The sequence below is a fragment of the Ambystoma mexicanum genome, chromosome 7p (assembly GCF_040938575.1).
Source record: "Ambystoma mexicanum isolate Mex_15411 chromosome 7p, UKY_AmexF1_1, whole genome shotgun sequence".
NCBI classification, from domain to species: domain Eukaryota; kingdom Metazoa; phylum Chordata; class Amphibia; order Caudata; family Ambystomatidae; genus Ambystoma; species Ambystoma mexicanum.
In genome coordinates, this window is record NC_090939.1 from 76452507 (window position 1) to 76524595 (window position 72089).

General features: G+C 46.6%; 1 protein-coding gene across 3 annotated transcripts; it reads right to left on the minus strand.

Moving 5' to 3' along the window:
• Window positions 1-12272: 12272 nt before the first annotated feature.
• On the minus strand, window positions 12273-35450 carry LOC138526505 (leukocyte cysteine proteinase inhibitor 1-like). Of its 3 annotated transcripts, none has more exons than XM_069637323.1 (4): window positions 35292-35449; window positions 33250-33406; window positions 17191-17292; window positions 12273-12561 (listed from the first exon to the last, which is right to left on the minus strand). In XM_069637323.1, the coding sequence occupies exons 2-4, from the start codon at window positions 33319-33321 to the stop codon at window positions 12430-12432; spliced, it is 306 nt and encodes a 101-aa protein (XP_069493424.1). In that variant the 5' UTR covers window positions 33322-33406; window positions 35292-35449; the 3' UTR covers window positions 12273-12429. The 3 variants fall into 3 exon arrangements, 2 of the variants coding, with proteins under 2 accessions (XP_069493424.1, XP_069493423.1); XM_069637322.1 differs by having other exon boundaries at window positions 33250-33440; window positions 35292-35447; XR_011283592.1 differs by lacking the exon at window positions 33250-33406 and having other exon boundaries at window positions 35292-35450.
• Window positions 35451-72089: the final 36639 nt, after the last annotated feature.

Sequence of the window (72089 nt, forward strand, 5' to 3'; positions counted from 1 at the left end):
AGTGAGGGAAGTTATTTGAAAGGCAGGGTTTTTAGAGATTTCCTGAACGATCTGAGCCTGGGTTCTCCTCTCATGGCAGTAGGCACGGAGTTCCAAAAGCTGGCTGCTCTTACTGGGAAAGATCTTCCCATGCCACTTGCACGCTTATAGCTCAAGCTAAAGATCTGTGTTTTGTAAGATGATCTCAGGGTTCTAGATGGATGGTAACGAGGTATTAAAGATTTAAGGTAAACTGGGGCGAGACCGTACATTCATCTGTGGGCCACTGTTTCTATTTTAAAGTTGATACGCTCCTTGATCGGCAGCGGATGTAGATTCCTTCTGTGGATAGAGATATTTTCCATTTTGTTATCTTCTTGACAACACGTACAGCATGGTTTTGCAGCACTTGGCATATTTTTATGTTAAGAACTGAGGCTCCGATCAGAAGAGAGTTGCAATAATCGAGTCTCGAAAGGATGGTGGCTCGAGCAGTAATGGCTCAGTTATTTTCTGTAATGTAGGGACATATCTTCTTAATGAGACGAAGGAAGTCGTTACAGCTTTTACTGAGTTGGTTGACATAGGTGTCTGAGTTTAGAGAGGGCTCCAACTGGATCACAAGGGTCTTTACCTTGTCTGTACCGGGATGATGTTGGTTCCGATTCGGAAGCTCGAGAAGTCGTAACACAGTTTGGCTCAGGATTGTTTAGGCCCGAAAATTAGAAGCTCTGTTTTACAGCCATTAAAACAGAGCCACTTAGTTGATATGGAGGATTCGATTTGATTGTAGATGTTAGAGAGGGTTGTGGAGTCTGCAACATAGTCACCAGTAATTGGTATGACTAGCTGGGTGTCGTCTGCATAGTTCGTAAAGGAAATGCCCAGGTCCTCTAGAAGGGAACATAATTGAATTGAATTGATATTTTATTTCTATTGCGCTCATACACAAGTGTTTCAGAGCGCGACAAGGCAAGGGAAGGGGAACAGTTGAGAAGAAAGCAAAGATCTTACTAGGCCCAGTGACATTGAGAACGTGCAGGTGCATGGCAGAGTGGGAAAAGTGCATGGAAGAGGGGAGAAAAGGAGAGTGCGGAGCAAAGAGAAGCAGATAAATAATAATACATTAATAAATAATAAAGGCAACAAACAATGGTAGTGCAGCCAGCAAATGGCAAGTGCTGGGCTTAAGGCAGCAGACAGGGTAGGTCTGATAATTGCAGGAAGAAAAAGGGGGGAGAACTGTATGGGTACAGATACAGAAACCAGTGCAAGGGGTGGCCCGGAGGCAGTGCATAGAGGACAGATGTATATATCGAATAAGATGGGCGACGGACTTGCCCCTTGCGAGACTCCAAACGGGATCAGGGTTGCGGATGGACATGCTGACCCCCACTGAATCCTTGATTCACGATCTGATAGAAAAGAATGGAACCATTTGACCGCTTCTTCTGAAAAATACCCTGTTTTAATTGAAGTATTGCACAACCAATTCTTTTTAAAGGAGTTTTCTTTAGTGTAAAGGTTTTGATGGGACCAAATACACTCATAAATATAAAGAGAAACAAAGCCCAACTGATATAGGCATTGGAGAAGAAGGTTGTGGTGCACCAGATCCAAGGCTGCCTACACATTAATAGGAGATTATCCCTGTGGTTCTTGTTCAGTGTGTCAATTTACCCAAAAAATGCAACAATTCCAACTGGGAGACAGGATATGGACCCTAAAGGATATGTAAAATTGCGAAACTAACCAAGTTGTATATTGTATTGAGTGCCCATGCCATTTGCGATATGTGGGACAAACAATGCGCAATGTTGGCATACAGATCTCAGAACACCGATCCAGGATCCGCTGCAAGAACCGCACCTCCCCCCTAGTACAACACTACATGGGAAAAAAGCACGGCCCACTAGATCTAAAATGGTGGGTCCTTGAACGAGTGCGGAACGGCTCTAACATCCAAGGCCATCTTCTTGATTTGGAGTGCAGATGGATTCACAGGATGGACTCGGTGACCCAGGGACTCAATGAACAGAACTTTCCCCTTCAGTGAGCACCAGAGGTTCCCCTATGAGGGTGAGCATCCCATGGCAGTTAGTCACACAGGACCACCGGACACCCTCAACACCATATATTGTCTGACCATATTTAAGGACCAGTAGACATGTTCCTGGTAATGTGTTCACCCAGCACACAGATGATGTCCGTTATAACCACAGAGGCACATTTGAGCCACGAATTTGTCCTGTCCAGACTTAACCCTCACACGTGCTTTCCAGGCCTCTGGCCTCCCCACCACACTGGAATACACTTATCCCGCAAATGAGGCAGTCAGGGGGTGTCCTTTTTCCAGGCCCCCGCCCGCCCACTAACAAATGGGTTGATGTAGAGGCCTCCTGTGGTTCCAATGACTGAGGGTTAAAGTATGGTATTGTGCAGCCATAGGTACAGACCTGTGATGTCCCGCGCCACCACCATACGCCAATCCCACCCGACCATGCTCATAACGACACCAACCATGGCCCCAACAATCCGGGCCCCTCATTGGATGTGGCTGACACACCCATAGAAGGCCCGTCTCCTGTACGGCTCCTCTCTGACTTTGCCGCCGTACATGTTACATTCAATTTGTTTTGGCGTTATTAATCTTTCAATATTGAAATCGCAACCAGTACCGCAATATTCGCACACGCAAGAGCTCTGCACAGAAACCATTTTCTGGATGGACAATGCAGACGACTGCATTGACTTCCGGGGTGAGCACGTCACATCCAATCAGGGCCTAGATTTTGCTGCATACTGATTGGTGGCTGACACCACACCCACAGCCACATGGAAGAGAGCCGCAGTTCTTCAGCACAGCCGCTCCACTTGCGGTAGGCACGGCTCGACGGACAGGGGAGCTTCTACGCAAAGCCTGCTGCCCGGAGCTACATACGGGCCACTAAACGAATCCAGCCTGCAACTCCTACCCTTTGAGGTAAAATGTGACTGACGTATGCGTAAGATTTAGCATAACATATTTTGTTGTCACAAGGGAGCTAATCCAGATGAGTATCACATTTGGTTTTTCACCCATATATATATAGGTAGTGGATTTACAAAGGCTAGACTGACGTAAGGATCACGCCCTACTACATTACATATGATGCAAGGGACCTTCCGTCACATTTTTTCAAACTGAACTACCAGGGATTCTTCACATGCATCCACCTCCTTTAAGGTACTATCTACTATAATCTTTAAAAGTTAAAACGACATACCTATTTCTATAGGCCATAAGAAGAGCTCTATTACGACTCAGGGCCCTTCCTATACTTATGTGCTTAATATAGAAAGACCTGTATGTAGTAACATACCGTTCCCTCCATCTCTCCGCCCCTGCCTCTCCCTTACCCACCAGCATTTTTTCTTGTAGGGCTTCATGCCGGTTTTGGATTACAACCACAGCATTTTTGCCCTCCACTATTAGTGACACCTCATGGGGACGCAAGATTCTTTCTTAATCTGACATCCTGATTTGGATGCAGCTGCCTGACAGAAAAGCGGGCCTCAACAAGAGACAGCTTCGAGATTAATTGTGGGGAGTCAATACAATTCACATGTATGCCGACCACTTTGGGCCAGAGACAGTTTAACTTTCGGTTTTCTGTTTCTGACCATCTCTCCCAGCTCAACCAGTAAGAGAATTTCCAATTCTTTGCAAGAACTCGATTGCATTTAATGCATGTTCTCATTACTAGCTGCCTAAAATGTCCAGCAAGCAAACACACAATTTTTCTCCAAAAGGACAACCCCTTTCTCTTATTGTTTTCCTCTTTTTTGGTCTATTCATGTTACAGGAGCCAATGGTTTGCGCCCTGAAGAAGGAGGCCGCCATGTTCAAGCAGAAATCAATCTGATTCGGTTGACACCAGAACGGGACTGCCGCGGAAATGTAAAAAACCTTTCTGCAAGGGGGACCAACAAGCCCAATTAGAGGGTTCAGAGACGGACACCTGGCATATGTTCTACAATCAACTATCAATTGAACCAGGACTCCACCCCCTGCAACGTTGGCACCTATATAGTTTTTGGCCAATGCACACTAAGGCATCTGTTTCTGGCCGATGCACACTAGAAGTTTTTATGCATTAGACATTTGTCGTTCGTTGACTTAAGGTGTGATATTTGATGGTTAGATTTCTCATTGCCACAGATATGACGTATGTCTAGAGGATTTTTGATTTTTGATATGTGTTTATCAGGATTTTCATTGCAACAGAGACTGGGGATCTGAGTATTCAATGTAAAGTATGTGTCATTGTATTATATATACTTGTATATATCTTTTCATTCTCTTTCTTGTTTTTTCAATTCTCAGGTTATAATGTACCATTAAGACACAGATAGACTAATTATTTGTTTGATGCACTAGTTTGTATGTCTGCTCTTTTGGCTTCACTAGTTAACTACATTTGCTTAGGGATCTATTGGATTGTGTATGTGTTTATTTTTTGTGTTGAGGCGAACTATAAAAATGGTTTGTTCATAGCACACCCCTCCTTTAACATGTACAAATGTTTGCAAGAGAATGATTTGCTCTTTTCATTACAACCTACTTTATTTACTATGCAGACATTCTCGCTGTGTTTTTTTTCTGGACATCACTATAGGCTACGCATGTTTGGGTAAGTTCCACTAGTAAACGAAAAGGGTTCCCCAGAATATAAATTCTTTCTTTCAAAATTTGAATCTGTCTTGGTTGAACCCCCATGTAGCAGTACTTCCTTTCTTGTTTCATGACACATTGAGTAGGACCAGCAGCCCTACTTGTCCTTCCTCAATGGTGTTCAGCATGTGGGATTGCAGATCCATACTATGATTGTCTGCTGTGATGAATATTATTTGCTTCACCAAATAATTGAAATTGCAAATATGCGGATTTCTCTGGAATTTTAAGAAGATAATTACAATTAGTGATGGGTCTAAGATTATGAAGACCCTTAGGATCCAAGTTAGGTTTTTTTTGGCAATGGTGTAAGCGATACTGTCTTGATGGATTTAGGAATCCTTCCTTCTCTGTAAGATGCATTCACGGATCTCGTGAGAATTGGAGCTAGCAGTTCTTTATGTTCTCGTGCAAGTTTGGGAGGAATTAACATTTTCCGGACACACGGGAGGCCGCATGGATGTTAGAATTTTTTCCATTTCAGCTGTTGTTTTTGCCATGAAAGAGAAGGAGGGGTCATGTAGTGACTTGCAATGGATGTGCTGAGAGTGATCTGTTTTAGTTGCCATCTTCAATGCTTCTTTTATGTTCTCTTTTATGTTAGTGGTTTTGGTTTCAGTTACCTGTAATTTGCTGGCATGGTAAATGTTGTGGTGATTCCAGTCCCACCACTTGTTGCCATTGCTGCCAGACTCGTAATGAGGTTCTTCATCCTCTCCCCCCACATCAGGTCCCCCCCCTCGCCTGGGTCACCGCCCACAACTTCCAGAACAAACCAGTCAGTGCTAGCACAGGCGCAGGGGGCATTTACGGGAGGAATTACATCACAGACCTGCTCCAAAGCAAAGAGCACCTGGAGATATCATGCCTACATTATCTCCCATATTAGGATCTATGTGAAAATGCGGAGAAAAAAAATAACGGGGTGCAAAAGAGTTGTTTTTTCATGAATTACCCAACATTCTTTTTCCTTTTTTTCTCTTTCTGATGTGCAGAGGCGGGGGGCTCCCTTAATTTATACCCTTACCCCACCACCCATCTATTTTTTAATAAAAATGGTGAAAAAATTCTCGGAAAAATTCGACCAAATAAACTTGGTCTTTTCCATCTGGTTATTTTGTCATTCGTTTTTTGCAGTAATACCCTATATCACACTGCACCAGATATACAAACATGACAAAAGCTCTGTTGCAAGGTGCATCGAGTGTGTGGTACAGGAGGCCACCTTCAGACAAGAGACGTGGAAGGGCCTCGGGAGGATCCATTGTGGGGTAGCGTGTATATACTGAGCTGTCGCCTTCAGCTGGTCACACAGCGGGTGATAACGGGCACCCCAGCTCCTGTTCTGGCCCCACCTCAGAATAGATTCTATGATCTGGCCCCCGTGCTGACTAAAAGAAGAACCTGTCTACGCTGGACAAGGAAGGGTCCAAAACCATACACAGGCTGTTCAAAAGACCTGGGGAGGTGTAGGGAGGAGTGCTTGGCGGCTCTAGCGCCTCCACAACGGTGCCCAGCGGATATATGGGAAGAATTCTGACACTGAGGAGCTTGTGTTGTTCCAGGGCCAAACATAAATAAAAGGTATAAGAGCCTCGTTAATGGCTTGTATGACTGTCATTAACGTCGCGTCCCGTCTTAAATCATTTGTATGGCGCGTCATAAGCTACGATACAACCGCCCCCTTCCTCTCTACCATACAAATACAGCAGCCTTTCGGCCAATGTAGATTTTCATGCTGGCACAAATGCTGGGGATTCCTATGCAGTCCACTGGCCTTTTACGCCAGCAAAAAGCCGGCCTACTCCATAGGAATCCATTGTAAACGATGCCGCCTGCCATGCGTGCACGGCAGGCCGCGTCTCGTCAATTTGCGTGGTGGAGTGCAAAAGGGCTGTGTACCAGTGTGAAAGTCGCCTTTTTTCACTCCTCTTTTGCACTCCACCACGCTAAAATGACACGGCAAGGACCTGTGTACTTAAAATTGCAAACGTAGCAGGTCCCCACCGTGTAATTAGGGGACTCTGAAAATGAGCCCCTATTGGCAGTAACTTTGACGTTAATGCTCAGGGGCTAATTTTGCTAAAAGTGTTCATTGCATGCAAGGGAGCACCGACTTTGAAACGGAGGTGCGGCTGGATCCCCTGCGTCACAATACGGAGTGGAAAATGAAAGAGCAAAAACAGGCGCCATTGCCATTAAACTTTCATTTTACTCTCTGCGTTCAGTAAAAAATCAGGTTCACTTTACAAAATATTCGAATTGGATACCGGGGTCTGCCAATGTTAGCACTTACGCGCTGTTGAGTGTCCCGCGTGCAATTTTCGACTTTTGCAAAAGTAAAGAGTTAAAAACTGGTGAAACTGCTTTTCCTCATTAATTGGGGTCATTTTATGAGAGGTGGAGCCCAAAGGCGTGAAAGCAAGGAGTGAGCTGCTTAAGCCTCATTTTTATGCTTCATCGCATTGGAAGGAGGATTTGTGGCACAAACTGGATTTAGCATTTCCGTCGTGCAGTCCTCCTCCTCCTTCAAAGGCCTCCAGGTTCTACCCCAGCATGAGACTTTTATGCAGGCGTGTAAACACACGAATTCCTATGGAATTTTCCTGCATGTTGCACTTGCTAAAAGCAGTCAGAACCCATAGCAATGCATTGCAAATGCCGCCTGCAAAGTGCAATTTGAAGGTGGCATATACGTCTTTTCATAATACGTGTTTTAAAAGACTTATTTTATAAAGTTTGCATTTGGTTTTGCAGGTTTCGGTCGAATCCGTCCAATTAAACATACATGTATATCTGTGTGTGGGGTTAGGGAAGTAGGGAGTGTGTGCCCGTTTGAGGGGGTAAGGGTGTGGGATAGTGGAGTCAAGGTGGGCCTCCATGCAACAAAAAAAGGAAAAATAAAAGGGGTTGAATGTGTGACGACCACGTGTGCAGACTTTAAAAAGAAGAATACGAAAACACATAGAACCACTTTTTTTGTTTTTTTTTTTTTGTACAAAAAAAGTACAAAGTGTAAAGGCGATTTTGAGTTTTGCACTGTTTTCTAAAAGTTGAAAATTGCATGCAGGGCACTCAACAGCATGCACGTGTTAACACTTATTTTTACAAAATTACCCTCTATTACAATTCATTTTGTAAAGGAAGTAAATGCTGCTTCCAGATAATGCTGCGCAGCTGCCATTTACAATGGATTGCTATTGACTCCGCCTGCTTTAAGCAGGTGCTAAATGCAGACGGGTTCCATAGCAATCCATTCATTGTACGTATGCATGAAAATCCCATGCAAGCGTACAGCAGAGAGGCTAGGCAGCCGTAGCAGGAAAGACGCGGAGGAAACAGATTCCCCTTCCTGTTTCCTACGTATTCTGAAAAATCTTCTCTAAATGACGTCGAGCGCTAAGCGCAGGCGTAATCAGCTTTACACCAGGGCATCGAAAATGAGGCTCAATGTAAATGCTGCCGCAAATAACGTTTTCAAGGTGGCATTTACAATGGATTCCTAGGGAATCCTCCTCCTTTTATAAGGTTCTAAATGCAGGTGGCTTCCATAGGACTCCGTCAGGGTAATTTTAGAAGGAGTGGTGCGGAAAATGAAAGCCTAAAAGTACCTTCTCTTTCATTTCCCACTCCATTACATTTTTTGGCCTTTTTGAGGTGTAGAAGGGCAGCCAAGTCAAGTTAGCATCTCCATTTTGCTTTCCTACTCCTTCTTGGAAGAGACCACTGTTTTACACCGGCATAAGCTTTGTGATTTAAATGTACTACATATGCTTAATCAACTTGTAAAGGGACAGGAGCATGTGTTGGCCCCATATGACAAGTCCCTGCCAACAAGCCAGGGCATAGTGGGTTATCCCATGGGACCATCCCTGCACTGTCCTCTGCCAATGATAAGATTGTGTGTGGCTTCACCCAGCCTATGTAGCCACACCACCCACTGCCCCGAAAGACAGGTCGGGAACCTCCTCACATGTCCAAATGAAATCTCATGAGTGTGAGGTGTGAGGGCTCTCCTCCCCCTTCCTTTTCTACAGCAACTGAAAGCCGCACACAGATCTACTATGTAAACATCAACTCCACTGCCACTCTCTTGCCACTAATATATATGTCTGCTTAAGGTTTACAAGCCATCAAGATGAGTAGACTATCGTATCAAAGGAACTCAAGGCCACAGGTAAGTGAATGGGTCAAAACAGCCTCATGGTCAGTAGTGAAATCCTGTCCTTGTTCCACCTTACCTACTAAAGGAAACCTCCCTACTCGCCACATCCTACCTTCTATGGATAAATAGGCCCGATAAAAACCAAGGCAGGCTACCTAGGCTGGATCTGGGATGCCAGCCGCAGCGTGATTTCACAGGTCCATGCTGTGGTCGAATCATCGTTCAGTTCCCTTCATAGATACCAACACGGAACCACCTAATGGCGGTGGGAACACCAGTAAACTCATGAAAAGATTACCGCAGCAGCACCTTCTACACGGTGCTCTCCACCGATCAAATCAAAGTCCATAAAAAAGCAGGTAGATGTATCATTGGCTTTTGGAAAGGCCAACCAAATTCAATGCTGTCAGGGGGACGCACCTATCATCTACGTGACTAGTGGGGGGATGCAGCAGGGCAGGGAGGGGGCCCTCATGGAGGTGAGGACATCATTGACAGCTGCACTATGTAACGTAAGCGCCGTGTGCGCAGATGCAGTCGGAGAAGTCAGGGGGGAACAGTGGGGATTGGCAGCACTAAGTGGGGCAGGGGGAAAGGGGACACGCTGGGGACAGGCATAAGGGCCCGGGGTAGTGGGTCAAAGTGATAGTGTAGCACAATAGGAACAACACAGCAGCCATTTTGGTATAGGCCATAGGTAAAACATTGTTTTTTCCGCAGCCACAGGCCTTGGGCCCTGAGCAAACATACATTTCTCGAGCGCTCAGCTACGGCAGTGTGCTGGAGAAATGTTGCAAGTTGGCCCTTCCCAGGAGAACGTAGCCACAGGGGAATGCAGCCAACAGATACATTCATGGCCAGTGAGCCGGTCACCTGGGTGCTCAGTGGGACGTGTAGACGATTCAAAATTAAATGCGGGCAATTAACTCCAAACCATGGGGGGATAAGCAGTTTCTAATCGCCCCTTGGCAGATAGTCATGGGTAGAGGGCTGTGGGGCGGGGGGGCGAACAGCGGGGAACCAATCCTGGGAGCGGTTTCAATGTCCCTGGGGTGCAACAGTGCTTTGTGTCCTTGCCGATGTCTGTGGGGCACCTCATTGGTCTGATGCTGTGTGAATGTCTCCCCTTTCCCAAACTCAGGTTGTCTTGTGTGTTCGATGGGAACTGACCAAGGGCAGAGGAATAAAGTTCCAGTGGTCATCACGTAATGTTTTAAAACGTCACTTTTCAATGGATATTTAGATATAGGGGGACTGACGTAGTCGTACCAATTAGCTTCATATGATGATGTAACAAATGTTTCAACTGTGTGTATACAAATTATGTTTTTGGTGTATAAACGATTTCGCGCAGTGGGTGGCGTTGACAGCTCTCTTCACTCAGTTATGTTCCACTGTGCTGTTTGAACCGTGCTCTCCCTACTGTGTCTGGGTCTAAATAAACTGTGTTACTTCCTGCAAGGTGTACGCTCCTTTTTGGATAACTGGTGTTACAGTCGTTACTTGCCTTAGAAGACTCCTGATAAACAGTCACCAACCAACTCCAAAGCATACATTGGATTCTGGTGCAGGCCAGGAACTCCTTCAAGATCTTGCTGCGCCATATACTACCTACAAGAAAATATCTTACGATACAACACAAACTGGCTGAATTCACTCCCTGCCTCTGAAATAAATTCCCAGAAGACATAAGACTCTCCACCAACTGGATGTCTGTCTGGGGGAAAAGTCAAAGACCCATCTGTTCAAGTAAATCACACAGGCAGAGCAGCAGCTAGAAGTCGTGTGATGATCGCTCTACCAATGAATAAATAGAAACATAGGGAAAACATTGCAGGAGACAACACCATTTTAAAAGCATCTTTAATATTATGGAAAGGTGCTAATATACTCTGGGAAGTATGCAGACTCGGCCACTGGATGTAATGCAGACATAAAGATGGGGAGCAGAATAGTGTGGTGAAAGGAATGACATGAAAAGGGTATCAGATAATTGGCTGAGTTGTACGATAGGGTGTGCGCATAAAGTCCTTCACAGCCCTGAAGGGACAGTTTCACTTAGGCACCTTATACATCTAGAAATATAAGGGACTGTCTGGCAAAGCTGAAACCTTTGGCATAAAGACCAACTTGGGGCCATCGGTTGGAACGTTACATTAGAATTCTACCTAGGTTGAAGGCCACGGTGGGGTGATGCTAAAGTCCTTTTAGCCAGAGCAAGATACCCCAGGAGTCTATACCTCAGATCAAAATGAGAACGTTATGGATGGTATGGAGGGATAAGGAGAGGTGTGGCTGGTCTAGACGAAGGCTATTGCTTGTTTCGGCGTGATGCGGTGGGGTGATGCTAAAGTCCTTTTAGCCAGAGCAAGATACCCCAGGAGTCTATACCTCAGATCAAAATGAAAACGTTATGGAAGGTATGGAGGGATAAGGTGAGGTGTGGCTGGTCTAGACGAAGGCTATTGCTTGTTTCGGCGTGATGCGGTGGGGTGATGCTAAAGTCCTTTTAGCCAGAGCAAGATACCCCAGGAGTCTATACCTCAGATCAAAATGAGAACGTTATGGAAGGTATGGAGGGATAAGGTGAGGTGTGGCTGGTCTAGACGAAGGCTATTGCTTGTTTCGGCGTGATGCGGTGGGGTGATGCTAAAGTCCTTTTAGCCAGAGCAAGATACCCCAGGAGTCTATACCTCAGATCAAAATGAGAACGTTATGGAAGGTATGGAGGGATAAGGTGAGGTGTGGCTGGTCTAGACGAAGGCTATTGCTTGTTTCGGCGTGATGCGGAGGGGTGATGCTAAAGTCCTTTTAGCCAGAGAAAGATACCCCAGGAGTCTATACCTCAGATCAAAATGAGAACGTTATGGAAGGTATGGAGGGATAAGGTGAGGTGTGGCTGGTCTAGACGAAGGCTATTGCTTGTTTCGGCGTAATGCGGTGGGGTGATGCTAAAGTCCTTTTAGCCAGAGCAAGATACCCCAGGAGTCTATACCTCAGATCAAAATGAGAACGTTATGGATGGTATGGAGGGATAAGGTGAGGTGTGGCTGATCTAGACGAAGGCTATTGCTTGTTTCGGCGTGATGCGGTGGGGTGATGCTAAAGTCCTTTTAGCCAGGGCAAGATACCCCAGGAGTCTATACCTCAGATCAAAACGAGAACGTTATGGAAGGTATGGAGGGATAAGGTGAGGTGTGGCTGGTCTAGACGAAGGCTATTGCTTGTTTCGGCGTGATGCGGTGAAAGAGGAGCCCTCCTGCGTATGAGCTGGGAGTGTAGAGCGGTCAGACCACTTTGGAAATACACTTTCCATCTTACACAAAAGAGGCTATTGGTCCAGGTAAATACAGAGCTGGGGCTCAGCTCTTTTAGGGCTCTCGGTCAGCAGGAATGACGGCTCCACAGAGTTCCTTGACTTTGTAAAACATACATTTTTTATTAGCTCTTTCAAATACAAACATAAAACCACAAGAAAGTCAGTATTTTTGTGCTCATTCTTTGAGTGAGTAGTTGTGGATTTTCTGGTGGGGTTGATGGGATGCCGGGCGAGCGGAGCAGAGATCACACTTCAAAATATTTCAAGCTGATCCTCCTTTTTCTTACAGGGCAGAACTCCGGTCAATGTCGGTTTTGAATCCTCAGAATTAGCAAAGGGTACATGCACACGTGCGTGTACATAAGAGTCCCCGCCCGTACCGATCTGCAAGGAAAAAAAGAAAAGTTGGAAGATGTGCATTTCCCTGGCATAAAACTTCAAGCTTTTGCCATTTTACACCTTCTGAAGAGCTACGCCTACGCTAATTGGGGCTCAGGTGGAATTCATTCCACGTCAAGCACTAACCTCTCATTATGCATCTGCACAGGTCTTCACCCTCGATCAATAAGAAAGATGAGAATACAAGCTATACCTGCAAATACAAGCCTGCATTCTAAGCTCCTCCCACACTGCACTTCCCAAATATCCACCGCTCCCCATTTGTACTTCACGTGCTTGACTCTCCTCAGCTACCAAAGAAAGAGAAATGGGTCTCAAGAGCCTTGTTTGCCATCAGAGTAGCCATCTTGTAGTGTAGCTTTGTTTCTCTTTGATTCAGCTTCACTTTTAATTAGATCATCAAAGTATTGAAATAAGGGTCACAAGGGCCAAGTCTGCGAAAATCCTTGGAGTATATTTGGACTCCTCACTAAAGATGACTCGCCAGGTCAATCACATCACCTCCACATCAGGTTACGCCACCAAATTCATCACTGCCAGCAAACCCTTCCTCACTTCAAAGAACCGGCTAGAAGTAGCACATGCCCTCCTCTGCTCAAAACTAGACTACAGTAACACTCTGCTCAGCAACACATCCAGCAAAACCTGAGCAAGCTTTATGATATGATATGATAGTTTATTTATATAGCGCCTATACACAATGTGTTTCAAAGCGCTTCAAGGCAAGGGAGGGAACAAGGGAAAAAACAATGACATTCTTACAGTCCATGAACAGTAAGGATGTGAAATTAACTATCGTACTCAGCCTGACGACATGTCAGATAGTGCAAGAGCTAAGACATAGACCAGGAAGGGAGGGGGAGAGTGGGAAGGAAATGGAAACAGACAGGCGACTACCGTGCTAGGCCTGACGACATTTCTGGTAGAGCCGGAAAAAAACAAGAGGTGAGGGAGAGGGGTGCAGAAAGGGAGGGGAGGAAGAAAACAAGTGGCTATCATACTAGGCCTGACGACATTTCAGATAGTGCTGGAGGGGGGTCGGGGAGGAAAAACCAGTAAGGGGAGGGAGGAGGAGACAGACGAGGTTACTATCATACTAGGTCCAGGGACAATTCTGATAGAGTAAGTGCATAGCAGAAAGTAAGGGGAGGAGATAGGAAAAGGAAGAAGGGAAAGGAGGAGAGAACAGAGAGTTAGCAGTTTAAACGGTACAGAACAAAGCTCTGAGCGGCCTTAGACCTCAGCAAGAGAGAACACATCTCAGAGGCAAGAAAAGCCGCCCATTGGCTCCCAGTCAAAGACGGTGTCGATTTCACGAACCTCTCCATCACTCACTGCTGCCTAGCCAACAATGCACAGCTCCACTTTGTAAGCAATCTCAGAACACTCCTCGACACGACCTCTAAGATTTGCCTACAAACACTGTCTCGTCACCTCCAGATTCAACTAGAAAAGATCAGGTGGCTCCAGCTTCCCAGTCCAGGCCGCCACTATTTGTAATGAGCTACCCGCACACTTGCGCAATGATCCATCCTACAGCATCTACAGGCAGAAATTAAAAATCTACTTCAACTGACATTTACCACGGCATCCCCTACCCCCGCTTCTCTCCCCCCCTACTGTAACTAGCGCCTAATTGCCTACGGGCTTGGTGCGCTCTATAAATGTCTAAATATATAAAGGGGAGGATGCAGAATGATGAGTAAACATATTAGGACAGTCATTTATACCTGTGCGTTAGGAAAATGGCCAAAGGCTCATTTTAGTGACTTTGCCTGTGGGTAACATGGAATTATCATTAGACAGATGTATTAATAGAATGAAATAGTTGCATGTGATGAGCACATCATATGGGTGACTAAAAGTTCCACAAAAAGCTAAATGTGTAAGTGAAATCTATTGTGGCTCAAGGTATAGCTGCCATGTTGATTGTTGGTCAAAGTATTATAGCAGCCATGTTCATTGGTTTATCTGAAACCTGGGAGTTATGAAATAAAGCAGTTTATCACAGTATCCCAAGTATATGCTTTAAAGACAGGGTTCCTTCATGCTGGCATGTACGCTAAGAGTGTCGAGTAATACTAACTCTGAATGCCAACATTGAAATCAAAATTGAAGACGTATCTCTCAACCGTAGTCCCCAGGGAGGTTGAACACAGACAATTTTGCTTTTGGCGGGAGAGATTCCTTTGAAATGTGTGGACAGAACAGGGCTTGTGGGTGAGTGAATTAATTGCCTGCCGGGTGACATCCGCCGAAAGTATGCGAGTTGAGAGATATGGTTAACGTTATTTGCACAAGTGTGGGAGCCCCTCTAGAGAGGACTAACATGGTTCAGATAAGCTGTTCTATGGGGTGTACCGCACTCAGGAGGGTCTACAAAGTGCTTAATATTATATACGAAGAGTTTAAGAAACATATAGGGCCTCATTTCGAGTCTGGTAGTACCGCCAGACTCGAAAATAAATTACTGGCGCCTTACTTCCTGGTAACACCGGGGTATTACAGCCCCATTGGCTGGAAAGTCAGGTGCCAGTAATTTTGTAAGTCCCCATTCCCATGGAGTTCGATGGGAATGAGGACCACGGAATGAGAGGAGAGGAGAGTTGTTGTTTGCCAGTCCGGAAACAACGGTGCCGGTACGCTTACCGGCACCGTTGTTTCCAGACCGGCAAAATTGTAATGAGGCGCATACTCTAGAGCAGATGCTGAATAAAGAAACTGGGAACAACTCGAAGTGGAGCCTAGCACGAGTGCTCATTCAAACCTGCTATGACGTGAGTATGCGATGAAGTTCAATATGGAAGGCTGGGGGACGTGCCTGGGGTAACCCTGAAGGGCAAGCACCGCCCCCTGCCCCATGATGCAGATCCCAGGCCCATTTCCAGCCACTTCAAAGACACCAACCTACCCAGGGAAATATAGGAGTCACCACCCGGTGGTGGCCCCCTCAGTCTAAAGCTGTACCCATGCTCGTCTCCATTTTCTTTTAAACACCCCCTTTCCTTGTTTTCAACATTCATATTAAACACCTCTTATTCCCGAAATCAGGGAGTGAGTAAAACCATTACAGCACCCCCAATGCTTGATAATGTCTTACCCTCCAAGAGGCAACCAGACATCTCTGTAAACTGCCTTTTTGTATTCACAACACAGAAGCCACTGTCTCACACAAGTAACTTGAATAACATGTGCAAAAACACAATACATTGTTAACACAGTTTACATGTCAACAAATTAGACAGGTCACAGACTAGTCAGCATTTATAAGTTTTAAAAAAAAGAGTTAATATAGGGAAGGTCCGTCAGGCAGCAAAACACAAAACGGAATTCAACTTCTTCTCAGGGCTGAGGTCTTCAGTCTTTCCCCCTCTTGCTTGTGCATCTGTTCTCTGACGGGAAGTCTTTGGGGTTTTAATAGCCCCTCACTTGTATCAAGACCTGTTTTTTCTATGCATTCGGGATCTTGTAGTCCAAGTTTTATAATGGGAAAAGTGGAACTACAAATCCTAGAATGCAAGGAAAAAACCAAGACTAGCTAAGCACCTACACATTGGAATGGGTCATGTTGGCAAGTGTGCGTTATATTAACAGCGCACCATAAAGGGCAGAAGATGTGTTTTTTTCTAATTCCGTGACCTCAAGAAATGCGCAGCTCACCTAAGTCGCGACAGTGACTTGTGGGTTCTGCGCAGCGCCAATGATGGCCTGTCCAGGACCCCTAGCTACTTGCCTGTGAAGCTAATGTATGACTGGCTCCCAGGACCCACATTGGTGCAGTGAAATGCCAAGCACCCACTTCCACCAGTTGCGCAGGACGGTAAAGGGCATCAGAAAGCGCGCGACTTTGACGCACACATGCTGAGGCTCTTTGTGAATAGGACCAAGTGGGATGAGGTAGCACATTCCTTCATTTGTGCCCGAGCATCTTCTGAGAAGGGGCCCTTTGCTGGGAGCCAGTGTTACCTGGCAGCAGCAATGCGTCATGGTCTGAGTGGGTGGCTGCGTCAGAACTCTGACGGCCGCATTTTTAAGGCACTGCAGCTGGCGGCGGCTAGTTAACATTTGCAATTGACCTAAGAGCGACCACCAAGTCAGTCAGAGGCGTAATCACCCACCTAGGTCATTGCAAGCTAACTAATGGCATATTTGACATGTGTGGCGTGAGTCTGGACTGACCAATGTGCCTCATCTTGGGCATACCTTATGAGCCTGGAAACCTATGTTTCCGTCATTATTTGCAGGTGTGAACTACAGGGAGGGCCAGTCATACATGATAATGTTTTCCGAAAGGCGTGGCGAACAGGCAGAAGTAGTTTAAAGCTAAAAAAGGGTCAGACATGCGAATGCTCAATTCCAACAGGAAAAAAAGGGTAGTAGTTAGACCTAAAAATGCAATTTTGGCACATGCAAGGTCACCCCCACCTCGGCCTATGACAAGCCCCGCCACATCACCAGTCCCAACAACCATGGAGCCAGTTTTGCCATTCCCACCAGCCACTGATTCACGGGTGATCCTCCAGCTTCACCCCGAGGGGCACAGATGGATAGAAAGACAGAAATGATAGACCCATCCAAGAACCGTGCCGATGACTTTACGTCATCACACTTTACCTTCATGAGATAATTGGTTCCGTTGACCAACTGGCTTCTGTAATTTAAAACGCAAAAGGTCTCGAAGTTCTGCCCCGTTTCCTTTTCCACCTGCTCCTTTACCTATAAAGCAAAAAAAGGAACCACTGATTTTGTCACCACCAAAATATTTTCAAAAATCCACATGTTACACCTCACAAAAAATACCAGCAATAGATTGCATTCAGCTCTCTCCATTAAACAATATAAACAATACGAGGTAGCAAGAACAACAAAGTCATGAAACAAGTAAGGAGCTGCCTGCTCCTCAAAGACCACAAGATCAGACCTCCACAATTTCTGCCAGGAGAATGACTTTCGTATCTATAGCCTCCATTGCAAAACGCGCAAAGCGCCCATACTGTTGGCAACCCCATACTGCACTGAACCTTGACACAGAGACCTTAATCCGCATGAAGGGCCCAGATCCTCTCTACAAACCATTAATAACGAAGTCCTGGCCAAATGTTGCCTTCGCAGGCCATGCCAGGGTTCTGTCCAGTAGAGGTAGAAGAACACTTAGACTCAGCTTCTTCAGCAGACGGATAAACACAATTCCTTTTATATCGGCTCCTTGCAAGATATATACAAATCAAAGAACGTTTTTTAGGTCTCGCTCGAGAGAGCTATAACTCTCTGCCAGAGCTCTTGGAGATTTACTTCAGAGAGCAGTGCTGGTGCCAGTCAGCTGGTCTCTGACCCAGAATAAGTGCATCCTGATGTATACGGACCGGCAAACTCGTAATGAGGCCCATGAGTTGTGCTGTGTGGTGTTGCGGCATGCTGCTACTAAAGCATGAACTTGGATGCCACTGATAGCGCCAAACTAGCTCTGAGCGCTTTACAAAATAAATAAAACAGAGTTGTGAGCGTGGGTGCCTTTCATTCTACCAGGTATGACCTGACGGAATTAAAGGTACCAGCGAGCACAGCAAGCATGTAACACTGGCACGGTAATGAATGGGAACTGGAATCTACTGGCACCGGCACCCTCGAAAGGGATGTTAGAGAGAATTCTCATTCTATGGCTAATTTCCCTTACCTATAGAGTCCCCCAGCAGCTTTGCTGGATTTGAAGGGTTTTTTTTTTCTCCTGCTAAGAGGGAGACTCTTTTTCCCACTCTTAGACATTTTTGCTATGTGTGTTCTAGGCTATTTTTTGTGTTTAATGTCTATGGGGTTTTTCTCACCTCCATAGGACCCATCTTTATTCACATGTGTTACACAGCACCCTCCGTGCAGTGACACAGGGGTTTCGTAGCGACCCCCAAACATAGACTTCATACCCTGGGACTGACTACTGTCTCCCAGGGCATGTAAAGTCCCCATTGACTTTACTAGTCAATTTTTGTGAACTAAACCAGTACAACCCATCTTACTATGGAGGTACTGGGAAGGGTTAATAGTTTTCCCCTTATGTTCATCTTCGAGAGGGTACCGTACAGTCCCTCTCTCAAAAGTTTCTGGCTGTGGTCACTACCGTAAATATTCGACCGCAAATATTTTCCTATGGGATTTTCCCATTGTTCGAGGCCACCACATTTTCTGACAGCCTCTAACATACCGCCGGTGTATTTTAATATTAACTTTACTCCGGTAGGTTTTATTTGCCAGAACTTTAATATAACTTCTTTCTTGTGTCTTTCTCTAAACTCCTAATCCAGGTCGGGGATCCTTTGTTCGTCCTTTTGGCGGGCTTCTGCCAAGAAGCCCTCCTTTCGGCGCCACTGAGTCTGGGGTGGGTCCATTGTGTGGGAGGGGGAGTAGGACCCCTGGACAGGGTTTCCTCAGCAACCCATGTCGCACTCTATCCTGATAGGCTGGAGGGTCTCCCGCCAAGATGACCACTCCACTGTGTGAGTGACAGCTAGGCTGTTTGAATGGGGATCATTTTGCATAAAAGCAGGGTCCTGAGGACTGGAAGAGCAAGACATTGCCACTGGAACTAAGAAGCCGGAAAGGAGAGAAGCCAAAGACCTCTGCAACGACTGAACCACCGGTGAAGCCCTGCTACAACGTCTCACCACTTTTCTCCACACAACGAGAGAATATCTTCATCTGAAAGAGCCTTCTTCCCTTGAGCTGAAAGGGTCAACCAGTTTGCCAATCGCCTTCCCGGACCTGCCTTGGTCGAATCGCCAGTACCCTGTACTTGGAGACCGGATGTCCAGGCACCAGTCCACCCGGACAACGAATTAAAGGAGCGTACCTTTTATTCGTCGGGCAGCACCGCGACTGGCTTCATCCCTGGGTAGTGCAGTAACTCGAACCTTCCTCCAGGACGAGAGTCTCTCTTCCTCTGCTGGATCCCCCAAACTGCAGGAACTACCAGGAACAGCCGCCACCGCCGGAGCCACTTCTTTGTTTATAAGGTACATTGTTCCGCCAGGCCGCTCTTTTTGCGTGGTAGTGCTAAAGGTGTTTTAAATCATTTACCTACCTGTTGGGTTGGCCGCCCCTCTCTCTTAACATTGTCTTTCACCTTCTGCATCCACCTTTACAATTTGTTAACCAAAGACTTCACTGCAGCTACAAGAACATTTTGCTCCTGGGTCCTTGCCCTGTACCACTGACTCTGGCACAGGCCTATTGACTCTGGCTAAATTTGTTAGAACTGCCTTCTCTAGATTACTTCTCAACTAGAACTGTGTTGGTGCACCTACTTCTTATAACCACCTTTTCCTTCCCACTTTTATAACCTGTGAAGTGCCATTTAGCTTGGTTTTCATTTCAGTATTCTTTATGCTAAAGTACTGCCTTGCCTAAACTTGTTCACAAACTGATGGGAAGTGTTGCTAGGGTGTGTAAGAAGATTTTTCTGTATAACTTGTGCTTTCCCTCCCTTGTGAGAAATTGTCAGCATGCCATTTGTGTTTGGTTTTCACTGTGCCGTTTTGCTCAGTTTTCACTCTTGCTCAAACGTGTCTACAATTTAACTAGGGAGTTGTGTATACTTTCTTTGACTGAATTTAACTTGCTTAATACTTGTGATAAATGTGTTTAACTAGAAGTGTGTAAAATAAATATATATTCTTATTAAATACAAAGCTTTGGTCAGTGTTTCCTTGTGCCATAGTACTTAAGGCCTATTGTGTAAACCCTGAATACTGCTCATCTCCCTCTTGAGATAAATCTGACTGCTCAGCCACAGCTACCAACTAAATCTTTGTGGTACAGACTGATACTAAAGGGGATTTTTTGCTCTGACCTGTAGTCCTAATCTTCTGTAGTACTCCTTTAAGGGAACTGCACAGGATTCTGCCTAATAAGGGCAATTACCGGGTCCGGCAGGGCCGGAATACCCCGGTAATTGCCCATTCACGGGTGCCGGACTTTCTTGCTCGTTTTAAGGTAGCCTTGCTGGTTTACAGGCATGGCTACCTCCAACCTTGTAATGAGCTCCAATGAAGGCTTGAAACATGAAGCATAAGAGGTAATGTCATCCCCACCTGCATGGAATGAATCGCTAGGCAGATAGAAAGGATATTACGGTACAGTTGCAGAATCGGGAATGAGGTGAGGCACAGCTTGCTTGCCGTCTCTGGCCTGACCATCGCTCTCCAGAGTGCTCCTATTAAGGGGGCGCAATACCACATGCGGGAAGAACTTGGGTGAAGCTGACTGGCACATCATACCAGGCATCACCGGAAACGTGGACCCTACCTACAGCTGTGGCAAAGGCCTGATGCTGAGGCCAGGTTACAGAAACTTTGCAATAGAAAATACACGTGGGATGTGGGTTGTTTAACAGGTATTAGCGGATTGTGCCCAAGCACTATGCAGTAAAACGAAAAAATGGGGAGCGCAGGCAAACCCTAAAATCAATTGTACTCAACAAGCATGTGTGATGTTTGTGAGTGATTGTCTATGTCTCAAGGGATGAGGGAGAATGAGGCTGGTGCTTCCCTATCACACTATAGAAAGTGCTACTGATATGCAATATGTTCTACAGGGAACAGCGAGAATGCCTGGGCCCATCACCAAACAGCACTGTATTAGGCTGGTGTGCCGCCTACCTAATAGTGGATAGAATAAGACGAAAGCAATTTATTAGTATTTCAACTCATTTTTCTTTCATTTGTTGGTGCTTGATTGGCTGGTGGCCCAGGCATTGGTGTTTTCTGCGCTATTCGTGGTGCTAATCAGATGGGGAGCACCTGTTACTGAAGAAATACAAATATGGGGCAGAGACAGTTACCAACCAGTATTAGGGCAAAATTATCGCTTCATTGGCCATTAATGAAGGCAAAAGATCCCTGATTAAAAAGTTGTCTCTGATTACAAGACTAAAACTATCTTGGGACTAGATACTAGGATTTCTTAGTTTGCCTTTGTGCCAGAAGCCTTACTGCCGTCTCCACACATGTGTCAACCGGTACCGGTGGCCTAGGTTGTTAGTGCAGCCTTCTTCAGGACTGTCTTCATAATACGCTTGCAAGGTAAATCTGCTACAGTATGGCTACAAAAATGTAGAACTCTCATATTCTGTGTCCAACATTCAGATGTAAAAGTGGAACAGTCTCACCTCGGAGACATACAGACTGACCCCGTAAATAGACAAGGAAACATTTTCAATGCTAGGTATGTTTAACTAGCATTGTGTCAGTTGTTACTGACGGGCTATTGATATCACATTTGGAGCATATACAGATATAATTTGAGAATACTCATAGGACTTTGAACTGACTTTGGTGCAGAGTGGCAGCTGTATACAGTGCATGTGGTCACACAGAATGGTGGCGTTACTGTACACCTGGGAAGAATAAAGTACAGTGTGCTTGAACCATTGTGCCAGTAACGGAATAGGGTGTTGATTACATCATACGGTATCTACAAGGAATCCGGGCTAGATATGCACTCAGTACAGGTAAAGAGTCCAGTGACTTGAGCCTTCCATTATGGTATCTCTCTGTGTTAGCGTAAGGTTTGATTTAAAATGTGGCAAGGACCGCTGCAAGTAGGTCTATGTGATCCAGTTGTTATTATCATTCGAAGAAGGTCCATTGTTACATGCAAAGATGCCTGGTCTTCCTATTGCCCTGTTAGATAGAGGCTTAACGCAGTTGGAGCTTAATTTAGTATGCAGGAAGCATGCTAGTCCATACATAAATGCTTAGTTGTATATGGTTGCCATGTTGTTGGGATCCACATGCGTGTATATGGACATACGCACGCATGAAGAAAGATAACCACGTGAGCTCAATGGGTAAGACCCGAGACCGGACGGCTAAAAGCAATGCTCAGTGTTAGGCTATGTCCGCTTCGTCTTGCCGTGATGTTTGTATGCTGCGCTGCTTAACTCGCGCTTTCTAATCGCTCCCCTCCCGAGTTTGCAGGCCTCTGGCTGATGACCACACCAGGCCGTGAAATGCTCAGGGTCACGCGCATGCGCATTGGCATGCATAGTAAGGCATTGATTAGTCTGTGTTCTATGCGGCTAAAACACTTCTTATCAGATAATACCTCTCAGAACAATGGTGATTTAAGTGCAATACGGGAAAGCTTATTAAAGGGGAATGCCATGAATCTGATTGACCTTATGATGACACTTTATGGTGTGGTTTTATCTATTTTAAAAGAATTGTCAATTGGTATATTAGATTTTAAATAGTTAAGTTTCATCATGTGAACCTGATTTTAGATTATTGTAATTGATGTGTACTGATTGATGTATGAATTTGTGTGTATATGTAAAGCCTTATCTGCTGTGTGCATACTATTAATAAACAGTAAATAAGTAAGGCATTATTACAGCAATCGTGCCGTCCCAGGCGCCATCTTAGGAGAGGTTTTAGGAGGTAGGCGATGCCCGCTATAGTATATGGTCTAAGTCTACACCTGTGCCAGAAAAGGTTGCACTTTCAACTTTTAGTACAGTTAACAAATGGATGTTATGATGCTGGTCGTTCTAACTCATTAAGGCGCTACAATCAAATTTACATCTTGAGATGGGCTGTCAATCAAGATGTTGACGAAAGTACCAAAGACGGTGAGATAATTTTAAGGAGGAGAGGAGACTATGTCAACTATGCACATTTTTCAAGTACAAGCAGGGTTCCCAGGTGCCTCCATGTCATGGGAGGCAACCTTCTCCACTCATGGGCTTTACTTTTACCTTTGTTTTACTGCACTACATTTTTGGTTTGGCAAATTTGGTGGCACAAGCGCCACCTAACGGACATTTATACAGGTAAAGGAAACCGAGAGAGAGTCAGAGAGACAGAGAGACGGGGTGTTAAGACGCATGCTCTCTCGTTGGCATTCCATCTGGCAATGCTTGTAAGTGCCAGCCTTGTACTGATTTCATATCTGAAGCTGGTGTTGGCACCAAAGAGCTCCCCCTCCCTCCTCCTCTAATGGCAACCTGCGGGCAAGAGCTGGTCACCTGCAACAGCAGGGTGGGCCTGGGGCCTGGCCACTGCTCTTTCTAAATCCCCCACCCTACTCTCAGCTCTGTGCCACCACTCCGCTCACAGAGGGCAGTCTGAAGCCAAGAGGCCCCAAATGTTTCATGGTTCTGCCAATTCTCTACCACGGCTGGCACGCCTCTGTGGGGTTTTCTGGGGGTTCAGGAACAGGCTGGAGAGGAGACAGGGGACAGGTGCAGAGACAGGAAACCAGACCTATTTCCTGCCCGAGCCCTTTGCCCGATAGGAGAGTGAACTGGACATGGAAAGAGGACACAATTCTGGCATCCAGGACCCAAGCCGAACTGTTGTATGTGTCATGTCGCAGCAGCACCGGTACCTCCCCGCCAGCTGGTACTGCACCCATTCCTGTTAGACAAGCTTCCCTTGAGCCCCGGGAGGACATGGAAGGGTGTAAAGCGAGGTGTAAGAAAATGGTGTATGGTAAAGTTAAATAGAGAGATTACTGAAGGTTGGACATAGATACCCGAATTGATGACTAGAGTCCAAAAAAAGTAGGACAGACAGAATCTACTTCTCCTTTCTGGGAGACAACTAAGGGTAACAACTCTGCATTTATCCCAAAGTTCCTGTTGCCGTTCTTCTTTCGTGAATCAGAATGGATTGCAAGCGTATTACACATGAATAGGAGACTTATCAAAATCTCAAGGAATTAAATGCATTTCTAAGCAATCGACAGAACACTGCATAGTGAAAGCGGGGCACTGCATAGTGAAAGCTTGGCACTGCATAGTGAAAGCGGGGCACTGCATAGTGAAAGCAGAGCACTGCATAGTGAAAGCAGGGCACTGCACAGTGAAAGCGGGGCACTGCATAGTGAAAGCGGGGCACTGCACAGTGAAAGCAGGGCACTGCATAGTGAAAGCTTGGCACTGCACAGTGAAAGCGGGGCACTGCACAGTGAAAGCGTGGCACTGCATAGCGAAAGCGGGGCATTGCATGGCACTGCATGGCACTGCATAGTGAAAGCGGGACACTGCATAGTGAAAGCATGGCACTGCACAGTGAAAGCAGGGCACTGCATAGTGAAAGCGGAATTCTGCATAGTGAAAGCATGGCACTGCACAGTGAAAGCGGGGCACTACATAGTGAAAGCAGAATTCTGCATAGTGAAAGCAGGGCACTGCACAGTGAAAGCAGGGCACTGCATAGTGAAAGCTTGGCACTGCATAGCGAAAGCAGGACACTGCATGGCACTGCATAGTGAAAGCAGGACACTGCATAGTGAAAGCATGGCACTGCACAGTGAAAGCAGGGCTTTGCATAGTGAAAGTGAAATTCTGCATAGTGAAAGCATGGCACTGCACAGTGAAAGCGGGACACTGCATAGTGAAAGCATGGCACTGCACAGTGAAAGCAGGGCTTTGCATAGTGAAAGTGAAATTCTGCATAGTGAAAGCATGGCACTGCACAGTGAAAGCGGGGAACTGCATAGTGAAAGCATGGCACTGCATAGTGAAAGCGGGGGAAAGAAAGATATAGAGGGGGCGTGGGAATTATAATCTTAGGGTTTTTATTGGGTGCGGACCTAGTTCGGAAGGCAAAGGAGCGCTTTCCAAGTTATAGGGAGAAGTACACAGCGATTGATTAGAAAGCCAAGATGGGAGCCCCCAGGTAGTTACTAGAGGATCATGGGTGGCAAGGCAGGGGGAGGAAAGGGCATAGAGTGGGGAGTGTGGGGGGCGGCAGGGCGCTGCTAGGGACAGGGCAAAGTGTTTTCCCGGATGGATCACACTTACATGTACCTTTATGAATATTGCACACAGACTAGACACCATTATCCTTCGTGCAGGGCTGTGAAGGTTGACCTAATCTCTTCAAGCCTTTCTCCATATCCTTCCTGAATTGATGACCCTTTGGCCAGTCAGCAAGCCACATCTGAACATGCGGCCTTGCCGGCACTTTCCCCGCCTTCAATATTAGCCTTTTAGCGCAAGCCACTGCGAGCAGGGTCCACAGAGTCTCTGCTTCCCAAAACGTTCTTGCCAGAGAGTGTTGCCCCCAGGGCGACTAACACGGGTCCCGGGCACACATGTTAGTAGAACCAGCGCAACCCTATGCTGCAAATCCTCCGAGAGGGTGGGTCATTTCCTGCATGGCCAGAACATAAGCTGCCCTTTGCTGATTCGTTGCGCTAGTCCCTGGGGGTGAACGGGCATGCACGGTGACAGCATAGGGTACAGAGAGATCTGGCGGCTGGAGGAAATGATGGGCAACGAGGTTCTACATTACTCCCAGGAGAGGATAAGGGCCGATACTGAGAAACATTCAAAGCCATTCCCAATCAAAATCCCTTTGGAATGAAAGATGAAGCGGCGGTCTAGAGACCTTGGCAAGAGGTAATGATGGTCTGGCCAGTAAGGGAGTCGCGTGCAAGTGTTCCGGAGCCTCCCGACTACACAAAGCCAGGAACTTTCCCGAAATGGCAGCGTCCCGCTTTTGTGATCAAATGGAGTGGTTGAATTTAGCCCAATGGTTGCAACACGGCCTTAGAGTGGATGGGCTCTTCACAGGCCCCTTAGGGTGCAAGATCAGGTCTTGGGCCTTAACCGCCCGCCGCCCCAGTCTTGTAAAGATCAAGCGCTCTAATAGAGGGGAGGAAGGCACTGAGCATCAATGTAAAGGCTATTGGGACGTGTGTGCATTGGCTGGGGTGGAGAAGAAAGATCTATCATGCGTCGCCCCCGCGGCGGTGGCCACATTGAGCACGTCCAATCCCGGCAGGGGAAGAAACCGTGTATTTTCGCTGTAGATTGGTACAGGTCCCTCTGCAAGACTCAATTACATGAAGGGTGTATGAGCTAGCGAGGAGATGGACTGTGACTACCAGTGGGTGGTGTCTGCTCCAGAATTGGGCCTCTCTTTCCTTCGCGACAAGCTGCCTCCAAGAGCCAGATAGGTTGAGTTGACAGAAGTGCAGAGACTCTGCTGTCGATCCAGGAGTCACCTAGGCTTCCAGAGTGAGGTGGTCCTTAGGCAAGGGTAGGTATGAGGCAGGATGTAGAGTAGATTGTGGGGCAAGCAAGTGCATGGTGAGGATTGAGTGAAGGCAGAGGTGGTCATTAGGCAAGGGTTAAGGTTCCATGTGTTAATATCCCCGCAAAAATATCGGCATACAAAAATATTGCCATATTTTTGCGGCGATATTAAGGCATGGAACCTGCGGGGGACACCCCCGCAACCCCTGCTCCCAAAAACCCCAAAAATGATCCTACCCAAAAATATTGCGTATGGCCGTTCCAAACAACCATATATACAGCGATATATTTGGTGGGGATAATATGTAGTGATACCAGGATTAAGAGGTTCACAGGGTCTCACGCTTGCAATACCTATAGTAGACGGGGAAGTGGGATGTAGTCTGGCCCTCTTTGCTACCATACTCCCCCTGCTGCTGTGGGAATTGCACTGCACTGTCTATGTGAAGATGTCCTTAATGCCTCCTTTCTGAAGACCTGTGACTGCGCTTTACACAGACCTGCGACCCTCGTGGCCAGCGCTTCATCTTATCTGCATACATGGAAAGATTTGAGAACATGCAAGACAGGGATTTTGGGACAGGATGAGGTGAAGCAATATTTGTCCATTATCTTTCAGTGAAGTGAGGGATCTTGAAGGAGGGAGAAATCTCAAAATTTTGGTTAAGAATCAGGGAGTTTTCCCTAAAAGGCAGGCGAGGGGGTTTGCCATGCATGAATCCTTGGGAGTGAAGGTCAGGCAGTGAATGCTAATGGAGGATGTGCACCAGTCCCATGAAGCAGGTAAATAGTAAGAAAGCCTATTGGGCATCTTCCCAGACCCACATCAGGCTGGCCCCATCTCTCCTGCAATTCAGGAAAGAGTGAAAGGCAAATCTCTTCAAGGAACACCTTCTCGGCCACTGATCGCCAAGCCCTGACACCTCCCACTCCTAATGGCTATATCCCCGGTACCCTGCCACTTTACCTCGACCCTATCCCTAGGCAGCGTCTCATTGCTCTCCAGATGGACAGAGATCTGCACTTTATTAATCCCATGCATACATATCTAACCAGTTCATGTATCTTTTCATATGTTAGCTTGCACCATTATTCTCTTATATATGGGACAATATGACATGCAGGCTCCTATTTAGGGGTGCAAAACAGGAGGGTTCTGGGAGTCTCTCTACCGGCCTCAGTCGCGGGGGAGTCTCAACCAGAATTTTTATTTCACTATCCCTTTCACAGATTAGAAATGTCTACAACATATCAGTGTTTTGTTCCCTCAGCCCAAGGGCAGTCCACCACAGAAATGCTAGGCAATTCTCTCCTGAACAAGAGTACCAACAGCAACCCCAGACACGTGTTTCGGCCTGGCTGGGCCTCATCAGTGAGGTGGAGCTGTGCCTCTCTGAGAACAGTGAGCAAGGGGTCCACGTCTGGATTACCCTAGTAACCTACGGTGCGACCCAAAGTTACTTTTTAATATGCAAAACAGGGGGGTTCTGGGAGTCTCTCTACCAGCCTCAGTCACCAGCCTCAGTCGCAGGGGAGTCTCAACCAGATTTTGATTTATTCCAAACCTTCCATCACCTTTTTGTTTTTCTAAAGTCATCCTGAGTGGGACGGGTTTGCCCTAACATGGGTCACGAGTCGCCGCGCCTAGATACCCAAGCTACTCCTCACTGATGACACCCAACAAGGCTGAAACATGTCTGGGGATGCGTGTGTTCTCGTGCAGAAGGGATGTGACCTAGCAGTTCACGCTGGACTGCCCCTTTTGGGTTAGGACCAAGGCTGATTTGCATATGGTTTTTCCCCTTCTGTAATGGGTTGGCAGGCTGAAAAACGATGGTTTGGGGGTTGCCCAGAGCTATGCCCGTGGTTATGATTTATTCAAAACCTTCCAGCCATCACCTTTTCGTTTTGCTCCGTTGAGGGGTTCCATGCATGTTTAGTGACAAATGTTTCACTGACCATTTCTTCTGCACATTTTTACTGCTCCCCCCCACCCTGTAAAATGTGTAGGAGACCGCTGGCCAGGGGTGGCGAGTAAGCGGGTGATCCGGGGGCCCAGGCACCCCCCGGTAAAAGTCCACCAGCACCCGCCGGAAAAATCTTAAGTTAGCTCCCTTGCACCCACCAGTCCACCTCTCACCAACCAATATTACCTCACCCAAACCTACCATCTACTTCCGACCCCAATATATAGCATCCTAACCCTGGGGGAGAGTGCAGTATGCCAGCAACATTCCGGTATTATATGCAATGCCACCCTTAAGTGGGGTGGCACGGTTACTAAAAGGGTAGTAGCAATCAAGGAAAGTGGTACTCTTGCAGTTTTTTCAGAATGAAAACAAGCATTGGAAAAGCCAATGGTGTTGCCTTTGGTGTGGGCATGGCATAGGCATTTAAGAGGCACCGCCATAACGGTATTACCTGGCCATAAGATGGCAACAGCTGGAAAATGGCGTCACCACCTGGATATATTATGGCAGTGCCTGGCAAGTGTCTATATAAGAGCCTAAAGTGTTGGCTTTGCCACTGCTTGTTTTTAACTGGACTAGAATAGATGCAAGGGAATTCATGATGCTTCTAGATCAAAATCAAGAGGCTCAAAGTACACTTGGTTGCAGCTGCAATAAAGATATTACTTTTCAGAAGACTGCTTAAGAATTATTAAAACAATTAACCTCATGTGTGCTTTGCATTTCCAGATTTTTGGGGTCACCCTACAGCTGCACATTGCTATATATATAAAGAGATGATCGTTGATAGATGATACCCCAGCCTGTACCCAACTGGGTCTAGTAAGTTGGATGCAGCACCCTAAAAACAAAATCCATCTGCGACTCCTAGCACACCCCCACTATATGCTATTTTCTCTGTTTGGTTCAAAATTCAGAAATGAGTGTGATCCAACACCCAAATGTTCGGGCAATCACACACCTCCCACTAGTCGATAACAAAACCACCTGAGGATGTGACCTAGGAAACGTCATATTTAAAACCACTTCCAACCTGTCCAACACCGCCCCCAAAAATCACTAAACCTGCAACAATCCCACCACATGTGCAACAATGTACCACTCTCCCTGCCACAACCCCAACGTGGATCATCGTTCAACCTCAATCCGTGCATCCGCACATGGGTCCACTGTGTAATGGGAAGAACAGTTGGCTCCTGGCTGCCTTCATGGACTACAGCTACCAGAATTCCCTGAGGTCACAATCTTGTACTAAACAGCAACACCTGAACAGACTGCCTCCCTGATGAGTGCGAGAGGCACGAAAGCGCTTGGAGGAGAACATCAGCTGGACTGTGGGAGGCGGATTGAGCTGGGAACCAGAGTGTGCCTCTCACCCCCCTTTGTTTGGAAATATATATATATGATCTTTAGGATTCATTTAGGGGGTGCTGGGTGAACGATGCCGGTCAACATCTTCCTTTTCTCCGAACACATCGTATCAGATCTTAAAATATCTATTTGATTTGAAGTTTGTGCTTTCCTTTTTAATATTCCTAAAGTGATGAGTTATTCCCATAAAATTATTTTTGTTCTGATCTGTGAAACGCTCCTCTGTAGGCTATGGGTATTGAGTGTGTTCATTAGTTCAGACAGTTTTTACATTTTATATTGGGTTATTTATAACACGCTTAATATCCAGAGGTTTATAAGGGGGGATCGGGGATCGAACCTGTGTTGCTCTGCGTGGTCTTGCTTCCAAGGCGAGCGCATTGCCCCTGAGCTATCCTACCGAGCCTAATCAAATTTCATTGGAAACCTTCTATTTAATGGACGAACTGATATTTGTTTTGTATTGTTCGGCATTGTTCCAACAACAAAAAAAGTGTAAAGAAAATGTAAAAAGAAATAACACTGAAGCAAAGAGCCAGCTCATAGAGAATCTGGCGAGTGGGGGCGTTGTTTTGACTGGGAAGGGGCAGGTAGAAAGCCACACAACACCACAGGCTGTGTGTTCCTCTTCACATCCCAACTCTCTCCTAGCTTCACTTCCATGGCAAAAGTTTTGTCTTATAGGCAGTGCTGACGGCGCCACTTAGTAGCCAAAACTAATAAAGCAGTCTACGAACGTGATCCGACAAGCTTCACAAAGAAGGCTCAAACCGTGCACCATAGAACACCGGCTGATGGCAGCGCAATGGTATTATCAATTTCTGCATTTAAAAAACCTGTAGTGAAAAATAAATAGATAAAATAAATGAGAGAGCATTCACTTCTGAATGCAGATTTTCTCCCATTGCAATGAAGGCACTCCCTTGCATGTCCATTTGCGTTCACTGCACGACAGGGACGTCATTTAACCAAAATGCTGGGGGTAGCGGAAGTGACATCACATGACCCTTCACCTCTGATGACAACACAGGAAGTGATGTCATTTGCCTCCACCCCAAAGTGACATCACGAGAAGCGATGGAACATGACCGTTTACCCCTTGACAAAACAGGAAGTGGCATCACATAGCATTTTTTCGAAGTAAACTATGAAAAATATGGTTACAATATCACTGTAACATGATATACGTTTCATACAAGAATGGATCAACGTATGTATCTGGTGAAAAAAACATGCTATTACTGCAACGTGCGAAAAGCACAATACATAGGGCCTCATTACGACCCTGGGGCTGATGGAATGAAGGGGGCCGGTACGGAACCGGCCCCCTTCATTTCGTCAGGGCTGATTACGAGGTTCCCTTTGCGGGACCCGGATCAGACGTCTGGTAAAACCAGACGTCTTTTCCAGGTCCCGCGAGGGGAAGAGGGAGGTAACAACGGGACACTTGTAATGTGCCCGTTTTTACTTCCCTCCCCATTCCCATTGAGCCCTATGGGGGCTGAAATGGGAATGGGGAATGGTTCCTGCAAGGAGGACTTACTGGGTCCTCCTATGTCGGATGACCCGGTAAGTCCCCATTGCAGGAACCCGGTAATGGAGCCCGGTTTGGAGGCAGCCATGGTGCTCATAGCACCATGGCTGCCTCCAAACTCGTAATGAGGCACATAGTCCGAAATGGATGCTTATTCTACTCTAAATGCTTTTTGGAGGATTTTGTCTGCATTGTGAATTTGAGGTGTTTAAGAACAGACTGTCAGTGACTCACCCCCTGAAGTGTGCCTGAAATAAACCTTTAATGAGTCTAGCAATTATTGTATAGAATTCCAGAAAGACCAATTATTTGTTATTCCTATTCTTTCTTATTTAGGGTCACTGTTCAAAGTGTTACACTTGTGGAACCCCCTGTCTTTTTTAAGAAGCCTGAACAAGTAAGCCAACCACTCTAGAAACAAAGAGCCACATGGCATTGGCCACTGACCTTCAATTTGTAAAAAAATTTAAAAAAACAAAAAAAAGTGTTTTCTTTTTTTTTAGGGTTACCAAGGGAGACCACAGGGGTAGCAAGGGAGACCTTAGGGGTCACCAGTGCTACCCCTAAATGCCGTCCCTGCTGTGCGGGACACACCCTTCTTCCACAAGGGGCGAACTGGCAATTCTCCATTTTTGTGAAATTGACATGTTTCATCGTAAGGATCTTGCACAAGAACTAGTTGGGGCTTGCTCAGCTCTTTAGCAATGGCCAAACCCATAGAGCGGGAGTGGCGCAGGCGGTTTGGGCAAACTATTGAACCCAGTGAATGGAACAGAAGTGGCGGCATTAACGACAGGGCCTCATTACGGCACTGGTAATGGTGCTGGTGCCGGTAAACCCATTCCGCCCTATTACGAGGTTCCCTTTGCAGGACCCGGAACAGATGTCTGGCAACAGACGTCCTTTCCGGATCCCGCGAGGGGATCAAGGAGCTAATAACAGGCCCGTTATTATCTCCATCCCCATTCCCATTGAGCCCTATACGGGCTCAATGGGAATGGGGATTGGTTTTCTGAATGAGGAAGATGAATTACCGGGTCCTCCAAGGTTGGAATGACCCGGTAATTCCTCATTCACAGAACCCGGACCCTCACACAATTTTGGAGGCAGCCATGGCGCTAATAGCACCATGGCTGCCTCCAAACTCGTGATGAGGCCAAAACACTTGTCAACAATAGACACTTTTTCGTCTTTCTGCCTCTTCTGTAATTAAGCGGCAGGTGTTTTTACAAATGTTCAATATTACAAAACATTTTGTTACGTAGGCACAAAAGCAGAACAATATACTGTTGCAATGTTTTCTAATAATAACTTGAGAACATGGTTGCATCCTGAGCGTAGCCCTATTCTTTGACTTCGATTTTTTGGCCCCAGTGAGACTTTTTACGAACGAATGGCCACAGAGTCAGAAAACTGGAAAGGATCAGGGCCGCAATACCTACACTCTTGACTTTTCTTATGATAATGAGTGCAGTGCAGTTGCTACAGAAACGGTGGGTAAAAACAGGCAGGGTCGAAAGTACCCGTGAGTCTAAATACTGGCACAGATTTGGCAAACTTCCAAGCCAAGTTTTGCAGAGGCGTGGCCAGGATTGTCCATGAAGTGTATCCTGAAGCTTATGTAGTTGGGCCCGATGAACATCTGTACATTCCCACACTGCGCTGCTGAGTGCCCGTGGCCCGTCAGGCCCTACCCTGTGCATGGCACGTGCCTTTGAGGATGCCATCACAGACGTGCACCATGGTATCTGACGTGTTACCTGATCCGCGATGGCTTGGACCTCAGGGGTGGCTTCTCGGTCCTCAGTGTAGCCTCCTACCAGTCTAGGCATGATGGCGAATCTTCAGGGCACCTCTGGGGGGGCCAAGTCAGAATATGGCAGTGATAACGAAGCGATTCCGAGCTTCTGGCAGCCGCTGGAGTGCAGGTGGCCTCCAAATTATACCAATCCTAGCAGAGAGGAGGCGAGAATGTGCAAGCGAAAATGTATGTCACCTTAAAAATTAAAGTTCAAAACAGCACCGACAGGATAAGGAAGAGGGCCCTGGGACTTGTGGGGCCCCAGGCGAAAAGTAAGTTTGGGGCCCCTGTTAATTTCTCACATGTAGTGCCGTCATACGAAACAAAATCCCCCACCTAACCACCAAACTTGTAGTACAGCGGTGCGGTAATGCAGTGGTCACAGAGTCACCACTGCTTCACCACCATTATTTACCACACCACGGTACTCCTAATGAGGCCCAACATGCACAATTAAACAATACGTTCACTGCTAAACCATAATATCCTCTTATCTAATGTGTGGTCAGCGCTGACACACAACATGAATACCCACATCGCAAAGCATCACACGGACCTACACTGTTAAGCCTACCACATCTAAAGCAATATTATTTCTCATTAAAACAAATAATGCACCTTGGCAACCGGGGGAGTATAACCACAGCACAATAACCGTGTGATGACGTCCACACCATCTCAGTAAGAGAACAAAACAAAAACCCTACTTGATATTGTGGCATGAAATTGAACATTTTGCAGCATCAGTAAGCACATTTTGCAGCAAAACTGTATTTATTGCACCATTTCTGCAGCGTATTTCTGGGGATATTATGGGTGAGTTTGGAGAGAGCCGGGTTGTCATTAGTTGCACCTTAACGTGGTCTCTGCTATGAACTTAATAGAGAAAGTCCCAGATGTCCGAGGGCTTGAGAGAACAGCTTGCACTTTGCTCTACTTTTTGCTTAAATATGTGTGCCTATTTTGAAGGGAGCAACTGCACTTCACGGGCATTCTTAACTTTCTGTGAATGAAGTACTAATGATATAGTTTGACACTTGGTTTACCTTCGGAATTGATTGTTAACCTTGGACTGCCTGTGCATTGTTTCTTCCTGAATAGAGGGGGGTGTGATAGCAGGGGGCTCTGACGCACTCCGAGATGAGACAGCAGGGACCTGTGATGTTTTAGGAGATTTCACAACAGGCTGTGATGCATTCAACTGTGAAACTGCACTCTTATGTCGCTTGCAGGCTGCGCATTCATTCTGATCGAAACTGCATGAGTCATATGCCCTCGGGGCCCCGTGCCACCGCACAGAAGGCCCATGCCACGGGCCGGCACTGGCTACAATGTAGATACATTAATACGTCAAGACATTTGCCCATGTATCGCAGACTATCGTCTGCAATTTGATCGACTCATTTTAGGTGATTCGACCAAATACATCTCTCTCTCTCTCTCTGTCTCTCTGTCTCTCTCTCTCTCTCTCTCTCTCTCTCTCTATATATATATGTATATATATATGTGTGTGTGTATGGGTAGAGGAGTAGGGGGAGGAAGTGGCGGTGGTTAAATGGGGGACATGGACGGGAGCACCATACCAAAAAATAGGCTGAATTCAGGTGGACCAAATTGTAGACTATCTAGTCTATGTAACATCGTAGAACCTGTCGAGACAGACAAAAGGTGGTCAAGCGCATGAGTGGATCAAGGACACGCTACCCAATGTGCTTTCGTACGTTGCTGGTCAACGACCGTCTCCTTAACTCCCCAGAGTGAAGCAGCTGAGGCGGGGAACTGTATTGGCATCCAAAGGAGTAGAATTTAATGCCGGGTCACAAAAGTGCTAAGCGGTAAGAGCTGCTCCATGACATAGGGTGTTGCTAGGTCTGGAAAAGATCCAGTGCGACGCTGTCGGGACTAGGGGCTCGCTAGCCTTTTGGTTGTAGCTCCTGAGCTTCGACACAGGGTTGTACCCCCCTCAGCAACTCCCCAGCAACGCCTCTGTCCTTGACTTACCTGAAGTGACTTCTTGGTTTGGAGCACCAGGTTTGTCAGTTCAAATCAGAAAAATCGTCAATTTCTGCAATGGTCCTTGTCAGCGCAGTTCTCAGTCTACGCAGTCAAGCTCGCTCACTTGCGTCTGTTTTATGGCCTCACCAGTGAACCAAACCCAAAGGGAGCGGTCTTTCCTTGAAGCAATTTCCATTGGGAGTGTCCGTGGGAATCTCTTTCAATGACAAGCCCTTCCTTGTAAATAAATGCCATCTGCTGAACAAAACTCTGCACTCAGATTTTCAACAGACCTGAATACTTGCCAAAAACAGGAATTCTCATGTGTCATTGCCAACACCCATATATCAAACCTTTTTCCCCAGCTACACCCATGGCCAGCATGGAGTTAGGTGAAGCCCAGCGCCAAGATTTAGGTGAGTCTCCCTTATTATATTTTACACCAGCCCAGCGACGGCCCTAACCGGAGAAGCGATAACTCTTCTTTGAGGTTATGAATGGAAGTCTTAGAATTTGGTTTGTTATTAAGACTGTACATAAAAGATGAAGCAGTGTTCCTGATCAAGAAAATGATGAAGCCGTATTCAAGGCAGTAATCAAGGGGCAGGCTACTAGTTTCATACAAGTGTTAATCTAATAACGTCATCAGACACCATTAAACACCAACAAGCAGTTCCTAGGGGGGCTGCAATCAACATTCTTTGCCTACGTGGCGGTACAGATGACCAACAAACCTACAAGCCGCCAAATGGATCCAACAAAAAATAATTTAAAACTGGTTGACTGGAATTCCCACCAAGGAAAAATAGGACCAATATCTCCACTAGCGGTTCAGTTGAGAGGCTTGAGTAGCCATTATTAGGTGCCAAGCACATCACTGGCACTGATACTATCTACGAGCAGTGCCATGTACCCTTGTCAAGGTTACAGAGCACCCTCCTCTAGAGAGGACTATCCCCCCCCCTTTGCCACATAAGTGTCCATTTCCAGGGCAGCCTCCTTCCCTCTGAGAATCGCAATTATCGCATGTCCTTCATAATGCTTGCCTAAGAGGGCGCACATATCTCATTCGGACCGGACACAACTGTCCCCAATGAAAAACCAACAATTCCCTCCTTGGGTCCCGTAAGTGCCCTGAAGCTTGCTGACCTTTGGAACATAGTTTTTTTTTGCTGTATAACATCATGATTTAATATTATTGAAGGATAATTCTACACACCCTGTCTCTGAAACAAGCTACCAATATAGATAAGACTGGCCCCCCGTGACAAATCAATTTCCGGTGAACCAGTGGTCCAGGAATGAATATCGGCTTCTAAATCATCAATCAGCCCCACACCTCTAATACACCAGGAGAGATCCGAAACAGATTGGAAACACAAGCAAATTATAAACCTCCTTGTCCAATTTTGGCAACGTGGATGTAAGATCGCAGTCTGTGCCAGTGTTTACCTCTCAGCAAGTCTGTGATCCCTTCCTCGGCCCGGTCTGTGCCAGTGTCTGGGGTGTACCTCTCAGCAAGTCTGTGATCCCTTCCTGGGTCTTCCCTCTCCCTGTGTATGAGGTCCAGCTCTCAGAAAACTCTGTGCACTTTTCCTTGGTCTCGTCTCCACCAGTGTCTGGAATATTGCTTCAGCAAGATTTGTGATCTTTTCCATGATCTGATCTCCGCTAGAGTCTGGGGCATGGCTTCAACAATCTTTGTGATCTCTTCCTTGGTCTGGTCTCTGCCAGTGTCTGGAGTATTACTTCAGCAAGCTTTGTGATCACTTTCTTGGGCTGGTCTCTGCCAGTGTCTGGAGTATTACTTCAGCAAGCTTTGTGATCTCTTTCTTGGTCTGGTCTCTGCCAGTGTCTGGAGTATTACTTCAGTAAGCTTTGTGATCTCTTTCTTGGTCTGGTCTCTGCCAGTGTCTGGAGTATTACTTCAGCAAGCTTTGTGATCTCTTTCTTGAGCTGCTCTCTGCCAGTGTCTGGAGTATTACTTCAGCAAGCTTTGTGATCTCTTCCTTGGTCTGGTCTCTGCCAGTGTGTGGAGTATTACTTCAGCAAGCTTTGTGATCTCTTCCTTGGTCTGGTCTCTGCAAGTGTGTGGAGTATTACTTCTGCAGGCTTTGTGATCTCTTTCTTGGTCGAGTCTCTGCCAAAGTATAGCTTCAGCAAGCTTTGTGATCTCTTCTTTGGTGTGGTCTCTGCCAGTGTGTGGAGTATTACTTCAGCAAGCTTTGTGCTCTCTTTCTTGGGCTGGTCTCTGCAAGTGTGTGGAGTATTACTTCAGCAAGCATTGTGATCTCTTTCTTGGTCGAGTCTCTGCCAGAGTATAGCTTCAGCAAGCTTTGTGATCTCGTCCTTGGTCTGGTCTCTGCCAGTGTCTGGAGTATTACTTCAGCAAGCTTTGTGATCTCTTTCTTGGGCCGGTCTCTGCCAGTGTCTGGAGTATTACTTCAGCAAGCTTTGTGATCTCTTTCTTGGTCAAGTCTCTGCCAGAGTATAGCTTCAGCCAGCTTTGTGATCTCTTCCCTTGATCTGATCTCCGCTAGAGTCTGGGGCATACCTTCAACAATCTTTGTGATCTCTTCCTTGGGCTGGTCTCTGCCAGTGTCTGGAGTATTACCTCAGCAAGCTTTGTGATCTCTTCCTTGGGCTGGTCTCTGCCAGTGTCTGGAGTATTACTTCAGCAAGCTTTGTGATCTCTTTCTTGGTCTGGTGTCTGCCAGTGTGTGGAGTATTACTTCAGCAAGCTTTGTGATCTCTTTCTTGGGCTGGTCTCTGCCAGTGTCTGGAGTATTACTTCAGCAAGCTTTGTGATCTCTTTCTTGGTCTGGTCTCTGCCAGTGTCTGGAGTATTACTTCAGCAAGCTTTGTGATCTCTTTCTTGGTCTGGTCTCTGCCAGTGTCTGGAGTATTACTTCAACAAGCTTTGTGATCTCTTTCTTGGGCTGCTCTCTGCCAGTGTCTGGAGTATTACTTCAGCAAGCTTTATGATCTCTTCCTTAGTCTGGTCTCTGCCAGTGTGTGGAGTATTAGTTCAGCAAGCTTTGTGATCTCTTCCTTGGTCTGGTCTCTGCAAGTGTGTGGAGTATTAATTCAGCAAGCTTTGTGATCTCTTTCTTGGTCGAGTCTCTGCCAGAGTATAGCTTCAGCAAGCTTTGTGATCTCTTCCTTGGTCTGGTCTCTGCCAGTGTCTGGAGTATTACTTCAGCAAGCTTTGTGCTCTCTTTCTTGGGCTGGTCTCTGCCAGTGTCTGGAGTATTACTTCAGCAAGCTTTGTGATCTCTTCTTTGGTCTGGTCTCTGCCAGTGTCTGAAGTATTACTTCAACAAGCTTTGTGATCTCTTTCTTGGTCTGGTCTATGCCAGTGTCTGGAGTATTACTTCAGCAAGCTTTGTGATCTGTTTCTTGGTCGAGTCTCTGCCAGAGTATAGCTTCAGCCAGCTTTGTGATCTCTTCCCTTGATCTGATCTCCGCTAGAGTCTGGGGCATACCCTCAACAATTTTTGTGATCTCTTCCTTGGGCTGGTCTCTGCCAGTGTCTGGAGTATTACTTCAGCAGGCTTTGTGATCTCTTTCTTGGTCGAGTCTCTGCCAAAGTATAGCTTCAGCAAGCTTTGTGATCTCTTCCTTGGTCTGGTCTCTGCCAGTGTCTGGAGTATTACTTCAGCAAGCTCTGTGCTCTCTTTCTTGGGCTGGTCTCTGCCAGTGTCTGGAGTTTTACTTCAGCAAGCTTTGTGATCTCTTCTTTGGTCTGGTCTCTGCCAGTGTCTGGAGTATTACTTCAGCAAGCTTTGTGATCTCTTCCTTGGTCTGGTCTCTGCCAGTGTGTGGAGTATTACTTCAGCAAGCGTTGTGATCTCTTCCTTGGTCTGGTCTCTGCAAGTGTGTGGAGTATTACTTCAGCAAGCATTGTGATCTCTTTCTTGGTCGAGTCTCTGCCAGAGTATAGCTTCAGCAAGCTTTGTGATCTCGTCCTTTGTCTGGTCTCTGCCAGTGTCTGGAGTATTACTTCAGCAAGCTTTGTGATCTCTTTCTTGGGCCGGTCTCTGCCAGTGTCTGGAGTATTACTTCAGCAAGCTTTGTGATCTCTTTCTTGGTCAAGTCTCTGCCAGAGTATAGCTTCAGCCAGCTTTGTGATCTCTTCCCTTGATCTGATCTCCGCTAGAGTCTGGGGCATACCTTCAACAATCTTTGTGATCTCTTCCTTGGGCTGGTCTCTGCCAGTGTCTGGAGTATTACCTCAGCAAGCTTTGCGATCTCTTCCTTGGGCTGGTCTCTGCCAGTGTCTGGAGTATTACCTCAGCAAGCTTTGTGATCTCATTCTTGGTCTGGTCTCTGCCAGTGTGTGGAGTATTACTTCAGCAAGCTTTGTGATCTCTTTCTTGGGCAGGTCTCTGCCAGTGTCTGGAGTATTACTTCAGCAAGCTTTGTGATCTCTTTCTTGGTCTGGTCTCTGCCAGTGTCTGGAGTATTACTTCAGCAAGCTTTGTGATCTCTTTCTTGGTCTGGTCTCTGCCAGTGTCTGGAGTATTACTTCAGCAAGCTTTGTGATCTCTTTCTTGGGCTGCTCTCTGCCAGTGTCTGGAGTATTACTTCGGCAAGCTTTGTGATCTCTTCCTTAGTCTGGTCTCTGCCAGTGTGTGGAGTATTAGTTCAGCAAGCTTTGTGATCTCTTCCTTGGTCTGGTCTCTGCAAGTGTGTGGAGTATTGGTCTGGTCTCTGCAAGTGTGTGGAGTATTACTTCAGCAAGCTTTGTGATCTCTTTCTTGGTCGAGTCTCTGCCAGAGTATAGCTTCAGCAAGCTTTGTGATCTCTTCCTTGGTCTGGTCTCTGCCAGTGTCTGGAGTATTACTTCAGCAAGCTTTGTGCTCTCTTTCTTGGGCTGGTCTCTGCCAGTGTCTGGAGTATTACTTCAGCAAGCTTTGTGATCTCGTCTTTGGTCTGGTCTCTGCCAGTGTCTGGAGTATTACTTCAGCAAGCTTTGTGATCTCTTTCTTGGTCTGGTCTATGCCAGTGTCTGGAGTATTAATTCAGCAAGCTTTGTGATCTGTTTCTTGGTCGAGTCTCTGCCAGAGTATAGCTTCAGCCAGCTTTGTGATCTCTTCCCTTGATCTGATCTCCGCTAGAGTCTGGGGCATACCGTCAACAATTTTTGTGATCTCTTCCTTGGGCTGGTCTCTGCCAGTGTCTGGAGTATTACCTCAGCAAGCTTTGTGATCTCTTCCTTGGGCTGGTCTCTGCCAGTGTCTGGAGTATTACCTCAGCAAGCTTTGTGATCTCTTTCTTGGTCTGTTCTCTGCCAGTGTGTGGAGTATTACTTCAGCAAGCTTTGTGATCTCTTTCTTGGTCTGGTCTCTGCCAGTGTCTGGAGTATTACTTCAGCAAGCTTTGTGATCTCTTTCTTGGTCTGGTCTCTGCCAGTGTCTGGAGTATTACTTCAGCAAGCTTTGTGATCTCTTTCTTGGTCGAGTCTCTGCCAGAGTATAGCTTCAGCAAGCTTTGTGATCTCTTCCTTGGTCTGGTCTCTGCCAGTGTGTGGAACATTACTTCAGCAAGCTTTGTGATCTCTTTCTTGGTCGAGTCTCTGCCACAGTATAGCTTCAGCAAGCTTTATGGTCTCTTCCCTTGATCTGATCTCCACCAGTGTCTGGGCTATAGCTCTCCGAAGGGTCTGTTAACTCTTCCTTAGTCTGATCTCTTCAAGTGCCTGGGGTATATATTTCAGTAAGCTTCCTGGGATTTCACTCTCATCTGGTCTTCCACTTAGCAAGTATTTCCTCTATCTTAGTTTGAGCTTGCAAGGTCTCACATAATCCCTCTTGCAGTCAAAGCCAGAATTGGGGAGGAAGCCTGGTCTGGACACATATCTTGGATAGTGTTGCCACAACCTGCCTACTAGCTCCTCCAGGTTCTCTGTCACTTCCCAGACTCTAACCCGGTCTACGGCTCCTGCTGCTGAGTTGTTCATGGTGCTCCTGGTTGGCTCGATTACCCAGTGATTCCCTAAACTCTTTTTTCTCTGTCTTCACTGGCAGGTGTTTTCCTTGATGTGATTAGTGTTCCAAACTGTAGCTTGTTACTGACCCCTGTTGGCAATTATTTGTTATGGACTGCGTGGAGGCTGCTGAGGGTTTGAAAACCTTGCCTCCATTTTGAAACCAGGTGGAAGGGGCATGCCTGCAGTCCAGCTCCACGGTCTAGGCCTTGATCGCCCAGTGCCTCTGTGAAGGCAGACAGTGAGGATCCCACTCCTCACAGGTCAGTGCCAGGAGGTATTCTGTGACTTTGCCCACGAACATAGCTTTCCGGGACAGTGGGGGTGTTCTCACCAACATACTCTCTCCAAGATTTTGGACTTACTTACAACAAAACTTACTGATTTGTTGGTTTGATTCATAATTGTAAATTGCTTCTACTGTTATAATGTTATATGTATCCAGTTGTTAAAATGTACAGAGTTTTGAAGTAAAGTGCTATATAAACATAATAAATACAAAATACAAATACAAGATGGCTGACAGCGCATCATTTCTAAACTGTTTTCAAGACAACATCTTTGTATGGTCTAAGAGCTGGATAGGGTGAAGTTTGTATGAATGAGGGTCAAGTCGTTACGAGGACTGAATGGGACGGGACTTTATCTGGGTTAGCACTGCAGCATAGCCTCTACTCCTTACTGCATAGGTATGAAGGCTCAACCATGCATTGCAGAGGGGCTTTGGGGACTCCCCCTTTACACCGCCTTCATCAAGGGGTAATCAATGTGGCTATCATGTGTGCCAATGTCCTTATGCTCATTACAGCTAAGCTAAGCTGCAACAATCCAAAACCAAATGCAGGAGGAGTTTTCCATTTGGCCTATTGTTATTGTGGAATGGTAAGCAATGGTGCAGTGCGGCCCTGGAGGAAGCAGCAAAGGTTATTGGACTAACATTAAACACAGACCAAGAAGAAACCAATGAGAGAAGATGGAAAAAGATTCCCACCGGAGGCTGGGGGCTCTCAGCTGGTAGACCTGGTGGCTCGCCGTGATCCCGGAACAGTGGCAGCTGAGATGTTACAAGTGAGGCTGCTAGGGGCATATGCCAGTTATATATGTAAAATATGCCCCCAACCTTTCTGATCTAATGCAGAAACGACAACCAACCCAGGGCATGGATAGGCAGTCAACGGTCCACCCTCTGGGTTCTTTTAGGCCCATTCGAGGGAGAGGTAACACAACTGCTTTACCATGCCCCATTATTTGTGTTATTTGTGTTAACTGTTCTAATGTAAGTTACCCTAGTTTTAGAGTTCTGGTGGAAAACGGTACTGTCGGGAGGCACATGTTTCCCTGTATAATAGCAGGATGGTGTATATTGCCTTTTATACAGCTGTGCTTCTCTTCCCGGGTGAAGGATATTTGTGCCAGTACTGGATCATATCGCCCCTCCCCAGAAACAAGAACAATATCTTATAATGGCAGAGGCTTAAATTCCCCAAAGAAGAAGACCAGACTCTTACAGAAATGAAGGGACGAGTGGGTGGATGTGGCATGCCTTCAGGAGACTCACCTTAAGAGAAATGACACGATTAGACTCTGCTCACAACCCTTCCCCCTTTAATTGTTCTCCTCATCCAAACAAAAGAGAAGAGGAGTAGGGATTTTAATAAATGGAAGAACCCAATTTCTTTTAGGATGTAGCAAAACTGATAAAAAGGGGAAATATAGCTTCCTTACATGAAGACTAAATGGCACCCAGGGGACCATAGTGCCAGTCTATGGGCCTAATACCGGGCAGATCCAGTTCTGGCGACCCTCAGAGATCTCTTCTCCTTTGCTACTGAATACATTATATCAGCAGTAGATTTTAATCTAATCCTCCCTGGACCCTAATTGGGACACCTCCAAAGGCACTTACTGCAGAGCAACACAGCCCTCCAATGGCCTTAAGAATCAAATTGGCGAATCCTGCCTGATAGACTCTTGGCAGCATGCCCATCCAGACAAGCATGATTATATGTGCTTCTCCCAGTCTCACCGCATATACTGGAGAATCGACTATATAAGCGATGACCTGCTCCCCATGATAGACGACGCCACGATTGGGGATATTAACTTCTCCGACCACGACACAGTCCAGATTGATTTGCAAGCGCAATAGCCAAGACCTAAACATTGGAAATCCTATCCAATTGAAGGAGCCTTTAATTTGTAGGGGGATTGAGGTTGAGATTAGCAACTATTATGCAGATAGCGTAGCTGGAGAAATCATTGAGACTGTTAGATGATATGATAAGTCATTTATAACGCGCCTGCACACAAATGTTTCTAGGCGCGACAAGACAAGGAAGGGAGGACAGAAGTAGCGCAAGTACGGGATAGATATGATGCCTTCATAGCATAAAAGAGATGTATTTAAATTTCGAAAGCAGTGTACTTTAAAGTAAGAAGGAAGCAGTCACGCATAGGGCAACAGGCTCTTGTAGAGCATTTTTTGACCATCAAAGTGTATGGTCAGATATTAATATTTTGGAAGGTTCCACAGCACAGCTTGCCATGCTAAAGGCAAAGCAGCAATATTTTGAGAGCAGTAAAAAGGCTGGGGAAATTCTAGCCTGGAAATTGGAGAAGAGTAGGTCAGGAGAGATAGTCGGTATTTAAAGGGAGGGAGAAGGAGTTGTTTAATAAGAAACTAAGACGTTTCTAGAATTCAACCGATATCATAAGGCCTCTATACATCCGATTTTCCCAGCGCCGCAGGGGCGGGGGATAGAGAGGTTCCTGGACCACTGTCCGCTACACAGAATAATTGACGGTCAGCGGGCCAATCTAAATGGGAATATAACTAAGGAGGAGGTACTACAATCCATAGCTGCCTTGAAATTGGGCAAAAGCTCCAGGGTTAGATGGATTATCCTCTCCCTTTTGTAAATATTTAATGTAAAAACTCCCTTACACAGCTTATTTAATCAAATCTGGCTACAAGGAGCATTATCTGTTACTTTGGGTGATCCATAAAATGGGCCGAGATCCCACTTCTTGCGCACGTCAAGCAATGTGTCGCGTTTTCGGTGCATACTAGAATCCTTCATAGAGTCTTGTGGGACTGGTGAAGTGGCTGTGGTGGTAGTTCTGCCCAGGAGACACAGGAAGCTCCCAAAAAAAGCCCCCAGAGGACTACGCACTGGTAGACTCCTTGGGTGAGCTCCCTATGCCCCATTATGGCATCCCCTGTATTTTTGCGGCAAAGGGACAGTGCGGAGCACTGAGAGGGGTGGCGTAGATGTCAGAAGATGTCAGAAGCCGCTTGTGGATCACAGGTTTCCAGGACGAGGCATAGAACCAGCAGGAGACCGGGAGAGACGAATGCAGAGCCCACAGGAAGATGCAGGGCTGAGATGAGGCATCCGAAACCAGAGCAAGAAGGCAGGCAGAAAAACAATGGGAGAAACCGAGCAGAGGCAATGGAGTCAGGAATGAGGGCTAGTAGAAGAGCAGGCAGGACAAGGAGAAAGGAGAAACGGCGAGCCAAGGCAAGCAGGGCAGGAAGGAACAGAAGGGGACACAAAGTGGAAGGCAAGAGAGGCATGAGAGGCACAGGAACAGCGAGGACTGAGACAGACTGCAAGGCTCCAATCCTGCACTGGCTTTTATGGTGTCACAGCAGGGGAAACATTGCCCTAGTATCCATGGATGCTCAGCCATACATGCCATAGCAGGGGGTGGTGCCTCCTCCCCCGGCGCGGCTGGACCATCATGGCAGCACCCATTCCGGCTCCCCCCGCGCGCCTTATCCTCATCGCCCCCTGCCGTTGATGGACCGCCATGGGAGGAGCTGCCAGTACCGGAATAGGTGCCAGGGATGCCAAGGTGAGCAAAGCAGTGCCGCCCGCAGTGCCCACTTACACGTGGCATGCCAAACAGCAGGTCATATTGTCCAATAGCAGTACTCAATGCTGACAAAGTTCTGCACAACAATTCTAGCCAACTATTTTGACGAAATCCTCCCTTGGTTACTAGGGATTGTGCAATGTTGCAGGTGGGCAGGGGTCTGATAATGAGAGGAGGATTATTAGCCTAATATACATTGTACACAAGACACACACACCTTCCATAATCTTGGCATTAGATGTGGAGAAGGCCTCAAACCCCAACCATGGCATGTGGCCATTTCTCCGGTGTGTGATGTCTAGATCCAATGTGGGAGAAGGATGCATTGGAGGAGTCCCCCACAGCAAGAACTTTGTCATCTGGCGGCATCTCGTGCTTTCCACTTATCCAGGGGACAAGACAGGGGTGCCCGCTCTCACCCCTGCTGCTATCCCTGGTGGTGGATCCCCTTAACTCTAAGATTAGGGCACATGTCATGTTTAGGGGCACTCCCTGTGCAAGAAACGACCACAAGATTTCCTATCGCTTCCAGCTGCGAAAGACGCTCTTCCAGGGTTGCTCTGTCTGCTACAGGCATTCCTTGGAATATCTGGATTTAAAATAAATCTGTGTCACTGTGAAGACCTAAATATTAATATCCATGCAGATGCAATGACTCACCTGAGAGAGTTCCTATTTCACTGGGCCTTAGATAACAAAATACCTAGGTATTCGTCTAACCCCTCACTATTCCTCTCTCTACCAAGCCAACATCCCTGGATTGTGTCAAGCAATCCGCACCTATCTACAATCATGGAGTACACAGGCCATCTCTTGGTTTGGTCATGTTGCATCTGTTGATATGGATATTGATATTTCATTTCTATCGTGCTGGTACACAAGTGTTTCAGAGCGCGACAAGGCAAGGGAGGGGATCAGGTGAGAACAAAACAACGATCTTACTAGGCCCAGTGACATTGAGAACGTGCAGGTGCATGGGAGAGGGGGAGGGCAAAAGTGCATGGAAGGGGGAGAAGTGCAAAGTGCGGAGCAAAGGAGACACAGATAAATAATAATAAATAAATAAATAAATAAATAAGGCAACAAACGGTGATAGTGCAGCCAGCAAGTGGCAAGTGCCGCGTTTAAGGCAGCAGACAGGGCAGGTCTGATAAGTGAATGAAGAAAAGGGGGGTGGCTGTATGGGTACAGATACAGACCCCAGTGTAAGGGGTGGCCCAGAGGCAATGCGGGAGGGTGGGAGGGTGAGCAGGTACCTGGGCCCGGGGGACAGAGGGTGGCCAGGTGCACAGTGCTAAGAGGAACAGATCAGCAGGGGAGAGGGGGAGCGAAGGTAGAAGCAAAGAGGAAGGTCTTGAGGTGCTTGCGGAACCAGAGATGGTTCTCCTCGTGTTTTAGAGTGGCAGGGAGTCTGTTCCAGAGGGAGGCCCTGGCCGAAGACAGAGATCTACTTCCAGCTCGTTTCTTTGAAGAACGACTAACTCTGAGGGAGTTAGAGGTAGAGAAGCGAACAGCTCAAGAGGGGAGGTATTTGCAGAGGGATAGCTGAAGGTATTTTAGACCCAGCCCCCAGAAAACCTTGTGGACAATGCAGAGGGTTCTGAATTTAATCCTTGCATCCACTGGGAGCCAATGAAGAGATTTCAGAGCTGGGGAGATACAATCCCAGGGCTTGAGGCCAAGAACAAGTCTTGCAGTCCTGTTCTGGATTAGTGCAGAGGGCGGACAGTAGAGGCAGGTAGATTGAGAAAGAGCTGGAGAGATACGATAAAAATGAATATGTCATGCCACAGGCTCTGGGGAGCTGCTGGAAGCTATGGAACACTTGGCGATGGCGGCGCCATTAGGATGTCCCGGGTTTTGCTCTCTACTTCCTGGTTGCCGTTCTAGTATTTTTCTTCTGTCTCTCTGTTTTCCTATGTAAGCCCCGCCCCCTCTCAGGGCCGGGGCGTTGTAACTTTGTCAGAGCGCCCTGTTGCTTGCTCCCGTGCTTTCGCTTTGCTCCATTCCTGTGCCTATTTTCCCCTTGCCTTCCGTTCTCCTCCCTTTCCCTCCTGTCCCTTCTCCTTCTCCCTTCGGCGTTTCGCCGCCGCCTTTGCTTTCTTCTTTTCCGCTGGCCTCCCGATCACTTTTGCTGCTCCGGTGAGTCCCGTCTCGCCTATGCTTGGATTGTCCTCCTCTCCTTCTACGGCACTCTCGAACCTGCCGGAGCCGGACCTACTGCTCCGTCTTCTCGTGGAATTCCCTTCCAGTGTGTTTTCTTCGGACATTCTCCCTTCCGGTCCTGAGCTGACTAGTCTTCTATACCACACTCATCCTGATGCTGTGCAGTTACGCTTCTGTTTTTCCATTTGACTTTTCACCCAGACCGGCCAAGGCATTCCTTCAGTCTTCAGTTGCTACCATCTCCGAGAGGGTTTTTTTGAGCCGTTGCGGGAAGGGGGCCCACTGCTTCCCTGCGGGCGACCGTACCTCTTCTCCAGAAGAAAGAAAACAAAGAAGAAGTTTACCCGGCAGGAGACATCTTCAGAGGATTCAGGTGAGGAGGAAGGGGAGGCGGACGCTGATATCACTAACAATCCTCCTGTCACTGCTAAATCTGATAGAATATCTTGTCCAAGCCCTACCAATAACCATCTCCTTCCAGGCCTTTAGAAAACTGCAAAAAGAACTGCTGGCATTTGTGTGGAAAAATTCACTAGAGTCTCCATCGCAATTCTGTTCAGAAGCCCTGCACTTCTGAATATTAAGAAATATTACCAAGATGCTCCTTTAAGAGTATTACAGGAGTCGGTCACCCCTAGGTCGGGCAAAGGTTGGGGAGCCCTAGAGGAGAGGGTAAAAGCCAGTCCCCTGAGATGTATGCCATAGCTTGTACGGAAAGATAGACTCTAATTGGGTATGAGTTACCAACCATTAAACCTGCTTTGCATATTTGGCACAGCATAGCTACTAGGTCGGCACTGACCCCTCAGCAGGCCCCTACTATTCCCATCCACTGAAGCACAGTCTTCCTCCCAGATTATGATGGAACTTCTTTCTCTCAGGGCCGTGACTGTGAAGACCTCTCTCACCTGTTTGTACAGGGACACATCTGGTCTCTTGAATCCTTGAATCATACCTTCGAGATAGCTGACATGGAACGCTTTCATGATTGGCAGCTGAGACACTGGGCACAACAGAAACACCACAAAGCAGCCGCCACGAGAACCCTGACAGCAATTGAGGGATTCATATTTCCACCCAGTGGTTCCTCGGATTTGATTTCACGCTTATATACCTGCTTGAATTCCAAGACCAATGAAAACCTGCCATTCTATACCCTCAACTGGCACAAGGACCTGGGGACAGTATTTCAATATTTCCTGAGAGTAGATGGGTCGGTATTTGGAGATGGGTGTGCTAGTCCGCCACCAAAAGGCACCACGCAGGGAAAGAATCTCCAGTCCTCGCGAGGGGGGTTACCTTTCCCCTGAAAGGAAGAGACACACGAGGTGCTGGAGGGGTTGCAGCGGTGTGGGCACATAGTTACATACCTGGGGGAAGGCCCCTAGGTTGACCCTCTACCGCAAGGAAATAGTTGTATTAATGAATAGTCTGAGTCATTTAAAAAAAACCTGCAGACCCACCACTTTTCTTTTGGGATTAGTGGAAAACAAACAAGTCCAAGATTCCGTTGTATGAGTTCTAAGCACATGGCTATGCTTCTAGTTGCAAGAATTGCAATATCCTGATTTTGGAAACATATGCAAGATTCCATTGTATGAGTTCTAAGCACATGGCTATGCTTCTAGTTGCAAGAATTGCAATATCCTGATTTTGGAAACATATGCATGATTCTGTTGTATGAGTTCTAAGCGCAGGGCTACACTTCTAGTTGCAAGAATTGCAATATCCTGATTTTGGGAAACATATGCAAGATTCCGTTGTATGAGTTCTAAGCACAGAGCTGTGCTTCTAGTTGCAAGAATTGCAATATCCTGATTTTGGAAACACATGAGAGATTCCGTTGCCTGAGTTCTAAGCACATGGCTATGCTTCTAGTTGCAAGAATTACCATATCCTGATTTTGGAAACACATGAGAGATTCCGTTGCATGAGTTCTAAGCACAGGGCTATGCTTCTAGTTGCAAGAATTGCAATATCCTGATTTTGGGAAACATATGCAAGATTCCGTTGCATGAGTTCTTAGCCGGGGCTATGCTTCTAGTTGCAAGAATTGCAATATCCTGATTTTGGAAACATATGGAAGATTCCGTTGTATGAGTTCTAAGCACAGGGCTTTACTTCTAGTTACAAGAATTGCAATTTCGTGATTTTGGGATACATATGCAAGATTCTGTTGCATGAGTTCTAAGCCGGGGCTATGCTTCTAGTTGCATGAATTGCCATATCCTGATTTTGGAAACATATGCAAGATTCTGTTGCATGAGTTCTAAGCACAGGTCCATGCTTCTAGTTGCAAGAATTGCCATATCGTGATTTTGGAAATCTGCTAAAACGCCCATGATAGAGGAATGGTGGTCTCAAAAGTGAACTTTATTATTAAGTGAGAAGATAACTTACAATGTACCCTTTTTGAAGAAATGAAATCCCTTTCTAAATTATGGAAAAGCTCATGTTAAAGATTATACATGTCCAATGCACTTACGAACCTGAGGCCTATTAGATGCCCATACAGTACATCAACAACTAGTGTGATGTTGAGGTGCTAGTAGCTTGTATGATGTTCCAGGTGTCGTAGGCGCTTCTGCCCCTCTACCGTAAATAATATACCATGTTCCTCAATGTATTAAACCTTATCTAGACATTCAAGGAACCGTCCTGCTACCACCACTCCATATCAACATATACTCCTGGGCCGTAAAAGCTCCTTCGGACTAGTGTTCTTCCTCTTCGTGGTTTTCTTATTTCTATGTTCATTGGTTCTCTGCATTCTAAGATTAACCAAACCGATGATGTGCGCAAAGGTTATTATAATTGCAAATTGTTAATAAAAGAGATAAATGTACAAAAAGCATAATAGTGCTGAACAGTAAACCACGCAGTATTCGGAAATACTGAAGGTTTTACCGTTACTGCACGAGTCGTGATGAAGTAAGGTAACCCCATAGAAGGAACTAACGGCTGGTGGAGGCAGGGGGTCTTCCCTAACAGTCATAGTCTGTAGACCAAGCAACCGGGTGCCCTGAGGCCGTGCGCTTTAAGGGTTTCACTGCCACAAGAGCACCAGGCCAGGACTCTGATAGGGATTTTAATGAAAATTGGTCTCTCCAAGGAAGTTCTTTCAGACCAAAAACCCAACTTCATGTCCTCTTGCGTGAAGTCTATGGGAGGGAAATGTGCAGTTCCTTCCACGTTCTCCACAACCAAGCCCGACTGAGGGGCTGAGGGATTGCTTGAACAAGACATTGACCAGCATGACTGATTCTTTACCAAGCAAACAAAGAAAACAGGGGGGGTTTAGCGTCCCTCAGGGACCAATAGGATGATTTCATTTCTGTTCAAAACTAATTTCAGGAATCATTGGAGAAAAGGATTGGCAAAGCCATGAGGAAAGGCGTAAAACACAGGGGTCGCACACACCAGAGTGGCAGGATGAGACTTTCAGCCTCACAGAATTAGATATGTATTTTTTATTCGTATTTTATTGAATATATACTGCGCTTTCCCCAAAGTGCATTTACAAAGAAAGAGGGGAACGGTACAAAATTAAATGGTAAATTAGATACACCAGTAAGAGAGGATTCCCAAACTAGGCGCCAGGAGAATCCAGGGCCCAACATGAAAAGTCTAGGTGTCGCATTAAACTTCTTCCACAGATGGAGAGCACCATTAAAGAAGATGGCAGCTGGCAGTGCATTGGGCAAGAAATACTTTCTCTTAAATGTGTCAGGTTGTCTTGCTCGAACAAATGGAAATTTGAATAACTTGAATTCATTCCGGGATACCAGGAGGATAGCTCATGGGCAACGCGCTGAGGAGGATACCTCAGGGGCAACGTGCTCGCCTTGGAAGCAAGACGACGCAGGGCAACACTGGTTCGATCCCCGGGTCCCGCTTAGATACTTCTGGGTATTAGCCACGTTATAAACAACCGATTACAAAATTACAATTGAATTCTGAAATACATTGCTGAGCCCTTGCTTCAGGCCCCTTCCCCAACTCGGAAATGGAGTGAGTGGAATTAAGGTAGCCAGGGACACGTCACAGGATTAGATTCTGACACAGCTGCAGAAAGCATGAGTGCTTTGGGTTTTTACCAGAATGTCTGGCCTGGGTGGTTGCCCCATTAGATGGTTGATTCCATACACATTAAGGTTTATACATCGCCTACAACCAACTCCCATGATAAAGCAGTAGAGACTAGGCCGCTGTACCTTTGCGGCCCAAGCCCCCAGGCTTTGGAATACACTTCCATCATACCCCCCCACCCCCATCCCCTCTGAAATGAGATACATGTTTTGTGCTTTCAGAAATGTCTTAGACCTTCCTTTTTAATAACCCTTAACATTGTACTCTTTTCATGGTAAACTCCTTATCCCTTCAATGTAACCCTAAGAATTCCAGCGCCTTATTCTGGCTCTATAGCACCTTGACACCCTCGGGTGTTTGTTGCGCTTTATAAAGCCATGTTCACATAGCATAGCCCCCAGGTTAGGAGAACTACAGCACTTCCATTTCTTTGCCACCCTCCACATTCATAAAATACCAACAGCAAGCCGCAGTGCCCAACAAAGTCATATTCTCTACTTGCACTACACCCACAATTCCCTACTACTAATGTACTCTTATACATAGTATGACTGGTCTTAGGACTGTATCCCTGGATGTGCCTGATAAACCATGGTTCTGCCGCCTGTGACTCTCCAGTTGCTTTGGACTATAACTGCTGGGATCACCCTAAAATGCACTATGCTGGCTAGGACTAATGGGAGTGATAGTGTAAACATATTTGCACAGCCAAAGGTTGCATAATCCTGGTGTAAGCTATCTCAGCCTTGCTACAAGGGACCCATGTACTTTGAGATGAAGCTGGAACGGTGGAACGCGGCTGGGCGGGGACGCGCTGGCGCAGGAGCAGAATCCGTGGGAAGAGGTGTGGAATGTTTATCCTGATTAATACATTCAACGCCCGCAGGGCAGTCAAAGCTTGGAAAGATGACAAAGGCAGAATATTTATCATCCAGCTGAAAATTGGTGTCATAAAATTGTGTGATTTGCTCAAGGTATGGCCCCAATTAACCAAAGTGGGGTCTCCCATCCGCATGAACAGGAGGGAACCTTGCAGAAGTAGGAAACGCCCCTACTATTTTTCAGCGATGACTGGAATCTGCCACCGTAAACAATTTGTGATGGGTCGGGTATCCCATATTGTCCCACACAGCTGCAGAGGTAATGAGAGAAGAGCGTTCTGACAATGGAGTTGTGGCTCTTTCGATCTTCCTGCGTCGTAGGTCCAGATATTAAACATTTGTATCAAGCATTCTGAGGTGCTGCTGTTCACTTAGCCTCATGTACGCTCACCACCCGCTTGGCTCCTTTCATGATATTTGTGCAGCAGATGCGGCAAACCTCGCCACAAACCCTACGGAGCCAATTTTGAAGATCCACCATTCTAAACACAAGCTGGAAAGTCTGTACAGGGATCCACTGGAGAATAAGAAGGTCAAGAAAGACTGGAATCTGGGGAGACAATCAGTATCTAATGCAGAGATGTTTAGGCCGCCAGGAAGGCTTATACCAGGAGCGAATCCTTACAAGACGATTCAGGAAGTAACTCTATAGAGATACGCAAATTGAACAAGAGACAAAATGGAGACGCTCACAACACTATTTACATCACCTTTCCGAAGCTGTCTAAAGCTAAATCTGGTATAAACTACATGCAACTACAAACATTATAAACAAGGTTAAAAAGCTGGATGTTGCATTCTGACTAGCGGGAACATTGAAACAAAGGCTTAACTCCCAGGAGGTGCTATTGTTTATTAAAGACACAGTGGCACTAAGAACCATAAACACGTTACAATATTTGTACGAAAGCTTTTACTCTTCAGAATTTACCTCGACTACCCCATTAGAAACAGAATCCATGGCTAAATTACTGGAGATTTGGGCAAGGGAAATACTTCATCTAATCATTACAGTATAATACATTAGGAATGCTCTTAAAGGATGCCCACAGGGAAAGACCTAGGTGAGTGTGGTCTCTTGATCCGATTACATAATATTTGTAAACAGGATATAATTCTTATTAAGTGGAGGGAAAGGCAATAAGGCTGGAATTGTGGTAAGGTCTATATGTACTAATATGTAAGTAAGACAGAAAGAACTGACCTCATATCCATGCATCCTGCGGCCCTATTCCTCCCTTTCCCACCAAACAAGTTTTCAGGGGAGGAGGGCCAGGACCAAAAAGGCAGGTAAAGCCATTATTACAGAAGGGACGAGGGGGAGCACATTAAACAATGGACCGGGATAACCTAATATGTAGTTTACCTTCTCTCGTGGCCGGGACAGTAAATGGATACAGGCACTAGGGAAAAAGGTAGCAGGGGTGATGCCGGCCGTAGGGGATATGAAAAGTTTGTTTGACGCGATCATAGGAGAACAGGCAGACACAATTTGGAATCAGGCTGGCTTTAAAGGAGGGAAATTGAGCACCAATGCTCATGACGGAGCTCCATTTAAAAATTGTCGAGCACATGTCTGGGAAGTTCTAAGAAGCATGTATCCAGACAGCTATGACCTGGGGACAGAGATGACTCATAAAATGAAAGGAGAAGACGACCCAGCAGAATGTATAAAGAGAGTTCCGGATTTATGGATCCAAGACGAATGTATATCATTGTTCTATCACATACTAGTGAAAGGATTGTCAACAGAAGTACCGGTTTCCTCGGACAAGGTAGTGAGTATAGAAGCTAAGGGTTGGCCCGAAATACAAGTCAAGATAATACACTATTGTAAAAGGAAGCAGGAAAGCGAGAGGCAGGCAGCAGAGAATGCCACAAAAGGCAGAAAACAATTGCGTACAAAAGAAGCTGACTAAATACACTGTGGAAGGAGCACTGTTAGTGCCTGACATTGCTGCCTTGGCATCAGCACCACAGGGAGGGTTTCCCGTAGGACAAGCACCTCAACAAGGAGGTTATTTGCAGCCACAGGATGGGCCGCAATGGGGAATACTACCACAGGGAACTACACGCATGGCGGATACTTCCCTTTAGGAAGAGGGTTTTCACAGCAAGGAAGAGGGAGATATCGAGGAACTGGGTACAGGGTCTTTGGACCATGCTTCGTACGCACGTGTTTGTCAGTTTCTGCAACAGGCACAGACAGATGAAGTAAAGCAACAGCAAGGACTCCAATTGCAGCAGATACAGAGTCCTCCAATGCAGATACAACCATAGCAGGGGGGTGTGCAGCCCCAAGGAGGAACAAATAACAGTGGAGCAATGGTCCCAGTGGTGACCAAACCACCCACAGTAGCAGGGGGAACTACAGTGTTGCTAGGGCAAAACATGGTGCCCCACTACACAGTAGTCAGTGTGGTAGGAGGGAATCCCTTTCCCTTCCCGCTGAACAACACACAGCAATAGGGGGGCCCACAAAGAGTCCCAGCGTGTCCAGTCCTACCAGTAACTGATGACTCCATAGAGGAATCCGAGGTAATAGTGAAAATAGGGTGCAGGGAGTTCTCATTTCTCATAGATACAGGAGCATCCAAATCCTGCATTACAGAGGGGGATTCCCACTATCTAACAAAGTAATGGCCACGCAGAAATTCAGTTGGTCACGGGTCCAGTAACAAAAGATTTACCATTAATTATAAGGACACAGCATCTGGTAGCTCCCTTACTATACTCCAAAAACGCACCAGTCAATATATTGGGGAGAGATTTGCTCAGTAAATTGAATGCAACTATATCATTCACAGAGAAAGGGATGGTGGGCTCCACACCCAGCATTTACTGTGCCTGGGTAGCAGCTCTTCTCTTGGCAGCACATGCACAAAGCACCTTGCGAGCACAGCCATTATATCACAGCATGTTCGTGTACGGGTTCGAAGTTGTGTTAGGATGGGTCCTGGGAATACAGGTGAAGGTGTTCCGACTGGCTTCAGAATTCCTATTCAGACCAGAGTGCCAGAAGGATGATTTAAAGGGGAAAACAACGTGTTACAGTTGGAAGAAGTAGTAATACGCAAAGACATGGTGATTCTGTGTGGAACAGATGATGACAACATGGAGTGGCGAACAGTACTGTGCATTGACCCCACTTTGCCAATCACAGGAGTATCAGATGAACAATTGTTCGCCGATGACAAGGAGGAAGGAGACATGGTGTTCCAGATACACATACGGTGCCCAGTTCAGGTAGTGTAAAAACTGGTGTCCATTCTAACACAGTTAGTGAAGAAGAAAAAACAACACACAGAGGGAGATCTCAAAGAGGTGCCAGATGAGTTATTGACAAAGGGACCTCACGATTTAGGAGTACTGAAAGGGAATGGGGCAGTAAAAATAAAACTGAAATAAGGGGCCCTGCTGCCCCGGGCAACACAATACCCATTGGCCAGAGAAGCAGATGCAGGGATATACTCCACATTGCACGCATTATGGCAGCAAAGCATAATTCAGACATCAACCTCACCTGCAACACAGCAATCTACCCAATAAAGAAATCTAAATGCGGGTTGTGGCGTTTCATTCAGGATTTGCGTCCCTTAGATGAAGTGGTAGAAGCAGAATTTCCTGTGGTTCCAAACCCCACCACAATATTGTGTAATATACCAGCAAAGGCAAATACTTCACAGTCATTGGGGGTCATTACGAGTTTGGAGGTAGCCATTGTGCTATTAGCGCAATGGCTGCCTCCAAACTCGTGTCTGGGTTCCTTGAATGGGGACTTACCGGGTCATTCCAAACTTGGAGGACCCGGTAAATCCCCATTCAAAATACCCATTCCCATTCGAGCCCCCATAGGGCTCAATGGGAATGGGGAGGGAGCTAATAACGGGCCCGTTAATAGCTCCCTGGTCCCTTAGCAGCTCCCGCCAAGGACAGCTGGTTTTACCAGCCGGCCTTAGTAGGACCCGCTAAGGGACCTCGTAATGCGGCGGTAAGGGGTTAATGGCACCGGCATCCTTACCGGTGCCATTAACCCCTTACCGTCAGCCTCGTAATGAGGCCCCCTGACTTGAAAAATGCCTTTTTCTCTATACCCTTGCACACAGATTCAAGACAACTGACCATCCTTCATGTATCGTGGAATCAGATTTGAGCATACTTGTTTGCCTCTGGGATACTGTGAATCACCCAGCATCTTTAATAGAAAAATACAAATGGATCTATGCAACATGCAAACATCAAGCAGAGATGCCCTACTAATATGCAGTGAGACAGAAGAAGGGTGTAGAACAGACTCAGTACACATTTTGTCACTACTTGCAGAAAAAGGGTACAAGGTGACTAAGGAAAAATGACAGTATTGTCTCGAAGAACACAGGCCATTCATTCAACCATTCGCCCATGAACAGTAAAAGAAATGCAGAAGTTTCTAGGTTTATGCAATTACTGCAGAGCATGGGTATTTGATTATGCCACATACACTAAACCCCTACTGCAGGGCCTTAAGGAAATGCAGAAAGAGGAGAGGGACATAAAATGGGCATCTGACATGAAGGAGAGTTTTGCAGAACTAAAAGAGGCACTGGCGCATGCACCGTGTTAGCAACACCAAACTATAGCAAGACATTGGGGTCATTCTGAGTTGGGCGGTAAGGGTTTACCGGCACCGGTAAGAATGCTGGTGCCGGTAAACCCTTACCACCCTATTCCGAGGTCCCTTAGCGGGTCCCAGCAGGAACGGACCCGTTAAGGGACCTTGGAGCTTATTAGCACCTTCCCCATTCCCATTGAGCACTATGGGGGCTCGAATGGGAATGGGGAATGGTATTTGGCATGGGGACTTACTGGGTCTGCATAGGTCGGAATGTCCCAGTAAATCCCCATTCCGCCTACCCGGACCCGGTTTTGGAGGCAGCCATGGCGCTAATAGCGCCATGCCTACCTCCAAACTCGTAATGACCCCCATTCTATTTGTTCTCGCATTCAGATGCCACAGGGACATCAACCACTAGCTTACTACAGTGGAGGCTTAGATCCAGCAATGAAAGGACACTGCCCTTGTTAACAATTGCTTGTAAACCCAGCAGTCTACCTAGCCCAACCAATAGACGAAGGGGATTACATACATGACTGTGCAGCACACATGTACAGGATGTAAGGGGATGTACGGGTAAAAGAGGAAGAAATAGCAGGGGCAGACATGGTCTATATTGACGGGTCCTAAAGTATTGACCCAGAGACAGGAAGGAGACATACTGGTGTGGCAGTGGTGTGCTGCATAAATGGGGAATATGTAATAGAATCTCAGCAGTGGCTACCATCGCATTATTCAGCACAGGCATCAGAATTGGTGGCGATGATAAGAGCACTAAAAATGATGGGATGGAGGGGCATACAGCAAATATATGTTCTGATTCTGTCTATGTCACATCGACTATCCATTCCGGGCTGGCGCAGTGGGAGAGGATGGGATTTAAAAGAAGTGATGGTTCTCCTGTACAACATGCAGAATTAGTAAGGGAATTAATTGAGGCATTAAAAGCTCCAGTAGATGTGGCAATAATAAAATGCGCCGCCTATACAGGAAAGCAAGGAAGGATATCAATGTGGAACGAAATGGCTGACAAAGCGGCAAAAGCAGCAGCATATTTACCAGAGGAAGGGGGGAGTGCTGAGGTACCCAGAGGAAGAAGAAAGGGTGCCACTGATCACAGCATAAAGAGAGAAGAGTGGGGAGGAAGGAAGGGAGGAAAGTTTCAATATGATCCCCATAGTACACATAATAGAATTACAAGGAGAAGTGCCAAAAGATGAAAAGGAATTATGGATACACAGAGGGTGTTCACTGTAACCAACAGACCTTATTTGGTAGCAGAGCTGCCTCGCACCCACATAGGGATGGAGCCCTCCCGCACCCTCATCAGGCTGGAGCCCTCTTCATAGTGCACACTGCTGGAGCAGCTGTTCAAACATCATGTGACCCGACGATCAACGTGAAATCTGGTCCCACAGCTGCGGAATCTAGCTCTACCCATCTCAGCTTTACTATGGTGAATCTTCCACCAGTCCACTGTATTTACCTACTTTTCAGCCATATATTTCTGCCTTAACACGCAGTAGCCATTGCGCTGTGCTAGTTCGATCCACGCTCACCTAAGATGGCTGTTGCCGCCCGCATTTGATTTTGTTGTCATCGTTGCTAAGCAACAACCGCAAGCGACCTTATAGGTCAACTCGGCAAACTGGAAGGCGGTAGCCGAGCCCCTTGCATGTAAGGCCCATAAGGAGAAGGCCCACACCTGTCTGGACCTGTCCGGGCCAGTCAGCAGCCGTAGGACGCCTGCCGTGCACCTACAGTCACAGTGCCCCCTGCCCTTGATGACCGACCAGCTCTCAATTACAGGGTAAGCCCAGCCTTCTTATTGCCCGAAACCTCTTTACCTGACTTTACCACTCACCACCCTTAGCCGTTGAGAAGATCCAACGCTTCACCTTTCATGGATTACAGCAGCTCACAGTACTTAGGGAGCACGCCTCGAACCTCTGCTCCTCCCCAGCCGTATGCTGACCACTCGTATTGACACACATTATTCCTAAACAAAGCTCACCTATGTCTCCTATGCCTTTCACCCATGCTGAATCCTTCGTAACCTAACTTACATAGCTAGTCCTGATTTATCCTTAACTAAACTATGCTACCCATCACCTGCTATATATACTATTATAATCCTTTATGATCTTCCTTCGCAAGGGAGTTCGCACGAGTTTTGCATAATGCTTAATAGCAGCTGTTCCAGCCGCATCTAGCACCTACGGCATTAGTCATTGCCTTATATTGTGCATACTAATTTGTCTTCGCATTGTACTGCTCCTTATTAATCAGACCGCAGTGCTGGTATGGACTGAACAGCGCCACTTTTACCCTACTGCCTCACAAACACACTGTATTACGCCATATCTAGTTCACCATCTACGTGTGCTGGGCAACTGTATTGTCCTAAACTGTGCTACACTGAATTTACTGCTGTACTAATCCTGGACTAGAGCATTCTGAAAGTTATGTAACGCATTGCCCCTACTAAATGTGCTTAGCATAGATGAACTTGTGATTTGGAGTATTTAAAATGTACCACATCTAGGCTAACGCAGTGCGCATATCCTGTGCTGACTCACACAATTAACTTGCATGTTTGCAACCGAAACCTAGGCTATTTCTGATTCTGTGTCACACTGCACATACTGAGTACACTGTGTTTGTATTATTTTATGTGTGCAACATCCAGCCTACTGCTTCGCCAATGTGTTGCAACTACCCACACAAGCCTTTCTTACAGCCCGCGGTCTACAGTGCCCAGCTTAGTATACCTTTCTCCCAATGATCTAACCGTGACACCTCTCGACCCTACTACAGGACCCGAGTCCCACTGCTATCTTAACGACCCGCACTGCTCCACAATCACACCCTGTAGCCAGCATCCGGGCCCTATCATCTGACTTCGAACAGCGATCTCAGCATCGCATATAGCATGTTTGCTACCAATCCCCTCATAGCTTGTTCTTGGCTCCTATGAAAAGTTAGCCTCATCCTTGCTATAGTCCTTGACCACGCTCAGCCAGAGTCGTTATATTCAACCTCAATCATGACACTATCTATGTCTCGAGCGATCAAACCCACCAAATTCCTTCCACCGCTGAAGTACAGCCTCCTTGATCTATATATTAAACCAACATCATTTCTTCCAGATTTAAAACTAAGCCCCATTAGCCCTATCAGCAACCCAACTATATACCTTTGAACGTGGTAGGTACTCCTACCCCCAGCCAATGGATCAACCTTTATGCTACTAAACCCACAACAAACCAGCCTTGTCACTTTGATCTTAGAAACAATAGAATAGGCTCCAGATTCACCAGACGCTCATCCTCACAGATTACAGAATGTGAGAAATCTAGCATACCTTCCCGTCCCAACCAACCTATCCCCAATACCAGCATGCCAGTTCGGCCTCTCGAATCAAAGCCTAACAAAAGACATAAAGGTATCCAAAATTTGAAGAGGGACAATTCTATCTCAGCACAGTCAACCAACCATCTCATCAAAGGCGCCCTAATAAACGCCAGATTTGTTATTGCCCATGCTACAGAAATAGCTGACATCATCAATAGGGGAGAACTAGACTTCCTAGCTATTTCAGAGACTTGGCTCCATGCAGCAGCAGGACCTTCTCTCCTACTAGCCATTCCTGACTCCTACACTGTTGTAAGAGCGGATAGAACAACGAGAAAAGGTGGTGGTATCGCCTTTATCGCTAAGTCAAGCCTAGCGCTCAGAGTAACCACTGCCCCCAAAGTCCTGTGAACTACTCACTGACAAACTAGCCACTTCTAATACAAGTACTCTAACCATCCACCTAATGTACAGACCACCTGGCCCCATGGGTCCTTCGAGGAATACCATATCACCCTACTTTCAGCCAACACCAAACTCACCTCACAAATACTACTATTAGGCGACTTCAATTTGGGCTACCAGGACCCTAACAAACCTTCAGCTAAGGTACTAGCTGACTCGCTAACTGAATTAGACTTCATACAGTTGCCCTACCAACCCATGAGAAAGGTAGAACATTGGACTGGGTTGCCGACCTTAACTGTGATACTATAACCACTGCCATTCAACTCCAGCCATGGACTGAGCACTATCTTATTTCCTTCACCATCCTAGCTAAACGATTAGCGAACAAGCCTAATGTGATAGCCGAACCTCTCCTTACCAGGAATAAACGAGACATCACTACAGACAAGCTTATGCCTATCTTACTCCCCACCTTGAGCTCGTCTAAATCTTTAGACCCAGAGGAAGTAATTGACCTATATATCACCTCAATGACAAAGCATTAAACTCCATTGCTCCTCTAAAACTACAGAAAAGCAAACCTAAGGCACACCTCAACACATGGTTTTCACCCCAGCTGAAAACTCTAAGGTCAGAAAAAAGAAAAATGGAAGCTATATGGAATAACCTTCCATCCAAAGAAAATAAAGACAAGGTGAACAAAATATCTGCCAAATACAAAGCGGAGATAATCCAAACTAAACGAGAAACTTCTAATGAAAGGATTCACAAAGCGAGCTCCAACACAAAGGAATTATTTGCAATCTTGAGGGAAATGGAATCTCCCATACCCCCGGATGATTATTGCCCAAAAGACAAAGAATGGTGCACGAACATCCAAAATGCGTTATCCAACAAAATTGTCACCCTTGCTGAATTAGAGACCCACCAGAGACCCAAAAAGAATCTCTCTCTCAATTCTCCTCAGGAATCAACATTTTTCCCAAGTCACCACCTTAGAAGTCGAAAAGAATATAGCATCTCTCAAACTTTCAAGATGCCAAGGTGACCTGTGCCCTCCCCAAATAATCAAAGACGCCGCCAGAGACCTATCCCCATTCATCACTAAACTAATAATCGCCTCATTTAGGAAATGCATGATACCCACTAACCTTAAGGATGCTTGGGTTCTGCCGTTGCTGAAGAAAACACTGCTAGACCCTGCCATCCCAACTAATTACAGGCCTATCATGACAGTCCCGTTTCTACTCAGAATAATTGACAAAGCTGCATACCTTCAGATCCAGTGATACCTTGAGACTAATAATCCATTAGGGCTAAGACAATCTGGGTTCAGACCACTCCATGGTAGTGAAACTGCCTTGATAGATTTAAAAATGCAAATAGACGAACTGAAAGACAACATCAATGTGCGCTACTTCTCCTATTTCACCTCTCAGCCGCTTTTGATTTGATGGACCACAAACTCCTGTGCAAACACCTATCATCCGCTGCTAACTTCTCTCAAGAGGCTTCATACTGGATCAAATCCTTTCTCAGCAACATATCTATGAGAGTATTTTCTCCTTTGGCTGCTGCTGATCTTTCACCTATCACATGTGGAGTCCCACAAGGCTCCAGTGTCTCCCCGACAATGTACAATATATTTACAAAACCTCTTTTTGATGATCTTGACTATTTGGGTGTCATCTACACGAATTACGCAGATGACACCCAGATACTCATACCTCTTTCAGGCAACTATGACACAGATCTTGCCTTAGTCAACAAAATGTATCTGATCATTCAGGCTTGGATGGCAGTCCATGGTTTGTTTGTTTGTTTGTTTGTTTGTTTATTCACTTATATTGCGCGCCAGATCCGAGGGTATAAGGCCGCAGGAGCAGCAAGGTTATTCTCAGCTTAGTTACAGTGCTATACAATAATTACAGTGTGTACATAGGTTAAAGCAGTTGCGACAAATGCAATGATCGAGAGTTTACAAATATACATATTTACAAGTACACCTAAGGTAGGCAGTATACCTAGGGTAGGCAAGGTGAGTTATTGGCCATTGCTTTTATCCATTGAGTGTAGTTGCGTCTGAAGTGGGGGTAGGTTTGAGGTGTCCTTAAGGAAGGTGGCAGGGAGTTCCAGTGTTGGGTTGCTTTCGCCTGGAAGCTGTTGCCACCCATTTTGGTTCGTTTGAACCTGTGAACTGAGAGCAAGTTGGCATCTGCGGTTCTGGTAGGTCGGTTGGGGGTGTATCTTTTTATTCTGTCGACTAAGTAGCGGGGGGCTGCATGTTTGAGGCATTTATGTGTTAAGGAGGCTACTTTGAGCAGAATTTTGTCAGTAGTAGTGAGCCAATTATGGGCTCTTCTGATGTTGGAAATGTGTTCTCTCTTGGGAATGCTAAGCGCTGCTCTGAGAGCCTTTGCCTGAATGATGAAAAGACTGAGATCCTGCTCTTAGGAGCCCCCACTAACCTTAATAAACTTCATGTCCAATATTCGTCATTTAACATCGACGGCATTAGTATCAAAGCCACCAAGAAGATCAAAACATTAGGTTTCTTCCTTGATTCCACCCTGAATCTGCACAAACAAGTTAATGCGACTGCTTCTGCAACTGCGTACACCTGCAAGCTTATACATGCTTGCAAACCATACCTCTCAACAAAAAGCTGCATTACACTAGCGAGAGCCTTAATCTTGTCTAAACTTGATTACTATAATGCCCTCTATACAGGTGCCAACAAACAAATCATAAACAAACTTCAAATATTACGAAACAACGCTCTCAGGACAGCCTTGAATATCCCAAGGAGAGAACATATCTGTAAGCACAAATGGCTCTCCATCAAGGCCAGGATTCATTTCAAATTAGACTCTATTACTCAATTGTGCTCCACAGTATTTCAAGGTCTGTCAACTCCTATTGCATCACAGTTACAAGGTTCAACTTGAAAAGAGCTGGCGGCAATAGCTTCCCTGTTCAGGCCGAACAAAACTGAAACACCCTCCCCCTTCACCTGTGTACTGATTAGACCTTCCAAAATTTCAGGACTAACACAAAAAAGTGGTTAGCCATGAAGGACATTGCACCCCAAAGTGCTCGCACTACTCCAGGAACCAAACTGCTTCCATCCGGTTCCACCTGACTATATATGTCCCACTACCTGCCTTAAGCGGTAATTTATCTGCAAATGTCTTTACTCTTTAGATTCAGTCTTTGTACCAATCCTTAGCTGCTATGTTCATATATATGTAATTTTATGTACTAGTCTTCAGTTTGCTATGCTCACATGTATGTAACGTTATGCACCTAAGCTGTCTTGTTATGCGCCCAGTTACCTCCGCGTTTGGTGCGCTTTATGAATCAATAAAACAAACAAAACAACAAACAAGAATATCACAGGGAAACCTGTGATGCCCCATAAAAATGTAAATGTAGCTTTAAAACAGCTGCATTTCTCCACTCATGCATCCAAAGAGAGCATAGCAGCAGAGCTGATTGAGGGATTGTACATTCCAAGCATGCATGAATGAGTGAATGAGTTTGTGGGAAATTATATGGTTTGCAAACTGTTTCTGTCTAGTCACAAATTGAAAACCTTAAGGGGAACGATAACATGGCTGCAAGAGCCCTTCCGGCACTTGCATATCGACTATGTCGACATTCAAGAGAGGCGTGCCTCCTACAGGTACCTAATAGTAGTAGTCTGTCAATTTTTACGTTGCCGTGAGGCAGAACACTGTGCAAAGAATGATGCCAAATCCGCTGCAAAGTTTCTAGTGAGGCAAGTATTCCCAAGATGGGGCGTATGTGAAGAGATAAGATCAGATCATGGTCAGCACTTTGCCAGTGATCTCTTTGAGGAGATAACAGATCTCCTAGGAATTAAACGCAAACCTTTGACAGTTTACCGGCCGAAGGCGAACAGGCTTGTGGAAAGGATAAATGTCTTACTAAAAGAGCACTTGGCTAAGCTAACAAATACTATGGGCCTCATTACGAGCATGGAGGTAAGGGAAAAAGGAAGGCGGAATGGTAATAACAGCATTGAGTACCGGTCCGGGCCATTACGAGCCGCAAACCCGGCAATACCGCCACCACTGCCTGTACCGTGCCCCTTCTTACCGGCATGGGTGCTTACACGCACCCTTCGTGGCGGCAATACTGGGATGCCGCTAACAGGAGGACATCACAAGACACCCGGCCATGCACCTACCGGCATCCCGAAGGCAGTAAATAGGGCCTGGACGATGGCGTTATTACAGGCATTGCGGATCATCCGTAAATAGCAACCTGCTGTGTACCCAACTGCCACAGGTGCACACAATCACCACAGGTGGAGGCAATGGAGCCTGTCCCAGCACAAAAGGAGCACACCCACACACCACACCCCTTCCTACACCAAAATGATCCCACTTGCTGTTGCAATCCTTGGGCTGGAGGACATGCCTGTACTGCTACACCAGCAACAACAACAGTCAGCACAGAGGAGATGCAGGAGGAGAAGGAGGGTGAGACAAGCCCAGCAAGTCCCACCAGTGCAGGCAGTGGTACCACGTAGGCAGCCACCAATCATCCCTCGCATCAGAGACAGACCATTCAACCTAACCGCTGTGCAGATCCACACCCTGTACCCGTTGGACCGGGACACCATCACCACCATAGTGGACATGATACACAACGACATTGTCAGCCTGACAGAAATCTGCACTGCCATCCCCCCTCTACTGAAGTAAGGGTCTGTGCTCCACTTCCTGGCCACAGGCACCTACCAGCACACAGTGGGCCAGCTGCATGGCATATCACAACCTCTCTTCTCACGCATGCTGACCCAAGTGTTGGATGCCCTCCTGAAGCACGCAAGCAACCACATATCCCTACCACAGACTGTCCAGGAGCTCGCTGACACTAAAGTTGGCTTCCATGCAGTGGCAGGCATGCCCAATTGCATTGGTGCCTCGACTGCACCCATGTAGAATTGGTGGTCCCTCATGCCATGGAGGTGGTGTACCGCAATCGTAAGCAATACCACTCCATCAATGTGCAGATGGTATGTGACTCCAGCAAGATCATCACAAATGATTGTGCCCCATTTCCCGGATCCACACATGATGCCGTGGTGCTTCGGAACACCTTGCTATACTGCTACATGGAGCGACATGCTGGACGACGTGCCTGGCTGCTCGGTGAGTTGCTTGACAGGCCCATAGCAGTGCAGTGGGGGGGTATGCATACTCCAGCTTGGTGAGATTGGGGGGGATGCATACTCCAGCTGGGTGAGATTGGGGGGGGGGGTGCATACTCCAGCTGGGTGGGATGGGGGGGTGGATACATACTCCAGCTGGGTGAGATTGGGGGGGGGGGGTTACATACTCCAGCTGGGTGAGATTGGTGGGATGCATACTCCAGCTGGGTGAGATTGGGGGGTGAGTGGACAATGCACATACAGCAGAACACTGTGGCCCTAAACATCCCAATCTGAACATGACACATCAATGCCATACATTGTCAGTCCAAAAATACTAAACACCCCTTGCGTGGAAGGAAATGCATGATTAATTGGTTGGCAGAAGACCAATCGCCTCATTTACAGTGTTAGGAATATATATTCATTAGTTATTAGGTAGCTATTAGTTCAACTAGAGTGAGGCCATTTTAAGATGACCAGAATCGCCATTTTGTTTTCTCTCTGCTCTCTCTAACGTTGCCACTTTGCCTCATGTAAAACTGCTTTGCTTTAGATATTATTTTGCTTCAGTGACCCAAGGCTAAGAAACATGTTGAAACATTACACTGGAAAGACAGACAGAAATGCCTGATTCCCTCCCTCACATATCCTTGAAGGCAGGGAGCAAGGCATTTTAATCAGTACACGAATGCCAGCGAGTCTCCTGAAAGAATAGCAATGTGTGAAACTAGCATTTAAAGAGTTGAATTGTGTTCTTCTTTACGGTCCCCCTTTCTGAGCACAGTGAGGCCCCGGAGAGCGGGCTGACCTCTAGAGGGGGAATCGAAACTAAGAGATAGTGAGGCCTGGTATGTGCCAGTCTCCTACGCGCAGCTTGCCCATGAAAACAGAAACGCTGTGTTCTCGCAAATAAAGTATGGTGTCTGTAAAATTGGAGATTGCAACCCGTTACTAAATATGGTGGTCTAAGGTGTCATATTTGTCACAATGGACAATCATCGCCTCTAATTCAAAGGGAAATTAATTGGGGGCGGCATTGAATGTGTCATACTGTAACATTGCTGATTGGAAGGTGCTCTTTTTGTACATATGTAACTGATGTACGTCTCTCATTCTCTTGCATCCCCTGAGGTCTGTTAGACACACGTCGCGGGGCGTGGGACCATTTGGCCAACTGGAACTAATTTTGTATTGCAATAAACCCTAGATTTTGGGAACAGAACCTTGTGTCTGGCGTATCCATTCGTGTGTGGTAATTGTGCCTTGTTTCCACATCCGAGGGTCCCTCAGGGGCCCCTTCAAGATGGCACCCGAATAGGGACCCTCCCTCACTTGTTCCATCGTGTACGTTGCAAAATAAGGAAGGCGGTAAGAACGGCGAGGACGGGAGCGATCGAGCCGGGATCAAGAGGTGTTCGGGGCGCCCCTGCAAAAGCGATGAGAGACTCCTTTGCAGATCTGCACACAGCTGATCCCTGATCGACGTCCCTGGCCAGCGAATAAGGGGGTGAGGGTCTCAAAACGAGGCAGAGCCGAGATACGCAGACACAACGTGATTGGTTGCGTCAGTATACGGACGAATTGTGTCTTGAAAAGACAAATTGATTAATCAGGTGAGTCGTGCCCCGATTCGTAAGTAATCCTGATATTGGTTGAGAGTTGATTTTGCAAAATCAAACACCCAGAGTAAGTTTGATTAGCCAAGGGTAAGGTTAAAACATGCCTGGGGTATTGTCCACCTTTGCGGGATTTTTCCGCTGCGGCGAACAATCTTTAGAAACTGGCCAGGTAGCGCCTCCGGGGGGAACGCCGGCTTATGATCTGTATGTAAAGTATGGTATGGGAGCGATAATGTTTTGTGAAACTTGGCATAAGCAAACCAGAAAGCAGACAGACCTTCAGTGGCCGAGGAATGGGGGTTTTGAGATGGACCGGATATGTCGGGGGGAAATTCTCCCGGGGTCGGCTGAGCCATCCGCGGACCTCCGGGTAGGGAGGCCCCAACTCCTCCCGTGTATCCCAAAAATGAGTATGAGGCACACGCAAGAAGCAAGGTAATTCTGCTGTTTTATTGAACAAACGGCAGGGATGGGTCAAGGATCGTACGCGTCCGTCCTGACACACACTCTTCATCATGGGCACGCAGGCCCTTTTTATCTTAATATGACGCGCTACTTGCGTCACCTGGGAAAGTTTAGCAAGAAACCTATCGCCACTCTGGATTGGCTCCTCGAGTGGTAGGGTTAGTATAGCATACGTATAGAGAGCATTATTAGTGGTTGAGGGTTAGTCAGGTGGTATACTTGGGTTGTCCCTTCAAATTGATACATGAAAATTGTTACATGGAGGCCCCTGAGGATTGGTCTATGTTAATGGCGTCAGTGATAAGAGCCCCATGTTCTGATTGGTCCACACACGAGCCCCCCAGTCAGGGACCATCGCTGTTCCCAGCTCGCGGTGCACCTGTCATTTGCAACAATGTTTCACTATGGGTATGTACAGACAATGTGAGATTTATTCATGTGCTGGAAGGCCGGCTACTCCCACCGCTGCAGATGTCCTTTGAGATGCTTAATAGTATCTGCCTGAGTCTTGAAGCGGGGAATCCAGGCGTCTCCCTCCTCCCGGGCCTGGCACCCTGTCAGGTTTAGCTTGATCACGTGAGGTGGGACCGTGGTTGAGGCAGAATTCTGCACAATTAATATTGTTTTTTCCACTGTGTGCCTGGCTTGATTGCAGGTGTGACCTTGGCGTCGGCTTGTGGCATGCGAATTAGCAACATTGTGCCCTTGACTGTCTGTTTTCGCTGGGCTCCTTCTGCGGGATCAGCAAATTAACTCTGGCTCATTCGATGTTCAAGGGACTCTTTCTTGAGGCCTACTTGGGCCTTGTTTATAAGTGGAGCCATCTGATACACAGGCGCTTTAGGTTATGGAATCATATTGCTTTATCTCCAGTATCGTGTCTTCATTATATTTTTCATCATTGCGCATGGTTTTAGGAGAAGCGTGAGCAGACTTTTTTAGATGCGTTCATTGTGCGTCTGGCATTTCTGCATTTTGAGAAGCCTATGTGAAAAATAATAAAGATGCGCGTCTGTGGGTGTGTCCGTCACCTCTGTCGTAGCACTGAGTATGTTCTTCGTGTGGATTGGTGTGGGAGTGTCCAGTGTGTATGTTGTACGGGTATTCTGACCGTTGACTAGGTCGTCATGGCATCTCTAACGATGTGTTGAGTTAGTGCTGGATGATTCAGTCGAGTCCCTCCATGCCGCAGGCATCGGCAAGGGTATGGCAGGCTGGCGGGCACGCGGGAGGGCACATCCGTATGTTCTTGTACCAGGGTATTTGGTCGTCTGGTAGATGGGCAAACTCTTCTCGTGGCGGGTGCCTGAGCCGCGATCCTCTAGGCCAGGGGAGAGAGGGTATTGGTGGGAGCCTTTTCTTCCATTCTCCCACTTCAGTCCCCCCTCTGGTCGACTTGTCGACCGCAAACATATCCTTTTCCTTATCTCCTCTCACTCTCCATATTTTAGTTACTCCTCCCAAATGTCCATAGTGGTTCACATGGTCTTCGAATGACCAATACATATATACACATGTTCCTCCAGGTGTGCAGTATACCCACTTCCCTATGTAGCTCCTTGGGTTTTTTGGGTTTTCGAGCTTCACAGATGGTGGGTCCAGATGGTTGGTGATGATCTGGTTGCGCAACTTCTCTCTTTCCTTTATTATTATGCCTGTGTGTTGACCGTCATCTGCTGGCATCAAGGGGTGCATACCAACCATTTCGATCATCTCGTCAGTGTAACGCTCACCTGATTCTCGCAGAGGCGCCGGTCTTGACTGGGCGACTACCGTATCTTCAAAGGTGATGTGTAGCACCTGGTTGGCTCTTTGGGCTGGACCTCTGTGCACTGTATGCCTGACGTGTAGAGTAAGATGTCTGCAGATAGAAAATATGGGGTTAATGAACTGGGGTTATTGGGGTGTCCCTATCTCTTTCCTCTTCTCCTCTCCTGTAGACCCCCAAAGGTTAACGCTCTCACCTTAGGTAAGTGAATGCCGAGCTCTCCATCTGCCTCGGGGCAGGGTGCTGTAACCAGTTTCTTCACTGGATAGGTAGCGCAGGCCTCTTGACTTCAGAGGACTGCTGTCCGTCGTTTACTGCACGAACGGTAAGTTTCGAGTCATTCAAATGTCTTTAAAGTCTTTAGTAATGATGTCTCTTGTTTTGCAGGGTTCCGGCGATGGCGGATGACGGGCTGAAATGAGTTGAAGATGGAGCCCGTGTGATGAATAGAAGCGCCTGGAAGCACGTAAGTAAGCGCTTGTTGCCTGCTTCACTATGCGCTCTAACTGTCTTTTTATTTTGCAGGTACGAGTTCGGAGCGGCTGCAGGGTGCCGGAATACCCACTGGATTAGATGTGGAAAGGAGTAATGGCACGTGAGTATTAAAGTTCCCCAATGTCTTTAAACGCACCTTGTTTTGTCTTTCAGATGCCGGAATGCAGTGTGAAGACCTCCGGAGCGCACGAAGAGTAGGTAAGCCTTTGCCTTTCAGATGCCGGAATGTTAACCTGTTCTTTCTTGTCTTTATAGGTGTTGCTGAAGACTGGATTCAGGATGGTAAGCCTTTGCCTTTCAGATGCCGGAATGCTAACCTGTTCTTTCTTGTCTTTATAGGTGTTGCTGAAGACTGGATTCAGGATGGTAAGCCTTTTTCCTTAGGCCCTGGACCGGATGCAGAAGACACGATGAGCGTTCTGCTGCAGAGGTTGCAGAATAACGCAAAGCAAGATTCATCCACCGGGTGTGGTTTAAATAGCCTCCTGTAGTGCTTAGGTGTCTCCTTCCACAGCCACGCCTAAGTAAGAAAAGAGTTCCTGGTAAGAAAAGAGTTCCTGCCTTCCAGAAGAGTTCCAGTGTTCTGAATCTAGGGAGTGGCTCCAGCCCCACCCAACAGGAAAAGTAGTTCCAAACAGAAGAGGATCAGAGGCTCAACTGGCAGGCAAGTAAGCAGCATGGTCTGCTGAAGGTAAGTCCACCCAAGCATTATGAGCCCGGCGCTTCCAGCGCTGGGACTGGGCATATTTATGAGCCTGGTGCCACTGGCGCCAGGACTGGGTCCAAAAGGTCCCAATTGGGACTGGTTGGCACTCGGAACCTGGGTTATGGATCTGCTTCCAAGGGAGTTGGGAAAACCCTGACCTTTTGGAAGCAGAGATCATGACAGTACCCCCCCTCAAGGCCCCTCCCAAACCGGGCTTCTCCGGGGGTTTTGGCTTGTCAGGAAATGTTCGGTGAAATCTTTTGATTAGGCGAGGAGCGTGGACATATTCAGCAGGTTCCCAGGATCTCTCTTGGGGGCCGTAGCCTTTCCAGTCAATTAGGTAGAATAGTTTAGATTTGGAGATCTTGGAGTCCAGAATGCTTTTGACTTCAAACTCGAGTTCTCCATCCACTAGGATAGGTTTTGGAGATTTGGTTAGTCGGGTTTGAGATTGCACGGGTTTTAATAGAGAGACGTGGAAGACTGGATGTATCTTCATGTGTGGGGGCAAGTCCAACTTGACCGCTACTGGGTTTACTATGGTAGTGATGGAATAGGGACCAAGGTATCTTGGGTTGAATGTGCGTGGCCCTTTTAGAGATAGATATTTGGTGGATAACCAGACTTGATCCCCTACTTGATAGTGAGGGGCTTCCTTCCGATGTTGATCTGCTCCTTTCTTGTATTGTTCTTTAGCCCTTTGAAGGTGAGAAACAGCTTCCTTAAAGGCTTGGGTGATTGTAGAATGCAGGTAGTCTACTGCTGGTGTTTCAAGATCTTGGAGGGGATCCAACTCCGAGGTTCGAGGGTGACTGCCGTACAAAAGAAAAAACGGGGTTTTCCCAGTTCCCGAATGGACAGAGTTATTGTAGGCATACTCGGCTATCCAAAGGATATCTTTCCAAGTTTTTTCAGTTTGTTGCAGCATGCAGCGTAAATACTGTTCCAGAGTTTGATTGGTCCTCTCGGTTTGTCCGTCGGTCTGAGGGTGGTGACTGGTCGATAGTCTCACATCAATTTGAGCCGACCGACAGCAACTTCGCCAAAAATGAGAAATAAATTGACTACCTCGATCCGAAATTAGAACCGAAGGAAAACCATGCAGTCGGACGATGTTTTCGAGAAATTCTCGGGCCAGAGTTGCTGCTGTTGGCAAGCCTTTGAGCGGAATGAAATGCGCCATCTTGGAGAATAAGTCCACGATTA

What these genes read in the sequence shown, in the direction of transcription:
- LOC138526505 (XM_069637323.1), bottom strand. Translation starts at nt 33,321, where the DNA reads ATGCCTAGACTGGTAGGAGGCTACACTGAGGACCGAGAAGCCACCCCT. An exon ending in TCCAAGCCATCGCGGATCAG is followed by an intron (nt 17,293 to 33,249) that starts GTAACACGTCAG and finishes TTTGCTTTATAG; the next exon opens with GTAAAGGAGCAGGTGGAAAA. An exon ending in GAACCAATTATCTCATGAAG is followed by an intron (nt 12,562 to 17,190) that starts GTAAAGTGTGAT and finishes TTTTCCTTGCAG; the next exon opens with ATCGGTACGGGCGGGGACTC.